The sequence below is a fragment of the Panthera onca genome, chromosome F2, assembly GCF_046562875.1.
Source record: "Panthera onca isolate mPanOnc1 chromosome F2, mPanOnc1 haplotype 2, whole genome shotgun sequence".
In the NCBI taxonomy this organism is placed as follows: domain Eukaryota; kingdom Metazoa; phylum Chordata; class Mammalia; order Carnivora; family Felidae; genus Panthera; species Panthera onca.
In genome coordinates this window covers 65,241,647-65,313,735 of record NC_138356.1, presented here as the reverse complement: position 1 = coordinate 65,313,735, position 72,089 = coordinate 65,241,647, and the positions used below count along the sequence as shown (strand labels likewise).

Sequence of the window (72,089 nt, the reverse complement as noted above, 5' to 3'; positions counted from 1 at the left end):
CTTGTGTTCCAGAAGGTGACGCCAAGAACTGGAGGGATGAAGTCAGAGGTTTAAAACCTAGCTCCAGTATAAGGATGTGCTCACAAATCTAACACCTATCTTAGAACCTCGTAAACTCAGTTGTTTATTGCCACCTTTTGCAGAAATAAGACTGCATGTTTACTAATTTATTTGCTTTTGACTGGAATTACATCAGCTCAGTGTGGTGGACTAGTTTCCCAAGCTAAAATGAAATAATAAATGTCTAATGAATGCAAGATGGCCTAATGGAAAGAGTAGGAGTTTAATCCTATCTGTAGTAAATTGAACAAGTCACTTAAACTCTCTGAGCCACAGCTTTTTCATCCATAAAACAGAGCTAATTCTCACCTGGCAGGGTTAACAAAAAGATTTTGGATAATGTGTGGAAAGGATCCAATATGGGGTTTAACACTTCTTGTGCTCAATAAATAGTAATTATTATTATCACTGTCCTTATTAAATAATAAGAAGACAAATCCCCAACTTGAAGGCGAGAAGACAGCTCATTGAATCATATCTCTACAGAGTCGAAGGACTCATTGCCAACTTTTGCAGGGAAACTTCTTTTCTATTTATAAAAAAAAACTCAGCTTTTCCACCTGGGGGCTTATATCCGGGCCTCTGCTTAAGCCCTTGAATCTCCCAAGGAAGTGTCCCTCAAAACTTCTTGTCCTGAATTATGCCTTGTTCTTGGATATACTTCCATCCCACATACATTTGTTGTGTTCTGAATATTTCTGGGGTTGCCATGGTTTCGAATACTCATTTCTCATCACAGCAGAACGTTGGAGCTGAGAGGTTACCATGTAAGGGAGGGAAGAGGCAGGCATGGTCATACCACACTTCTAGGTTATTTCCTACAATGTGGTCTCAAATTACCAGTCAATCCTTGTATTTTCCTTACTTATCAAACGGGATCATTGTACCTATTTCCCAAGTTTGTCGTGGGGATTGCATGGACTGGTGCATGTTAAAACATGACTTTCTTTTACTCCATCTAAACTAAGCTGCTGAAATCCTTTGAGGGGCAAGAAGAGGTCCCAGAGAGCGTGGATTGTGTCGCTTAGTTATACGTGTGACTCCAGAGCTGAGCAAAGACTCGGGCACATAGTATGCATCGCACTCTGTATGTATCAGGAGTCAGACATGTATGAGGGGTGGTCTATGGACATACCTTCCTTGAGGGTCATAAGCTTTTATGGTCTACCTAGTTTTAGTCAGGTCTTTTGTCAAATTCCTGAGGGGAACTTGAGGGGGAGTAGGTGGTATCTGTTACATTCTTTTTTTAAAAATTAAAAAAAAATTTTTTAAATGTTTATTTCTGAGGGAGAAAGAGAGAGAGAGAGAGCAGGGGAGGGGCAGAGAGAGAGGGAGACACAGAATCCAAAGCAGGCTCTAGGCTCTGAGCTGACAGAGCCTGACAAGGGGCTCAAACTTGTGAACTGCTGATCTGAGCCGAAGTCAGCCACTTAACCAACTAAGCCACCCAGGCGCCCCAGTGTCTGTTACATTCTTAAGAGGGACCTTATGCCTGAGGGGATTGCTGTGGTCAGCCACTCCCAGCGTTGTTCCAAAATACATGTTTTTCACCACCCCAGGACCTGAGGTCCTAATCTTTCCCTCTCTGCCTACTGCACTGTATCTTTTCCTATCATATTTTCACTCTTTTAGAAAAGGGCCCCCCAGGGGCACCTGGGTGGCTCAGTCGGCTGAGTGTCTGACTCTTGGTTTCCGCTCAGGTCATGATCTCACGGTTCGTGAGTTCGAGCCCCTCATCGGGCTCTGTGCTGACAGCAAGGAGCCTGCTTGAGATTCTGTCTCCCTCTCTCTCTGCCCCTCCCCTGCTCGTTCTCTATCTCTCTCAAAATTAATAAAAATAAACTTTAGAAAAGGGCGCCCCACCTGAATGGTATTCTCCTCAGCCTCCACAAAACGTCCTTCATGCTGCCATGACATCACCTTTGTTCATGTATTTCATTCCATTTTGAATGCCTCTTCCTTTCCAGCCTTTAGAAATTTTGTCCTTCTTTCAAGATAGAAACTTGCATGCAGAGACCTGCATGATGTCTTTCATGGATTCCCTCACCATCTGCCTTCCATGTGTGTCTTTCCCACTCCTTCCCAAATACAACAGGTCCCAGGTCCCCCCATCCTGTTACTCCCTGGCAACCTGTCCATACCTCCCTCACAGCACTGCATGGACTTGCCGGGTTGGCTTCTGTGACTTATCTTTGCTAGATTATGAACTTCTTGCCAGGAAGATTTGCTTCATTTTTTATCTCCCAGAGTAGGGAACCTGGCAGGCATCCACTCCATTTGATGGGATCACATTGATTTAGTTGGAACTGACAGCAGTTTGTGAAATCATTTGCCTCTGCTGCTTCTCACATTCTTGTTGACCATTTACTCTAATTACCTCTTACTGGAGTGGTAGAGTCAGTTTAGTTTCTTGAGATGGGAAATTAAAACAACAAACAGGATTGAGTGGGGTGGGGCTGCCTGCAAGGTGATTATAAAGGATTTGAAGGCGGTACTGTGGAGACATGCAAATCAGTACCGCGAATCCACCCCACCTTATTCTGAGTTTTGTAGTTTCTAGCATTTTCTTTTGGGAGGAATTAGCCTGATGCATCGAGGGTTGGTCTAACAACCAGCTGACTGGAATATGTGTGAACTCTGTAACTCTTTGGATGACTTTAATTGTCAAAGTGTCTTCTGGGAGAGCCTTAACCATAGGTTTGGTTTTGAAAACAAGCAGGAGGATGAGAAAGCTATGCTGTTCACATGTGTCTGAGTTTACATTGTACTAAAGTTTTTTAAAGCATTTTATAAAGGAGCTTTTAATAAGATAATCATTTTTTTTGTAAAAGCAATACTTAAAAAGAAAATGCTTAATGATTAAGAAAAGATTAGGAATTGGGGGACCTGGGTGGCTCAGTCAGTTAAGCGTCTGACTTCAGCAAATAATTGTAAATGAATTCATCACACTTTGAAGACGGCCACAGGCTTTCAGCTTCGGCTTCAGATCATGATCTCATGATCAGTGAGTTCGAGCCCCACATCGGGCTCTGTGCTGAGAGCTCAGAGCCTGGAGCTTGCTTCAGATTCTGTCTCCCTCTCTCTCTGCCCCTCCCCCACTCACACTCTGTCTCTCTCAAAAGTAAATAAAAAGATTTTTTTTTAAAATGTTTTTTAAAGAAAAGCTTAGGCAGGGGCACCTGGCTGGCTCAGTCTGTGAGCGTATGACTCTTGATCTTGGGGTTCTGAGTTCAAGCTCTACGTTGGGTACAGAGATTACTTAAAAGAAGAAATTAGAACAAGGACATCTGGGTGGCTCAGTTCTTTAAGCATCCAACTTCAGTTCAGGTCATGATCTCATGGGTCGTGGGTTCGAGCCCTGTGTTGGGTTCTGTGCTGACAGCTCAGAGCCTGGAGCCTGTTTCCAATTCTGTGTTTCCCTCTCTGCCCCTCCCCCACTTGTGCCCTGTCTCTCTCTCTCAAAAATAAATAAATGTTAAAAAAAATTTAATAATTAAGATGATTGTGTTCTTATTATGTAAATATGCAATTTGGGATATCATGTCTTACCATTTTGATACACATATCCTTTTTTTTTTAATTTTTTTTTTAACGTTTATTTATTTTTGAGAGAGAGAGAGACAGAGCATGAACGGGGGAGGGTCAGAGAGATAGGGAGACACAGAATCTGAAACGGTCTCCAGGGTCTGAGCTGTCAGCACAGAGCCCAATGCGGGGCTTGAACTATCGTGAGATCATGACCTGAGCCAAAGTCGGACGCTTAACCGACTGAGCCACCCAGGCACCCCAATACACATATTCTTGTTAACATATGTTGTTTGGCATTCAACAAGGATTTCCTCTTGGGGAGCCAGAGTGCCAGGTTTTAGGTCTGTTACTAATTGTGTGACCCTGGGTATGCTGTTTAATCTCTAGAATTTAGTTTCGTTAGCGACAAAATGCTAATTTGGATGATGTAACTACTAAGATCCTTTAGGGCTCACAAATTCTGAGTTTGTAACATCATGTAAATTAAAATGTGCAGTTCTGGTCTCCCTTTATTTTATTTTTTAAATTAATTAATTAATTAATTAATTATTATTATTATTGTTTTTAAGTAAGCTCTAGGCCAACCATGGGGCTTGAATTCATGACCCTGAGATCCAGAGTCACATACTCTACTGACTGAGCCAGCCAGGCACCGCTGTTCTCCCTTTATTTCAAAAATTAGAAAAGCAGAGCTCAGAGAGACTTAACAATGTTAACGGTATTTCGGAGACAGAATTTGGTGTTTCGGAGCATGAGCTCTAGGGACGGAATGCCTGGGTTTGAATCTCGCTCCCACTTTTGCTTGCTCTGCGACGTTAGACAAGTTGTGTAAATATTTTGTGCTTCTTTTATCACCTATAAAATGGGCAATGTTGATGAATGATACCTGTGTGATAAGGTTGATGCAAAGATCTATCAATTAGCATGTGTTAAATGCTAAGAGCGGTGCCTGATTCATCAGAAGTATTAAATGTCATTTCCCACCTTGACCCAATATCCCACACCAGATAACAAAACAAAGGGTCCAGGAACCAAGTCTCCTGGCTGCACGAACAGTACATTTTACACTGTACCACATGCCCTCTAATGGCGTGCTTTAATTAACTATCAACACATATACAAACAGAGAGACTGAGTCCGCTATGTATTCTGTGCTGTGCTAAGCACCTTACCACCTTTTCTCTTCATTTCTCACAGTGATCCTGTCAGGTGAGTGTTTTTCAGTTATAGCACCTTACCTGCAATCTCAGAATGACAGAGGCCCTGAACACTGAAAATGCTTCATTATTCATTGGATGACTTCACTGGAACTCCTTTGCAGGCAAAAATCTGACTTGAATGGACATAAAGCAATGTATAGACTTCCATTTAGTGTGAACATGAGCATGATTCACTAGAGAAAGTAAACGTTTTTATAATGAAGAGCTGTCTCAAATCCCCTGGAGATGTTAATATGCATTATTAGGTTGTTAGATAATACATAATGTTTGCACTGCATTCCCTTTTATTATTTGAAACTTCTAAATTGTATCTTTTTAGGGTGACACAAATGTTTTATAACTGGGGTGCCTGGGTGGCTCAGTTCAGCGACCGACTCTTGATTTCGGCTCAGGTCATGATCTCACAGTTCATGGGACTGAGTCTGCATCAGGCTGCCAGCATAGGGCCTGCTTGGGACTCTCTCTCTCTCTCCCTCTCTCTCTCCGCCCCTCCCCCCCACTCTCTCTTTCTCTAAATAAATAAATAAATAAACTTAAAAGCGTGTTTTATAACTGTGAGGACAGTTGTACAATTCTGTCAATTTACTTAAACAATCGCTGCGGGCACCTGGGTGACTCAGTGGGTGGAGCGTCTGACTCTTGCTTTTGGTTCAGGTCATGATCCTAGGACAATGGGATCGAGCTCAGCGTTGGGCTCCACGCTGGGTATGGAGCCTGCTTGCAATTCTTTCTCTCTTCCTCCCTCTGCCTCATCCCGCTCATGCTCTCTCTCTCTAAAACAAATAAACAAACAAATAAGTAAATAAAAGTACACATGCATTTGAAAGTACATATATCATTGAATTGGGTGTGCCTGGCTAGCTCGATCAGTGGCACATGCGACTCTTGATCTCAGAGTTGTAAGTTCAAGGATGTTGGGTATAGAGATTACTTAAAAATAAAATCTTAAAAAAAAAAAATCACTGAATTGTACACAGAAAACACATCAATGTACATAATATTTAAATTTTACCTTAATAGCACTATGTTCAAAAGGTCATTATGGAAAGATAAACATACATAATTATTAGGAACAAAAAAATTAATTAAGGAACACGTGTAACCTTTCAAGTTTAACGTCCCCGCTGACCATGGTGTTTGGTGTTTTAGACTGAAGCTAGACTTGGATGATAAAAGGACTTGAGTGCTGTCTACACAGGATTTGAATCTGTGATGACATGTGAGTGAATTTGATAGCAGTTTTCACAAAAGAGAAAGAAACCACACACACAACATACACAAAATAGACTAAAAAAGAGTAGTAAAAAGAATTTTCAAAAAATTAATGAAATTGAATAATTCCAAATACTGCTTCTTTTATCATTTTTCTTGAATCACCCCATTCCATCAGAATTCATTTCCTCCTTATGGGCCTCCACAGACTTTTATGATTCTGTAAGGAAATTTAACAATATAGTCTAGTCATCTGAATTTGTTTTATAGAATAGTAAGCCCCTAGACAGCAAGGATAGTTCTATTCATTTTTGTATTACTTGTGGTTCATAAAGATGCTTAAATAAGGGTCTAATGAGTATCTGAATTATATTGAAGGACCACTTCCTCAGTAAAAGTTTAGACGTGAAAAGTCTATATTTTTCTCCTAAATTCCAAAATACTTCTGATCCCGAGTTTTGACTAAGAGATTATAGGTCACTATTACCACACCAGTTCTACAAAAACAGATGGTTGGAAATGTTAAGTTACTTACTTGTTCAAGATGACACAGCTATTAAATGGTGGAGCTGGTGTTCCAATCTGTGTCTGGTAAACTTAGAACCCAAACCTCTATCTGCTCCTCTTGAAGAGATCTGTAACTGTGGGTACAAAATTGACACATAAATAATCTTGATTTAAAAAAATTCCCTGTAATATATCAATGTTATAGACATTTAAATTTTTTTTTCTAAGAGTTGAAGATTTTCTTAACATTTTTGGTTAGAATATTAGTTAACCTGCTTTCTTCGCTTCAGAACTTACCAGCTCTATCAGACTGCTCAAAACTATGGAGTCTTTATTCTTTTATTTGTCTCCTCTTTTAAAACTGTAAGCAATTACCTGAGCTAACCTCAACAGACAGAATTAGATAAGATAGTATGGAAAAAAACCAAAAATAGAAACTTTATCACCAATTGGGTTTTCTTTTTTTATCAAGCTCTTTAACAAATTATCTCCCCAAGCCCATCTTCTCCTGATACAATTGGGTCTCTTACCGTGATGTGAGGTCACAGGATGAACTGTCAGATTTGAAAAGCAATAAATACAGTGCAGTCCAGTTTCCTGGGAAAGATCTAATGTTTTGAGTTTGACTTCCTTTCTATCCCTAAAAAACATTTCAGAAGGAAAAGATTGATGGATTCCTCATTGGTCTTTTTCCTTTGTATGTTTTGTTAGTTGTGTTTTTTTTTTTAAGCCAGGCTGTGAAAAGTTGTTGTTCATTAATGAAACTCAGAAAGTAGTCAAGCCCCTTTGAAGTTTAAGACAGCATCTGTTCCACTGTCCAAAGAGAGTAGAGAAATTAACATCTCCATCACATGAGTTTCAATGTAATTCAAGTTATTACCACCCAGAAGTTGCAGGTGCAAGAATATAGCCAGCTTTGTTTTATGAAGCATATTCATGTGTGTGTGTGTGTGTGTGTGTGTGTGTGTGTGTGTGTGTATGTGTGTGCACCCACGTACAAAATAATGACCAGGTCTTATAAAATGCGTATTTTAAAAGGTAAATTACAAATGCGTTCATATTTTTTTTGCTTTCTTTTTGTTTTTTAATTTAAATTCATGTTTATTAGCATATAGTGTAGTATTGGTTTCAGTAGAATTTAGTGATTCATCACTCACACATAACACCCAGTGCTCATCCCAACAAATGCCCTCCTTAATGCCCGTCACCCATTTAGCCCAATTCCTTACCCACCTCTCCTGCAGCAGCCCTCAGTTTGTTCTCTATATTTAAGAGTCTTTTATGGTTTGCTTCCCTCTCTGTTTTTATATTATTTTATTTTTCTTTCCCTTCCCCTATATTCATCTGTTTTGTTTCTTAAATTCCACATATGAGTGAAATCATATATTTGCCTTTCTTTGATTAACTTATTTCACTTAGCATAATACATTCTAGTTCCATACACATTGTTGCAAATGGCAAGATTTCACTCTTTTTAATAGCCAAGTAATATTCCATTATATATAATGGAATAGTGCTGCTAATAACATTTGAGTACAAATGCATTCATATTAAGTTAAAATTGCTCTTCAAATGGAATTTTTCTTTATTTCAAACGACGATAGTTTTTATAGATCCATTAATTCTCCTGACACAAACACTGCTTTGTTAATTTATGTATAATTTCTTAAGGTAATCATAATCATAATCATAACCGCCAAAAATAAGGTAAGCTTCTACTTCTAAGAAGATAGAGTAGATATATTTTTCTTTATTTCACCTACAAAGTACAACTGAAACCTTGAAATTATAGATAAGACAAACAAAGGAAACCTTAAAAAGTCTGTTTATGGAAAATAGAATAGAGACAGAAAAAAAAAACAAACAACCCAAAGCAAAAGAAATAGAGTTCTAGCAAAAATGGTAGAAGTGTGTGTGTGTGTGTGAGATAGCCAAAATGGAAATCTGTGGGACTATCACAAAAGATCTAATATTTGTGAAAAGGAGATGTTCATGACAATTCTAAAAGGTCAAAGTTAAAGGGACACAAAGGGAAATAAGGTTTTTACATTTCACTCAAGTTGATAAAATTTCAACACCAGTATTCTGTGATAAATTAGATATATGTAATGTAGTATCTATGGCAACTGTTAAAAAAGATATATAAAGAGATAAATTGAAAAAAACTATAAATAGATCAAAATAGCATTTTTAAAAAATGTTTAAGCAATCCATAGGAAGGAAAGGAAAAAAGACAGAAGTGAAAAACAGATAGAACAAAAAGAAAAGAAAATTTCAAATGGTGGACTTAAGCCCCAACATATCAATAATAACATTAAATGTAAATGGTCCAAATATGCCAATTGTAAGATACAAATAAGCAGAGTAAATGAAAAACATGGTGCAAGTATGTACGGTCTACAAGAAACTTACTTCCAATATAATGATATAGGTAGGTTAAAAGTAAACGAAAGGAAAAAGATATATCGTGGAAAAATTAAAAGAAAGCAGGGGCACCTGGCTGGCTCAGTAGGAGCATATGACTCTGGTTCTTGGGGTTCTGGGTTAGAACCCCACACTGGGTGTAGACATTACTTTAAAAATAAAATCTTTAAAAAAACATTAAAAGAAAGCAGAAATATCTGTATTAGTATCAGCTAAAGTAGATTTCAAGGCAGTAAAAGTTATGATATGCTAAGAGGTATATTACATAATGGTAAAAAAGATCAATCTGCAAAAAAAAAAGGAATCCTAAATGTGTATGCATCAGACAACAAGAGCTTCAAAATCTGTGAAGGAAAAAATAATAAAATTGAAAGGAGAAATAGACAAATTCACACTTCCAATCTCTCTCTCAACAACTGGGAGAACCAGACAGAAAATCTGAAAAACAGTACAACTCAACAACACAATCAACCAACAGAATCGAATCAACATTTATAGAACACTTTGTTCACCAAGAGTGGAATATATTCAAGTGTTCACAGAAAATATTGCTAGGTGGGCCATACCATGGACCATAAAACAGATCTCAAAACATTTAAAATAAATGAAATCACACAGAATGTGTTTTCTGCTACAATGGAATCAAACTAGAAATTGATAACAGAAAGGGAAGAAAATAACCAAACATGTGGAAACTAAACAATATACTTTTAAATAATCCATGGGTCAAAGAGGAACTTTCAAGGTAGATAAGAAAATATACTGAATGGAATGAAAATAAAAATACAGCATATCAAAGCATGTGGGGAGTAGTTAAAATGGTGTTGAGAGGGAAATTTACAGTGTTCTACATGCATGCTTTAGAAAAGAAGAAATATCTAAATAAATATGAGAAATTTTTAAAAATTCTTACATAGTAATTTAGATTAATTTATAAGTTCTTATAATTCCAATAGTTGCTACTTTATTTTATTACTACTAATTTACAAGTTTATATGACTAAGAGACAAAAAAGGATATTGCTAACTGACAAAATAAATAACAAATAAAAAGTATAGGAAACACAGAAGTACCTATAAGTTTACTACTAAACAGAATAAAGTAGCAACTGATATTAAATTGCTATTGTGGCTTTCATTTGGTGTGTATTACCCATCATTTCAAATTTCTGTTAGCTTTTTTCTTTTTTTTTTTTTTTTTAATTTTTTTTTTTCAACGTTTTTAATTTATTTTTGGGACAGAGAGAGACAGAGCATGAACGGGGGAGGGGCAGAGAGAGAGGGAGACACAGAATCGGAAACAGGCTCCAGGCTCCGAGCCATCAGCCCAGAGCCTGACGCGGGGCTCGAACTCACGGACCGCGAGATCGTGACCTGGCTGAAGTCGGACGCTTAACCGACTGCGCCACCCAGGCGCCCCTGTTAGCTTTTTTTCTTAAAAATTTCTTTTGCTTGGCTTTTTTGTTTGCAAAAATGTGTCTGTGTAGGGAAGAAATGGTAGAAATGTGTGTGTGTGTGTGTGAGATAGCCAAAATGGAAAACTAGCTTTTTATGTGAGTAAACTTAATACATTTATGCTTATTATATTGCCATTTTAAAATATAATTAGACTTATTTTTACCTCTGGTTTCATATATTCTATTTATCATACAATTATATTTGTGGAAAGAAAAATGACATTTTTTTTTATAACATTGGGTTTTTAAAAGTTTTTATTAAATCCAGCTGAGTTTTTAAAAAAGTAAATTCTGGGGCGCCTGGGTGGCTCAGCCAGTTAAGTGTCCGACTTCAGCTCAGGTCATGATCTCGCGGTCCATGAGTTCGAGCCCCACATCAGGCTCTGTGCTGACAGCTCAGAGCCTGGAGCCTGTTTCAGATTCTGTCTCTCCCTCTCTCTGACCCTCCCCCGTTCATGCACTGTCTCTCTCTGTCTCAAAAATAAATAAACATTAAAAAAAAAAAAAAGTAAAGTGGCACCTGGGTGGCTCAGTCGGTTAAGCAGCTGACTTTGGCTCAGGTCATGATCTCGCGGTCCGTGAGTTTGAGCCCCACGTCAGGCTCTGTGCTGACAGCTCAGAGCCTGGAGCCTGTTTCAGATTCTGTGTCTCCCTCTCTCTGACCCTCCCCTGTTCATGCTCTGTCTCTCCCTGTCTCAAAAATAAATAAAACGTTAAAAAAAAAAAAAGTAAAAACAAAAAAATAAATTCTACCCCCAACGCACGGCTTGAACTCAAGATCCCGACGTCAAGAGTCACATCCAAGTGAACCATCCAGGTGCCCCAGAAAAATGACATTTTAGATTTGTGCACTTTGCATACTTCACATTGGTGCCTCTATGTGGAATTAATGTATGATCAGAAGACCTGTTTATAAATACTGAGAACCTGAACAATGGACTGGTAGGTGAGATACAGAAGGGAGATTAGATTTGAGAAATGTATAGAAAATAAAAGTAAAACAACTTGAATCTTAGTTGAATGAGGGAAGTGGCAGACAAAAAGATTACTTCACGAGCTCTAGCTGGGAGGACTTACCAGAGGGTGTCAGCATACAACCCAAGTATGGAGTACAGTTGCCCCGAATGTGCCATTCCTCTCCCTGTAGATCCAGTCCCCTAGGGGCTCGTTGGAAAATTACACTTTCCACCCCTTCGATGTCAGCTTGGTCCACGTGACTTGTTTAAACCAATGAACTGGGAGCAGAAGCGTGGTGTCACTTCTGAGCAGAAGCGGCCCAAATCCAGCCTCCTCTGCCACCTTCTCTTCCTTTGTCCCAGGCAGGAGCTGTTCTCTCAGTCTGGACACCAAAGTAAAGAGCCATGAAGCAAAGCCTCAGTCAATGACACAAATACATTGAGAAATAACCTTTGCTTTCGTAAGTCACTGTGATTTGGGGTCTTTTTTGTACCGTAGTATAACTTAGCCTCAGCTGACTAATATATGCCGATGAGCTTCCTTATTATCCTGTCGGAACATGTTATTTCTATGAGCCATAGGTATTGACGCCGCTTTTTCTCGTACACTCAAGACTTGCATGAATGGGATGATATATAGCAAGTGAATAAAGGTTTAGAATATTTGAAATTGGGACTGCCTAGTAAATCCTCCCTATATGGTCAATTTACTTAAAGAATGTGGATATATGGGTGGGTGGGGAGAAAGAGTTTATATATATCTGTATATATTTCTTTATATATTATACACATTTATATTATGCATTATATATAATTATATTTATCTCACCTTAATGATATTATTTGTATAGCAACAGAAAACATTTTTGTTAGTCTCTACAAAGAATAGGAATATGTGTGAAAGTTAAGAATTAGCACAGTTTATGCCAATTTGTTTAAACAATTATTTTTAAATCACAATCATTTTTCCCCACTGATCCTAATGTCACCATTTCCCCCCAAAATAAAAACTTTTAGCCTTTTAGATTATAGCCTATATTTCAAAATATAAATAGGAATATTTGGAGAGAGACAAAAGAGGAAAGAACATTTGGAGACTGATCTAATCGTACTTGGGTGAGTTACTGTAGATGTTTGAGGATGATTAAAATTTCATCTATCAAAATAAAAATAAGCCGGGCGCCTGGGTGGCTCAGTCGGTTGAGCATCCGACTTCGGCTCAGGTCATGATCCCATGGTTTGTGGGTTCGAGCCCCACGTCGGGCTCTGTGATGACAGCTCAAAGCCTGGAGCCTGCTTCGGATTCTGTGTCTCCCTCTCTCTCTGCCCCTCCCCTGCTCATGCTGTCTCTGTCTCTGTCTCTGTCTCAGAAATAAATAAAACATTTAAAAAATAAATAAAAATAAGCCAATGACGGTTATTGTTCAAGAATAATGTTTTGTAGAAGATATAAACATTAGACTCCCTTTTTTCCTTGCTCCTTCCCTCCTTTTATATAAATATATATATTTTTTAGGATCTACATATACCGGGCAGTGTGCTAGATGCTAGGGATTAATCAAAGAATAGGGCAGAGCCTGTCCCTGACTAAAATGAATTACATGTTTTAAATAGGCAGGACACATTCCTTCCTCATCTAAACAAGGCACAAGAGGGGCGCCTGGGTGGCTCAGTCGTTTGAGTGTCCAGCTTCAGCTCACGTCACCATCTTGTGGTTCGTGGGTTCGAGCCCTGAGTGGGGCTCTGTGCTGACAGCTCAGAGCCTGGAGGCTGCTTTGGATTCTGTGTCTCCCTCCCTGCCCCTACCCTGCTCGTGCTTTGTCGCTCTTTCCCTCTCAAAAATAAACAAACATTAAAAAATTATACCAAAAATAAATAAATAAATAAACAAGGCACAAGATTTTCAACAAACTTGCAATCTTCACCAACTGAGAAAAGCCAAGTCACCCTCAGGTGTAGCTGGCCAGTTAGAGGCCACTGAAGAAACAGAAGGTTGTTGGCCTTCTCCAATTTGGGTTTTCCCACTGGCAAAAGGAGAGACCGCCTGTATAAACAGTGATTCCAAGAAGCCAATGCCTGTGGCAGAGTACTTTATTAAGTGAAATGGTGGAAAGCCATTATTTAGTTAAAAGGCAAAGCGGAGCATTTGAGAAGACACTGGACTGGAGCAGAAACAAAGCGTGGGGTTCCTTCTGCAAGTCGGCTAACCTTGGGCAAATCATGTCTTCTGAGTTCAAGTTCTTGGTCTGCGAAACAGAAGTAACGAGATCAGTTTTATCTTCTCATAGCGTTGTTAGGAATATCAAATAGACACAGGTAATGTTCACTGCAAATGTATCTTGCTCTTTTTATTTAAAAATTATTTATTTATTGTTTATTTTAGAGAAAGCCAATGTGCACGTGCGAGCCGGGTAGAGGGGCAGAAGGAGACAGAATCCTGTGCGGGCTCTGCACGGAGCCCAACACAGGGCTTGATCCCATGACCCTGGAATCATGACCTGAGCTGAAGTCACGGGTTGGACCCTCAACAGACTAAGCCACCCAAGGTGCCCTTTGCTCCTTTTATTTTAAATCTTACCATTTCCTTCCCCACCGCCTTTTCCTGCAGTTTTTGTCTATGTAAACAAGTAGCATAAGTCTGGGTTGGCTCCTCCCAGAACATCTAATACTATTGCATTAGGTCCATCATATTATAGGTCAGTCAGTAGCCAATATTTTTTTAATATCTATTATTTTTAAGGCTTCACATCAGGTGCTCCAAGAGACACAAAAGTGAATGTCACAACTGCTTTGGCATGACAGAAACTCTAGTTTTTGCTTTGGTTTGTTCTTAAGATTTTATTTTTGAGGGGCGCCTGGGTGGCTCAGTCGGTTAAGCGGCCAACTTCGGCTCAGGTCATGATCTCATGGTCCATGAGTTCGAGCCCCACGTCAGGCTCTGTGCTGACAGCTCAGAGCCTGGAGCCCGTTTCAGATTCTGTGTCTCCCTCTCTCTGACCCTCCCCTGTTCATGCTCTGTCTCTCTCTGTCTCAAAAATAAATAAACGTTAAAAAAAAAATTTTTTTTTTAAAAGATTTTATTTTTGAGTAATCTCTATACCCAATGTGGGGCTCAAACTTACAACCCTGAGGTCAAGAGTTACAGGCTCTATGCTTGAGCCAGCTGAGTGCCCCCAGAAGCTCTAGTTTTAAGAATTTATCCCAAGGGATGGGGCGCCTGGGTGGCTCAGTTGGTGAAACATCCGACTCTTCATTTCAGCTCAGGTCATGATCTCAGGGTCGTGGGACGGAGTCCCATGTTAGGATTGTGCTGGCAGCATGGAGCCTGCTTGGGATTCTCTCTCCCTCTCTCTCGGCCTGCCCCATTCAAAATCAATAAATAAACTTAATAAAAAAAAAAAAAAAGAAGAATCTATGCCAAGGGGATAATGGTACATGACTGAAAAAGTTTAAAATGGAAAACATGTCTTACAATATGTTTGTAATAGATAACGGAGAATAAAATAAACTATTAAGCAAAAGAGATTGGTTAAATATGTTCTGAAGTATTAGTAGCATAGAATAATAAGCAGTCATTTAAAAAGACTATGTAGATCGCTGTAACAATTGAAAAAAAAGGTACAAAAAATAAATGTTCCTCTTTTTGTAACTTCTATACATCAATCCATGTATCTATATGAAAAGATTGGCAACACTTCTGAGTGTCAATTCTCTTTTTACACTCTCTTGTGGTGTGATTCACTTACAACAAATAAGCATCATTTCTACAAAAACAATAAAGCTATTTTTTAAAATCTTTAATATTTATTTATTTTTGAGAGAGAGAGAGAGACAGAGTGTGAGCAGGGGAGGGGCAGAGAGAGAGGGAGACACAGAATCGGAAGCAGGCTCCAGGCTCTGAGCTGGACAACGGGGCTCGAACTCACAAACTGCCAAGACCATGACCTGAGCTGAAGTCAGACACTAACTGACTGAGCCACCGAGGTGCCCCCAAGAAAGCTATTTTCAAAGAACTGAAAGAAAGTGAATGCCATAGGACTAGGCTTCAAGAATTCACAAGCAAAACTAGTGTAAACACACAACTCGTTAGGGATAAGTGTGATGAAAAGAACAGCGTGGAGTCTCATAAAGATAAAGGGAGATGAATAAGGACATCAAGCCAGGCAGAGATAGGAAAAGTATTTTTATTTTATTGTTAATTTCATTATATTTATTTTATTTTATCTTATTTTAGAGAGGAGGGAGGGGCAGAGAGAGAGGGAGAGAGAATCCTGAGTAGGCTCCTCATTGTTAGCACGGAGCCCGTCGCAGGCCTTGATTCCACAATCCTGAGATCATGACCTGAGCTGAAATCAAGAGTCAAATGCTTAACCCACTGAGCCACCCAGGTGCCCTTGAAAAAGTATTTTAGGCAGAAAGGACAAATAGAGGGGTATCTGGGTGCCTCAATCAATTAAGTGTCTGACTTCAGCTCAGGTCACGGTCTTGCAGTTTGTGAGTTTGAGCCCTGCATCAGGCTCTGTGCTGACAGCTCAGAGCCTGGAGCCTGCTTCGGATTCTGTGTCTCCCTCTCTCTGCCCCTCCCCCACTAATGCTGTCTCTCTCTCTCTCTCTCTCTCTTTCTCTCTCTCTCGCTCTCTCTCTCAAAAATAAATAAACATGAAAAAAAATTTAAAAAAAGAAAAGAAAGGACAAACAGAGTAAGTTATTGGGATGGAAACATGCTCTAACTTGCTTACCATAAGTACACTGTTGTCAAAGAACAAAAAGTCGGTCGAGGAAATCTGAAGATCTAATTGTCTTTATTAAATGATTCATGAGTGGGGCGGCGTCCCATCTAGCAAGCAGAGGGGAGCTCTGAGGAGGTGTAAAAACAGAAGGTTTTCATAGGAAGGAGGTTGTTAACAAAAGAAGTTAACGAAAGAAAAGACTGTTCCAGACAAGGCCACATTCCTTTAGGGAGAAGGGCAAGGGTCTTATTAGATGGATTACTTCATTTTTGGGGGAGATGGAGAAGGCCCGTGTGATAGATTGCCTCATTGGTACTGATCAGAAAATTCTTGACTGACCCCCTAAGACATATATTTCTGTGGGAGGCTGAAACTGCAATTAGGTTAGGTATGATGTCCAGATTTGGTGACTTAGCCTAAGTAACACCATTTTGGACCTGGGGTTTTCTTTCTAACACTGTAAATGGGAAAGTTCGCTATCAGGTTGGAAAGTTTAAGGCCATATCAGACAAAGAATTTGGGCCTTTGCTGAGCTGACGATGAAAAGTGGTGATATTTTAGGTGAATGATATATTCACAGATTGCATGGCATAAAATTTTAGTCTTGCGTGGATGCCTTGGTGTAGCTCCTGGCAGTACAACACTTAGAGGAAAGACCTTATTTCTGAGCCTATTCCCAGGGCTAACAAAAGCTTCCACCCTTGGAGGTTAGGGGTCCGAGGAAGGATGCTGTGGTGCCTGATTTCAGGAACAGTGGAGGCACTTGGCCGTGTAAGCTGGTACTCATACAATACATGTGTTCAAGGCCCCTGTCACCAGCTAGACCACAAGACCTGACATATACTGTCCACTTTCTTGTACTCACTAATGTTTGTCCCACATTTTCCTTAATCCCTTTTCTCCAGCTTAACTCTTAACTCAGGCAAATGGAACCAGAAACCACCTCTCAGGTGATGGCAACTGCCCTGACAAGGTCTCCAGCTGGCCCAGACCACCCAGACTTACTTACTTTCTTTCTTTCTTTCTTTCTTTCTTTTCTTTCTTTTTAACATTTATTTATTATTGAGAGACAGAGAGACACAGAGCATGAGCAGGGGAGGGGTAGAAAGACGGGGAGACACAGAATCTGAAGCAGGCTCCAGGCTCTGAGCTGTCAGCACACAGCCCGACACAGGGCTTGAACTCACAAACTTCGAGATCATGACCTGAGCTGAAGTCGATCGCCTAGCCAACAGAGCCACCCAGGCGCCCCAGACTTTCTGAGCTAAACCCATTTGGTGACTATGCAGATGGACCATGGAGTGACCTTTGGAATGACCTACCATTATTTTTACATCAGTATAATACTAAAATCTCCACCCAAGGAGAAGCCTCAGCCTCACTTACATAACATACAATGTGTAGGCACGTTTCCTTAAGGCCCATCCAGGACCTTATGCCCATCTTTATATACAATGACAAGCCTTCCCTATCTAACTATTCATCCTAACCCTAAACAAAAAGAACCCATTCACCCTCTCCAGGGGAGCCAGGCTTTGGAACCCATTCTGTGATCTCTTTGTTTACTACAAATAAGAGTTTTCTTTGTACAACAACTCAACCTGGGGCAGTTTCTGACTCAGTAGGGAGAGAACTCACCTTGGTTGGTTTGGTTACACCATCACATTAGAGGATGTAGCCTGGAGTAGGAAAAAGGAAGCCAGTTTGATTTATAGATATTAGGCCTTTAGATATATGGCATATCAGCCTTCACTAGTACTCTTGTGCTGAGTCCTGTAAATGTTAGTGGCCAGACTGTAGGACAGATGATTGATAAGCACATAGTAGATGATCGATAAGCTTTTGGGGAATGAATACTTGGCAACAATGAACACAGTAACTCAAACTGGGGAACAAGGACGGAGCGTAGACCAACTTGGCCAGTATTTCCAAGAGACAAACTCTCCTGCTATACTTCCAACTCAGTATCGTCAGTTAAACAGCATAAATTTAGTTATTTGGAAGAGAGTTGGTAAGCCACGTTCAAGTTATTATATTTAGAATATTTCTTATTTTATTTAGAAATTTAAATTTAATAATGACCCAAGAAATAGCAAATGTATCTCTCTTCTTTGCTCTAAAAGCAGAAGTGTAAATATTTATCTCAGTTAACCATTTATTTGTGGACACTCCTACCAAAGAAACTTGCCAGAAGCCTGGGCATAAAAACCCTTGATTCAATCAGGCCTGAATCACTGACTCATTGTGTATGACCTGGGGCAAGTCACTTGACCTCTCAGAACATTCAGCAGGAAACACAGGTGTAAAGCAAGAGTGTGCTGAAAACCAGATGCTCCATCTAAGTTGGCTTCTAAGTTGGTAAATACGTCGTGGAAGAAAAAGAACATTGAATTCTTTCAAAGAAGTATTTTAAATTTGGCGTTTAATTCTTAAACATGGGGCTTCTTAGAACTTGGTGAATACTTAGATAGCAAATTCCTTATGAACTGCATACTTACTTCTGGAACTCAACTTTATTGTAAAAGGATTTTCTTTAGGAATTAAAAACCAAATCTGCAGCTTTTAAATCTTTGAGATTTGCAGGTTTTGAACTTTTTGAAATCTGAGCAATGCTAGTGATGAAGTTTTGGGGTCCTGGGGGGGTTGTGGGGTCTGGAGCCGATGGCCAAGAAAGAATTCCTGAAGACGTCTTTGGTGCAAAAAAGGTGATTTTATTAAAGCATGGGGACAGGACCAATGGGCAGGAAGAGTTGCATGGGATCCTGATGGGTAACTCATTACATGCCCTCAGGTTGGGAGGGGGTCAGGGATAGAGTAAGTCTCTAAAGAATTTTGGAAGCAAAGTTTCCAGGACCTTGAGGGGTTACCTGTTGTTAGGAAAACATCATTTATTACTGTTTTGTAAAACCTCAGTCATGAGACCCTTCAGATGTATATCAGGGGTCCATAAGTTGGAGTCCAATTGCCAGCATATCCTGGGCTAGCTGAGATAAAGGAAGTATATTTAAAGGATCCTCAAGATTGGGATAATTAAGCTAAGTTTCTCTTTGGCCCCTAGCAAAGTGTCATCCTCCAGGCAGCTGAGCTCCTAGAGGGAGGTCACTCTGCCAGTTTCAAGGACTTGTCAATGGATTATAGGCAGTAAGGAATTTAATTTTTAATTGCCTTGGTTTCCCACATTACCATGCCAAGCACTTAAGCCCCTTTCCTTTGTTCTTGGGCAGCCAGGATTGTCTGAGAAATATCACACATATTCCACCTGGGGGGGGGGGGGGTGTGCTAGCTTGTTCTTTGCCCCTTAGCCTGCCTCATGCTCCCTCATCAGTAAAAATAGGAGCAAAAAGCCCTCTAGGACTGGGAAGACTGAATATCTCCATAGCAGCGAAGGAGCAAGTTCTTAGATACTTATATTTCAACCTAACAATGTTTTCAACGACACCAATAATTTTGGTTAAAATTGCTTGCACACTTATCAGAGTTTTAGGTGGATAATTTTATTTACTTCTCACATGAACTTCTAAAGTCAAGTTTTCCTACTATACCCATTTTACAGAGAGAGAAACTGAGGCTTTGAGAGATTAAGTGATTTGCCCAAGACCATATAGCATTGCCCGAGACAGGTGGTGGGAGTTTAGAGCTCTCACTTTCACACTTGGTATTACCTGCCTTGGGGTGGAAATCAATGGATTAATATGCCAGCAGATAACGTATTGATTAGATAAGCCTCATCAAGACAAAGATGCTGGCTTTAAAAGAGATATTCTTTGGAACTCACAATTCAGCTGTATTTTGCAAAAGAGGCATTTTTACTCTTTTGTTATCCAATCACAGGGACAAAAATCGAATCTTAAAGAGCTATGTGTAAAAAGCCCAGGAAATGATCTCTTCATCTCTAAAGCAGAAGTTCCCAAGCTTCAGAGTGCCTAAGAATTACCTGAGGAATCTTTCAAAATAGGCTCGTCCCCAGGACTCGCTGCTATGAATTTGCATGAAGTAGGTCTAGGGTTTGAACATGAGTCTGTAGTTTTAAAAGCAGCCAAGTAATTGCAGGGGAGGCCGCCCTCAGTCCACACTTTGAGTTCTGCAATTTCTTTTCACCTCGGATTCTTGGAGATACCTGGCTTTTCAAAACAAACAATAAGGCTACTTCCCAAATTGCTTAATAGCAGCCTGACAAATTTGGTGTGAACAAACAACAGGTGCTATCTGCAAGAGGTGAGTCAGGACCCGAATCAGAATGTGTACTGGTTCTTGGCTTACGCGTAAATACGTAGATGGAACCCTGGCCTATTGAGTTCTCAAAACCAGCGATCTGGGCTGAACTCTGAAACTTTAAAATCCTCGAAAAAAAAAAAAAATGCTATGGATGAGGACGTGTGCATAATTCAGAAAAATGGAATTCTTTTGAATAGCATCACAATTCCTTGCTTTTAACCCCAAATTATCCTGATACCTGTGGTAGGCAGGAAGTGACTAAGGCCATGCATATGGAGTGACGCCTCTTAATGGTATTTTTAGGACTGAAGGTGGCGGTACGGGTCTCAGGTGCCATTGGAATGGTAATTCTGCTAATTGGGTCTTGGAGCTAACACCTCTCTTGGAGAAAGGTAGGAAGTCTCACTTTACTGAATTGGTTCAGGGTTTTTCCTTCCAAGGATTTCAGCCACCTGTATTTGAAGGCAGGCTTCTCACCCTGAAAGTTTGGATGTTGTTGTTTTTCTAAAAGGATAAAAGCAGTTCTCAATGCCTGAGGAAGGCTAAATGGGATGGATTCTTGAAAAACTTTGTATTTCTTGGTTCCTATTCTTCTCGGGTAGCTTTCTCCCAAATACCTAAGAGTCCTTTGAGATTTCCCCTCCCCCAATTTAGGCTTTAAAAAGAAAATTAGTGTGAATCATTAGAGAAAAGAAAAGGTTCACTTAGGGTTCCCCCCCACCTTTGTCTTCTTTTTAAAGCTTTAAGTATATGATGTAACGAATTAGGAAGATGTGATATTTTCAAAGACTGAATAATACTTCTTTTGGACAAGGGAATTTTTAGTTCCTCCATGAACAGATTTTGGAGAAAGCAATCTGTGAACCCCCTGAAATAGTATGGAAAAATTTGAGTGAATATTCACTTTTCTGGGAACAGGGTCAGTTTTTTTCTTAATTATAAAAACGGGTTCCCTCTACCTAGAAAACTTTAACAACTAGTAAGAAATAAATTAGTTTAGAATAAGAAATACGAATATGGAATCAGAAATAACATTAGTTTATAGAAATTAAGCATATCTTTTCTAAGATTTTAAAAAGCTGGAAAGTTTGTTAATCTTTTCAGGACTAAGGTGAAAATCTCCAAGGCAGATCATTTAAATAATATGGCTACTTAATCTAATTTCACAATTAAGACTATTAGCAACTGCTTGTGGACACAGATATTATAACATCTTCTCCTTAGTCATTAGGATTAGGATTAAAATATCAAAGGACAAGTAGACTACACATTTCCCTTTGAGTAACACTTTCTGCTTTTATCGATTTGTCATGTAAATAATAAATCCTCATTGACAGAAATTGTTGGCATTCAAATCAAGGAGGATAAATGGTTTTGTCCTTTTCTGTAATCTGAGTCAGAAAAATCCAAATTATAAATGTGTTATTTACACTGTATAAAGAATTTGCTCCCCCTCCAATCCAATACATAGGAGCCTGGAGGTAATTTAAAAAATTAAAATTTATATAAAATAATTTTAAAAATTATCAAAACATTTTGATAGACCAATAATATGAAAGTAAAGCTCCCACATATTCAGTGGTTTAAGGTGCAGTTCCAAAAGATAAAGTTTTCTTTCGATATATGTAATTAAATAAACTCTACATTCAATGTGGGGCTACAAGTCACTATCTTACTCACACGCTCTACTGACTGAGCCAGCCCAGCATCCCTCTTTATTCTTTCTTAATGTTTATTTATGCTTGAGAGAGAGAGAGAGCATGGGAGAGGCAGAGAGAGAGACACACACACAGAATCCGAAGCAGTCTCCAGGCTCCGAGCTGTCAGCACAGAGCCCGACGCGGGGCTCGAACTCATGAACAGTGAGATCAAGACCTGAGCCGAAGTCAGACACTCAACCGACTGAGCCACCCAGGCACCCCAAGTCATATAATATTTTAAAGATAGTTTCCTCAATCATGGAAAGGAATGTTAGAAGGTGGTTACAAAGAGTGTCTGATGAGAAAGGGATTTCCATCCCTTTTCTTTCATTTGAATAATCCTTACAACATAATTCTAATAATAATCAGGATGTAATCTGAAATGATCAACAATTGATAATTTACTACTCTGATATGGTAAGATCTTCAAAAACTATAATAAAATATAAACTATCCTCTTCTACCTTTATCAGTGAATCAATAAGTATTTGGTCTTTTCCAATGTGTTTATTCTAATCTCCTGGATGTCTGATAGATGCTTCCATATCTCCCTATATTCACATCTTCAAATTTAGTCATAAACACAGTTAGCCATACCCTTTTCAAAATTTGGTCTGAATGAAAAAGAGAGCCTCAAAGTTTAGCCTTGGAATTAACACGAAAAGTAGTCTGCTATCTATGTGATTCTGGAAACTCCTTCACATTATCCAAACTGGGATCTAGAAAACTAAATTCCAGTTCAATCTCTTTCCATTTTTGCACAGCTCAGACTCACAAACTTCTATGTTTTGTAAAGCTGAAAAATGTTGTGTTTTAATCCCTACTGGGGCACAGTCTTAGGGTTTAGAGAATGTTACATCTCAAATGTATGTAGAATAAGGAAATACAGGGGCGCCTGGGTGGCTTGTCGGTTAAACGTCCGACTTCAGCTCAGGTCATGATCTCATGGTCTGTGAGTTCGAGCCCCACGTCGGGCTCTGTGCTGACAGCTCAGAGCCTGGAGCCTGTTTCAGATTCTGTGTCTCCCTCTCTCTCTGACCCTCCCCTGTTCATGCTCTGTCTCTCTCTGTCTCAAAAATAAATAAACGTTAAAAAAAATATTAAAAAAAAAAAAGAATAAGGAAATACATCAACATTTGAAAATCCTGCATTACTCAGTGAAAGGGTATTTTCCAAAGAATCAATTCACAATGTAAATTCATGAATGGTTGTAAAGGATGCATTTAAATTGTAAAGTAAACCAACAGATTTTAATGTAACAGAGTATACAAAGTTCATTCCTATTGTTTTATTTTTTATTTACATTACTATTGTTTCAGATACAACATTGCAATTTACCTTTATAAAATTACTATTTGGGAGCGCCTGGGTGGCTCAGTTGGTTAAGCTGTTGGTTAAGTGTCTGACGGGCTCAGGTCATGATCTCACGGTTCCTGAGTTCAAGCCCCACCTGGGGCTCACTGCTGCCAGGGCAGAGCATCCTTTGGATCCTCTGTCTTCCTCTTTCTCTGCCCCGCCCCCACAAATAAATAACATTAGAAAAATAAAATAAAAATAAAATTACTATTTGTTGGGATGCCTGGCTGGCTTAGTCATAGAGCATGAGACTCTTGGTCTTGGAATCCTGAGTTTGAGCCCCACATTGAAAAAAATTTATTATTTTTATTACTTAAAAAAAATTATTGGGGTGCCTGGGTGGCTCAGTCAGTTGAGCATGCTACTTTGGCTCAGGTCATGATCTCACAGTCCGTGAGTTCGAGCCCCGCGTCGGGCTCTGTGCTGACAGCTCAGAGCCTGGAGCCTGCTTCATATTCTGTGTCTCCCCCTCTCTCTACCCCTTCCCCACTCATGCTGTCTCTCAAAGATGAATAAACGTTAAAAAAAATTTTTTAATAAAAATAAAAAATAAAAAAATTATTACTGGTCAAGTTTTGACATAGTGCCAAAGAATATCTAAAAAGACGACTAAGATACTTCTCTAGTTTCCAATTACATATCTGTTTGAAGCCAGATTTTTTTATATACTTCAGTCAAAACAACAATTGGATGTTAAAGCAAATATGAGAATCCAGCTGTCTGCTATTAAGCCAGATAGTAGAGATTGCAAAAATGGAAAACAATGTTACATTTCACAAAAGCGTTATTAAGTTGACAAGCCATTGTGTTTATTATTATTTTAAATGAACTAGTAAATATTTTAAAACTTTCAGTCAGCTTTTATATCTAATCTGGTAAATATTGATAAACATAAACCCTATAAGCAAAGCTTTGTGAAGTCTGCAATAATTTTTAAGAATGTATAGAGAGGTCCTTTACATCAAAAAGTTGAGAGCCCCTTATGCCTGGAATTGTGAAGGTACCAAATCCTTTTTCTGGAAACTGCCTCTCAGACATAGTGAGCACTTCTTTTGTGATGGGAGGAGGGAGATCAGCAACAAGATACTAACTCACATTAACTAAAGTAAAACTCCTACCTCTGAATTTCTTTGCTACGTTGTCTTGTGTAGTCGACAACATAATAAGTAGAAGTTGTATAAGGTAGGAGTTAGGATGTCAAAACCTGAAACACCTGTCATCTGCTGATCCAAATAGCTCATGTTTGGGGCGCCTGGGTGGCTCAGTCGGTTAAGCGGCCGACTTCGGCTCAGGTCATGATCTCGAGGTCCGTGAGTTCGAGCCCCGCGTTGGGCTCTGTGCTGACAGCTCAGAGCCTGAAGCCTGTTTCGGATTCTGTGTCTCCCCCTCTCTCTGACCCTCCCCCATTCATGCTCTGTCTCTCTCTGTCTCAAAAATAAATAAATGTTAAGGAAAAAAATTAAAAAAAAAAAAACAAATAGCTCATGTTTAAAATAGAAGTTATATTTTAAATTAATTATCGAATGTTATTCAGGTGGTTGGTGCTGTAGATTGTGTAACTGAATCTCATGTCCCCTAATTTGCTGCTTGTGGATCAGTACTACATGGCTGGTGGCCATAATTCAGGCCTACGACTCAGAAGGGAATTTTGGTTAAATGTGAAGGTTTGGGTGTATCCATGGGCACAGAGAAATATTCAATCCATGAGATTCAGTGAGATGACAGCAGGAAGCTGAAGTAGGTCAAATAAATGAGCACAGGATAAAACCTCAGTCAATGCTCATCAAGAATAATATACAGAATAGAAAGCCAGGAGAAGGGTACTGTTTTTTGAATACCCACAACGGTTCTATTAGCAACCACTAGGTTACATTTGGAACCCCTAGCTTACATTACCTAAGAGTAGATTTTAGCCCTACCCTTATCTCCTAATATAATTTGACAAATTATATCATCATAACAACAGTGTAAAGCAGGTATTTTCTTCATTTCTCAACTAGGAAATAAAGGTCTAGTGAGGTGAATATGCTTCCAGGATCACACAGATTCCACATCACACAGTCCCAAATCAAAGACAGGGTTTGGATTTCAGGTCTCTCTTGGGGCACCTGGGTGGCTCAGTTGGTTAAGCATCTGACTTCGGCTCAGGTCATGATCTCATGGTTCCTGGGTTTGAGCCCCACATCCGGCTCTGTGTTGACAGTTCAGAGCCTGGAGCCTGCTTTGGATTCTGTGTCTCCTTCTCTCTCTGTCCCTCCCCCACTCAAGCGCATGCTCTCTCTCTCTCAAAAATAAACATTAAAAAAGAAAAAAAAAGAAAATCTGATATATTTAAATATATATATATAATATTCTACCCTTGAGGAACTTTCATTTCTGGCTTGAAATTGTACTAGCCTTTTCCCTATTCTCTTGAGGTAGGGGGAACTGATAGAAATGCATGGATATGTAATGAGGTTTTATATTCATTCACAGTCAGGTAACATTTTACTTTTTCTTTATGGGCCATGAATTGCAAGTAAAAGGGGACAAACAACAAATGTGCTTTTGTTTAATAAAGAAACCCAGTTTTACTAAAGGTTCTTATTGCTGGAACTATTAGCAAAGGGGCAGCTAAGTGCTACTGAGCAAAAATCTGCAATTCTGCATTACAAATAATAAGCATAGAAATTTAGAGCTAAGATTGAGTGTTCCTGTGGGGTCCCACAGCTAGACACTTGGCACCCACAATTTTCACCGTACCCCTAAATCGGCTTAATCCGCATTATATGTAAGAGTACATAAGTCAAATAATGTTTTTTTTTAATAATTTTTTTTAGCGCTTTATTTTTGAGGGACAGAGACAGAGCATGAGTGGGGGAGGGGCAGAGAGAAGGAGACACAGAATCCCAAGCAGGCTCCAGGCTCCGAGCTGTCAGCCCAGAGCCCCAGGAGGGGCTTGAACCCACGAACCGCCAGATCATGGCCTGAGCCGAAGTCAGACGCTTAACTGACTGAGCCACCCAGGCGCCCCCCAGATAATATATTTTCAATTACAACTTAGCCTTTAAAAACTATCATACAACTAAAATTCAAGAAACAGTCTAAGTGGGATGAATCCGGCTCTCAAATTTAAGCCAGTTCCTCAAGAGTTGAATCACCTCAGGCAGTGTTCACACAAAGGCTGAAGCCTTGAAGATTTGTTGGGGAAAATTAGTGAGTGGGTTTCCCCAGACCAGCGTGAAGTCATCAGGCCAGGGCAATGCTTCCCAGAGGTGTAACCGCGGCGGGAGTGGGGGGGGCGGGGGGGGGGGGTGGGGCGGAAACGCGCGGTACTTTGCAGGTCGGCCCCTGGGGACTGGGTTGGCTGACTACCTGGCCTGGTATTGCAATAAAATTCTTGACCTCTAAGCACATCCCCTAACACCACACCCAGCGCGAACTTGTTGAAAAGCATCGTTCCTAGTTTACTCGGCTTTTCTGTTTTGACTTGTTCCTTATTGTCCAAAATACGTGATAAGGAGCAAGACCCCACTTTTCAAGGCCTAGCTGAGTTCCAAAGCAGTTCACACTTCAGAGGATCCTTGGAAGGCGGGGGGGGGGGGGGGGGGGGGGGGAGCAAAGGAAAGGAAAGAAATCTCTTTTTACCCTGCAATAATTACAGCGGAACCTTCAATGGCCAAATTAGTGAATTTGTAAACCCACTCTCATTTTTTCCTAAACAGTGCCACCTAGTGTCCATTTTAAGTCATCAGGAGACGCTTTGGCGAGGACCAAAGAGAAAGAAAGGGGAAAAGAGTAACCGGGAAGACTCTTTCCAGCTTTAGGGCGTTGGGGAAAAGATGGAGAAAAGAGCGTCTCAAATATAAGTATTCTGATTCGTTTTCTTAGAAAGCTCGAAAGAAGCAGAAGCCATTTAAGCCATTCCCTTGGAAATGGCTTTTTCTAAGCGCGCTACTTTCGAGTTCTACGGAGCACGATTTTTATTTTGTTTTATTTTATAATGCTCGCTGCTTGCGTGTTTTTACGTGAGGGGGCCAAGTGAAGGAAAAAAATATAACTATGTTTCCACTTTTCCCGCCACCCAAGACCGAAACTTCTGTGTAGGTAGGACTTTGACACTTGACGTCTGCTCAGAAACTTTTGAGCTACTGGGAAGAAAGGGTTAACACGCGGTAGACCTGTGGCCGATTTTATTTGGAGTCGCTGCCGGCGTTCGGAGGTTCCAGGTGTACACACACACACACACACACACACACACACACCCCTCTCCCAGCTATCTCTCCCCAGGGCTGTTACTTAGTAGCCTAAGGGCACCATTTGGCCTCACAGCAAATTAGTTAAACCGTTTGGGGAGTTTATCGCGAAGAGGGAATCCTTGTAACTCAGACCGGAGCTGAGGGATTTCTGCAAAGCGCGGCCTCCCAGCTCCGTCGCTGGAGGGAAGGAGGGAATCAGGTGGTGGCCAGCCTGTGCGCAGTGCATTTCTCTGCACACGTTAGCAATCAAGTTAATTGAATTCATTGGAGTTTAGAACCGGCCTCTAGCTCAGAGAGGGCTTTGAATGGCCAATTTCTCTTTCTTCCTCTCCCCCTCCCCGCCTCCCGCCCGCCCGCCCGCGCTCCCAGTTCCCTCCCCCCGGGTTCCCCAGTCCGCACCTCCCTTCTCCACTCCCCTCAACCCCCACTCCCTCCTCCGCCCTATTAAAACACCCACCGGCTCACTTGTTAAGACCCCCTTAAGTTGGAGGAGGCAGAAAGGCAACAACAGCGAGGAAGGAGAAGTCAAGACGTCTGGAAAGAATTACCCAGTCCTGGCTTCCAGCAGCCCATTGAACCAGGGACTTGAACCAGCCCCAGCCAAAGACTTTCTCCCGATTCTGCGCTTCCTGGGTTCTGCTGAGACTTCACCGGGCTTTTCTTGATACGAAAAAGAAAAGAGACTTTCCGTTATCAGGGGAGGGGGAACTGGAGCAAAATAATAATAATAATAATAATGATAATAATAAAATAAAAATAAAGTTAATTTATTTTTAAAGCACAAATTTTTCTTTTAAGAATTAGACTGAAGTGCAACGGAAATATTAAAAAGAATAGTGGTGAAATTTCCTTTTAAAGTGGGGGTGAACCAAACATTTCAGACTCCCCCCATCCTTTTTAAATGTTGTTTTTAAATTTTTTATTTTTTTTGGCCGGTCGTCTCAAATTCATCTGATCTCTTATTACCTCAATTTTGGAAACTGCCCGCCACCGACCCTCCGGGACCACACAGACAGTCTGAGGACAACTTTATGACCAAGAGCTGAACAAGGTACGTTACACTGGCGCGATATGGTGAACCAGGAGGGCCCCCGAATAGGCCAGGGAGAGGGAAGAAATTACCCACATAAGTGTTAAAAAATTGTAAAGCTAGTTTTCGACAGAGAAGTTTGAGGTCTGATAATTTCCAACAGACTGAAAATCAGGGGATATTTCAGATCACTGTCAGGCTTGGCAATACAACCCTGGCTTTCCCCATCCCTGCGGCGCTCGGCAGAAATCCGCTGCCTTTCTGGGAACACAGGTAACCTCTCTGCCTGGGAAAGACTGCACGTCCCGAGAGGTACTTTTCCACTCCTCATCTTCCGGAGCCGCAGAGGGGCTCCCGGGCTAGGAAACCAGAATTTCCACTGTGCAAGGAAAATGCATTCCGCACAGCCACCCCCCCCCCCCCCTTTGCCCCTTCCCTTCCCATCCCTTCCCTTCCGTTCTTTTCCCCCCACACTCTACGTTGGGAGGAAAACCCTGGAACAGCCAGCTCAGTGCCTTTTACTTGTAAGTGGGAAACCCGCTTCTTACTTGGAATGCAAAGGGTTAAAGTGATTTGGGCTCCCAGCTCCTGGGAGCCGAGACCCTCCGAGAAGGAGGGTCCTTCGCCACCTCCTCGCAGCTACCGGCCTCGCTCGGCCACTCCCACTTTCCCGGGCTTCCCGTCCTTTGCACTCCCTGGACCCCAAGGCAGTGTCAGGCTCGGTCTGCCCGGGCTCAGCCCGGCTCCGGAAGCCTTACTTGGGCCAGGGGTCCCGGACACAGGCGGTGGCAGCCGCCGACCCGAGCGGGTGGAGGGCGCGCGAACCTCTGCTCGCCGCCGCCCGGGGGCAGGGCGTGCGTGGGGACCTCGCGCTGCAGCGCAGGCAGCTGCAACGTCCCGGGAGCCAACTCCGACGTGGCACCGAGCACGCTGGCGCTTCTCTTCGCAGCTGCAGCGCGGGGCCGCGCGGGTGGGGGGCTTGGGGGTGCCGTCCCCAGCGCCCGGCCTGGGGAGGGGGGACGGGGGCGCGCGGGAGCTGGGGCGAAGTGGGAGGCGAGCCAGAGGCAGGGTTGGGATGGATAATCAACACCTTGGGCGGAATTGGTCACGCTGGTTCCCGCCCAGCGTGAGCGAGGGCTCCGAAACGGGTCCCCGTGAACTGGAGGGCGGGTCTGAAAGGAGGGTCTGTGCGCGGGCCGGACGGGGAGGCGAGAGAGCACTTCCCCTCCGGCCAGGGAAACGCAGCCGAGGGGAAACGGCGCTGAAAGGATAATTAAGTCTGGAAAGAGGGGCTGGGAGCGGAGAGGCGGTGCCTGGGGAGGAGGGTTTACAAGACCCGGGTCCTATTACACCGGCTTAGGTGCCAGCGCCTCTTTTTCCATCCCCCGAACGCGCGCGCAGAGTACTTGGACTCGGCGACCCTGCGCGCCTCCAGGGCGTGCGAGCCGCTGCAGCCGCGCGCCCAGAAGGTGCGTGTAGGAGCCCTGCCGGCCCCTCCCTGCCCGGTTCCCCACGCTTGGGGACCGTTGCAGCCGGGCGTCTCCCGAGCTGCTGCCCAGAAACGCTGCGCTCCAACCCACGTGGCTGGCCTGGGATTGCCTTTGACGTCACACCCTGGGGGGGAGGTGTGACGCAATAGGTCGGGGAGCCCTGATTGGCCGCGAAGGGCTTTCCCGAACTGGAGGCCTGAGTATATATAGACTCTCAGCTCAGTATTGAGAGTAGTGAAGGGTATTGGTAGTTGGGCTTTGCTGAGAAACTGAGGTGACTGCCAAGATGGGGAAAGACTTCACTGCCCTTTGTAGATTTCAAGCCCTTTTTTTTCCCCCTCGCAGATTTTTCACTGCAGTGAGGGAGTATGATAATGTACCTTTGGAAGTGTTAAACAAGATTATAATTGTTTAGAAAGGTTTTTTTAAACCACTTTTTAAAAGGTCAACACTTATTCAAACACATACGCAGTGACGAAAGGTTTAAAATTAAAATGTGCATTTATATAGAATTGGCTAGGACAAATATTTGTGTCCATCAAATTATTTGTAGATACTGTTTTAAATTTTACAGAATAGGATTGAAAAGAATACTTAAATTCTAAACTTTTTCTTTTCATACCAATGTGTGCAAATTGACTCATTAATTATATTTTTGCTGCGTTTTTCTAGTTGCTAGATACGATTACTGGAACCACTGAGGTGCTGCATTTTTAATATCCATCATGCCACATCTCAGGTTTTTCCCACTGCTTGGCCCTTTTACATTTTCAATAAACGGTTAACTCTTTAACGTGCCTATGTTAGTGTCTATATTATGTCATGTGTAAGTTCGCAATTTTGGAACAAGTATTCAGAATCCTAGGTAAATATTTCTGGATGATAGCATTGTCATTAGAATATCATTACTCCTATTCACATTTTTTAATTTATGTATTTCCTGAGGGGAATAGAAAACAGTCTTGTAGATACATTGACAAAAGTATATTACCTCAGTTGCTTGTGTTGTACCTGGAACTAACTCTTTACCAGAGAAAGTTATGCAGCTTATAAAAATGAAGTTCTTAAATAGATGATTAGCATCAAATTTGCATGTCACTCTCCACAAAGCAAAGATGTAGTAGGTTAACCTTCCCGGAACACAGGACTTGAGCAGCAAACAAATAAGAAACTTACTAGAAAGTAAGTCAGATTGGAACTAATAACTTTTGGTAGGTTTATAGAATAGCCTCACAGTTTTGAATTTCATAAACTCTTGTTTTACACATGGTTTCCTTACCAGCTTTCTTTTAAAACAATTTTTTTTTTTTTTGACATTTTAAGCACAGACTGATTCATTTAGTATCTATTATTGGAACTGTGGGGAAAGCCCTTGGGGAGCGATGTGTAGGTCTCCTTTGGCAAAGCTATATTACATTGTCATAGTTTTAAAAATTGAAGTATAGTTCCCACACAGTGTTACATTGGTTTCAGGTGTATAACATAGTGACTCAACAAGTCTGCTCTTCATGCTGTGCTCACCACCAATGTAGCTCCCCCTGCCCCTGGTATTGTACAAACATATTGCAATACCAGGGATTCTGTTCCCTACGCTGTACCTTTTATCCCTGTGGCTTAGTCACACAGTTACATTTTTCAATCTAAGAGCAAGTAGTTTGTTACATTATCAGCATCCTGACTGTTACATAATATGGGAGTGATGAGTTAATGTAATTGGAGAACAGATCATAAACTCCACTGTCTCTTTCTGGGTTCTGTTTTGGTTTTTGGTTTTTGTTTTTTTTGTTTTTTTTTTTTTTTTGCTTGTTTTTGTTTTTAAATCCACCTTCACTCAGGCTGTGTTCCACTAGGAGCCTGCAAGGACAGAGCCAGTGGCAGCTAGTACGACAGCTGATTGGGGGAGACAGCTCCCTGTAGAAAAATCACCTCCACCTCAACTTGGTTTTAATCCTTTTCTCTCCAGTGGCAATCTGCATAGAATAAGTATCGCCCCACGGCATATACCTTAAATTATTCAAGTATATTTCGAATGTCACCAATACATATAGATTTATAGAGTTTGTATATATACTGCCTTGTCCACAATCTGTCTTTCGAATTTGCACCCAAAGTAGGGCTTGGACTCCTGACCCCGAGATCAAGAGCAGCATGCTCTACTGACTGAGCCAGCCAGGCGCCCCACACAATCTAGAAAAATGTTGTTGGTATAGAAGTCAAAACAAATATAATGAGGTCACACTCTTAAATATTTCTTTAACTTAAATAATAAAATATTTACAAAAGAATGCCTCTAAAATGCATCATTTTACTGCAAACTAAAAAACAAAAACAAGATGCAGTTCACATTTTAATGGAATTTGTCATACAAAAAATATACTCAAAGAAGTCTGTAAATAACCACAGTGTAAGGCAAGATAGAAGAGGACCCACAAAAAGTGAAATAATGGCTACTATTTATTACATGTCTAAAATGTATCAGGCACGGAGTTAGATATTTTTTTAATGTTTGTTTATTTTTGAGAGACAGAGAGAGTGTGAGTGGGGGAGGGCAGAGAGAGAGGGAGACACAGAACTCAAAGCAGGTTCCAGGCTCTGAGCTGTCCGCACAGAGCCTCACATGGGACTCGAACTCATGAACCGCGAGATCATGAACTGAGCCAAAGTCCCATGCTTAACCCACTGAGTCACCCAGGCGCCCCTATTTTATATACATTATATCTAATGTATATGGGCCAAACCCCCATCAAGAAAATTTTGTAATTAAAGGAGTCTTGCTTCAGAAAGGTTGAACAACTCAATCAAAGTCACAGTGTTTAGTGAGGAGTGTGGATGAAATTTAATCCAATAAATCTTGAATATAATGCCCTTGAACTGGACTATGCTGTGGCTGGACTAGTCAAGTTTTCTGAGGGCTTAAATTGAGGAGAAATCACATCTGCGAGAGATCAGGAAGGATTTTGTGAAGAGCCTTGGCACTTGTGGCACATACATGGGGTGTTGACCTAAAAGATAGTGTGCCCCAGAGCCAATGGAGGAACTTCGAGAACTAAGATTCCATGCCAAGTTTTGTTTTGTTTTTTGTTTTTTTTTGTTTTTGCAAACTTTCTCCCCTTTGCCACACTGAACTCTAGGATGAAGTTTATGGCGGTGAAACTCAAGAACCAATAGGGCAGTTGGGCGAATTGGCATCCTGGGGGTCATGGATCATTGCTGATGGTACAAATGAGGAAGAAATCCGAGACCTACAGCTGTGGGTGCAGACACAGCTGGGGTGACGAGGCCTTTGAAAGGCTTATTGCCTAACCTTGCGAGCTTGGCTCCAGGGTCTCTGCCAGGATCGATGCAGTGGGACTGGAGAGACAAAGGCCAACTTCAAAGCCAGAGAGGGAGAGGAGGTCAGAAGGGGACAAGATGAGGGTCATGTGCTCTAATATGTCCCAGAGGGTAATGTTCTCTAATGTGAAGACTATTGAGAGGCTCCGTTTGGGTACTTTTACCTCGGATTTCTAGTTGAGGACAGTAGCAGAGGCAATATGCATGGAGGAATGTGTATCAATCCAAATAAATCACTGAGGTTTTCTTAGACTTTAACCCAGTGATTGCCAAACTTTGTTCCAATTAGAATCACTTATGGAGATTTGAAAATTACTGATGCCCTGTTAGCACCCCCTACCAATTAACTCTGGATGTTGTAGGAGCCACATATCAGTAATTTTTACAGATCCCCCCAGTTAATTTGGACATACATCAAAATTTGGGAACCACTACTTTTTAACCTTTGCTCACCACCATGGTTTCCTAATCCACTGGTAGCAGGCAAATGTCTACAAGCAAAGAATGTCTTGTAGTATAAAAACGTGGGTTTCCGTGCTCCATGCCAGTGTCACCTGCCTAAGTTAATATTCTTAATTCTGATCTACATATGATTTGAGGCTTAGCCCCCCCCCCCATCCTCCATACAGTGAGTTTAGGGGTAAAGAAAACCTGTGTTCCAGAACCAGTTCTGCTCTTTATGAGATTCTCTAAACAAATATTCTTTATGTATCTCCTTTTGGCCTTTGAGCCTTTGTATGTGTAAATATTGGCTACAAGTTAAAAAGACACCAACTTAGTCTTCAGTGGATTTGAGAACATAATGAGGAAGAGAGACAAGTGCACTTTATCCCTTAAGTTACTCTTCCTTTACATCAGAACCATTGGTATCCCATTGAAGCTGCAATAAATATATATATTCCTTACCTACTTACAGTAAGCCTGCAAAAAAGTTGCACTCCCATTTTGCAGATGAGGAACTGAGGCTCAGGAGTAGATACCAAAAATGTACTCTTTGTACTCCTCCTTCAGATGACCATGATGAAGAACATGCCCACATTGCAACCTACATTCATCCTTCTTATAGACACTCAGCTATGGGTGGCTACAATATGAAAATTAATAAAGTTTCCATCCTGTCCCTAAAATTTGAAGTTCAGAGATATTCATTGTCTAAGGACACATGGCTCGTTCACAGGAACCCTCAGGTGATTTGCCTGAAGTCAGGCAGCTAATATGAGGCCAAACTTGGGCTTGAACCCATTTCTTCCCAGTCCTGCTAGTCTTTTCCCTATGCCACAGTTAACTAGCAGTGGATTAGAGGGCAGGGGAGCGAGTCAGGCTGATTAGGTAGTAAGTGAGCAGGCAACAAGTGGCAGAGATCTAACATCACTGAGCTCTAGCTGTTGATAATTCTTTTTGGGTACTTAAATGAGTTCTCTCTTTTAAATCAAGAATCTGTTGTGTGAAGTCAGTGGGATTATTTCCATTTTATAGATGAAGAAACTAAAGATGGCAAGTATTATGTGGCTTTCCCAATGTTGCCATGCCATTAAAAGGAAAAGCCAGGAATCTATCCCAATTCAGTCTGTTTCCAGAGGGACCAGGACATATACATACACACACACACACAGGTTATTAGAGCCGAACGCAAAACAGTGTATGGATCAATGCACCATAAATATTCTAAGAGTTCCAGATTTCAAGTAGATAAAAGATGATCTCATTATCCACCATGACCCACACTTGACCCCTGAATTCATAAGGTTCCTCAAATTGTAACTGACAGTTTCTGGAAATGCTTTTGGAGGGCCATTTGCCTTTTCTAACTTTATTATCCAAAGGTCTTCTACAGCTGGTCTGGTACTTCTTGCAAACCATTACGTTTAGGTAGCTGGGCAAGAGATTATGGAACTTGTCTTTTAAAAAGAAAGAAAAAAAGGGGCACCTGGATGGCTCAGTCTGTTAAGCATCTCACTCTTGGTTTCGTCTCAGGTCATGATCTTGCAGTTTCTTGGGTTTGAGCCCCACATCAGGCTCTGTGCTGAGAGTGCAGATCCTGCTTGGGATTCTCTCTCTCTCCTTTCTCTGCCTCTCCCCTCTACTCTCCTCTCTGTGCTCACTCTCTCTCTCAAAATAAAAAAAAACTTAAAAAAATAAAATAATTAAAAGAAAAAGAAAGAAAAAAAACCCTTTAGGATGAGGGGTATTAAGGATTCAACATATATTCATTGCCACTGCAGTAAAGAAAGGAGAGGGACCCACCCAAATGCAAAAGGACTTACTCATTTATTCAAAATATATTTATTGTATGCCTACTATGCGCCAGCCTCTGTCTTTGGTACAAGAACACACAGTTGATTGAGATAATCAAGTCCCTGTAGCCAGAGAACGTACACAGGGCTAGTTAGAAAATCAAGTGTGGTCCGGGGAGAGTGACAGGGAGTGAAGAGAAGGTAGGGTGGAGGAGACATTTTAGAAGAGAATGGTAAGCTGAGACCTCTCTGAAGAGACATCCCTTAGTTCTAACTCTGTAGCCTTTCCCAGATGCTGATGACTAATTTGAATTCACTTCCTCTTTTTCTCCAAATCTAAAACAGAAGGACCACTTTATGAAGCTTTGGGAACTCAGTTCTCACCCCTGCACCCCTTAGTGCCATGGGAGCGGCTGTCATTCCAGCTCATCCCACCTTGCCTTCTGGTTAATAGAAAGAATAGGAGGAAGAAAGGCTCCGTTATCCATTGACCTATAGAGTCCTACTTGGGGTATGTGAGCTCACAGCAAGGCTTCTATCTGCTCTGCAGGTGGAACAATGAATGTAGCAGTGCCTTTCTTAAGGTAAAGCAGGATTTTGGCTGTAGGCGGTAGTAACATGCTGGTGCATAGATGGAACCACCAGCTTTCTCTGGGATAACCCCATTCTCTGTCCCTTTTAGCTGCATCCACGCAGAAAAGTCTAAGAACCCAGAAATCTCTGCGTGTTGGCTAATCTTGTATCTGTACCTGAGTGTCAGTGCCCCGTTTTCCATAATAACGGGAAAGAGTTTTCTACCTTGTCCTTGCACAACATGTTTTATTAGCCGGAAACAAAAGGAAGCTGCCGGTTTTGTCATGACAAATCAAATCTATTCAGCAAATATTTACTGACAGTACTGTAACCTGGCTCTATGCTACCATGCGGCTCCTACTTCTGGTTTTGAGACTGTTACTTAAATACTTAGAGTCTTGGTTTCCTCATCCTATGTGTATGTTATTTGTAACATGAGATTAAGAATACATTTATCACCTAAAGTAGTTAGGATTAAATGGGATCATGCCATTCAATAAGACAGACAATACTTAGCCCACTGCCTGGAACCTAATGAATGGTGAATAAAAGTTAGCAGATATAACAACGAGGTCAATGACGATGTTGATGCATCAAGTTACATGAATTCATTCAGCAAATATTTACTGAATACCACCAGTAAGCCAGGCAGGGTTTTATGTCTTGGGGCACATTAGCAAAAGTAGGTTTAGAAAAATCTGTTGACTTTGTGGAACTTACATTAGGGTGCATCAATCTATTCTTTACGCTTGGTTTGGCTTAGAATTCTGTGAAGACTGGTACTGGTGAAATTGGTATCCAATCAAATAGCAGCTTAAAAATCAATTGAAGTTTGATGTGGGCAAAAAAATAATTAAAATAAAATCCAACTTCTATGTTTTACATACTTACGGAAGGTAGATTCCTAAGTCGTCTCTCTCTTTAGCAGTAAACTCTTATGCTCCAGGACGGAACTACCGTATTTTCCAATTGAACAATGAAGCCATATGTCTGAGGAGAGTTTGCTTATGAAGCAGAGTATCTGAATTGAGGATTGTCTCAGAAAGTCTCACACATATGGTGCCCATATCTATGCAATTGCCCAGGGGAGATGATAAAGAAACACACACTGTGTGTCACTCCTTGAGATCAATGTATTCCCTCCGTAAAGTTGGCTCTGAAAATGTGCCTTTTGCCCTTTGGCCTGTACTGACATATGCTGCATGTGTCTTACCGGGCAATAATACGATACATCTCAGAAATAGACAGGTTCAGTTTTAACCAGGCTGCTGCAGTGTACTAGCAACTTTTCCCAGGCTTCAAAGGGACATTCTGTAGACTCCTATGATGTCAGAGGGTGTTCCCCCTCCAGCTGTGGCCAACAGATGCTACGCAAACACTCTCTTTGTCCACGTGTGCTGATAAAAGCAAGGAAAATGTGAATAATGGAAAAGAATGGCAGGCAGTACTTTTGCTGGCTATGGCGATCTTAAACCCAAGCGAAGCACACACTTCGGCTTCTCCCTGGCTGAGCGTTGCAGTCCCCTTGAAATTTTTCACTCTTGTGAGAATGACTCACGTCTTGGAAACGACGAGTTCCAAGTCTGGTGCTCCCAGCACCTTTAGGCATTCGTTAAGGTGCCCGGTGGGAGTTTTCAGCATCCTGTCAGCTGTTTTAATTAACAAGGGATGCTGTGCTTTCTGGCCTCTCACTGGAACTGTTCCCCGGCACTGTGAACTTTCCATTGGTGTTGGGGTTCCCTTTATCAGCCTCCCAGGTTACATACTGTGATGTCCTGTAGAAGTGCTGGAAGGGGAGCACATCTGTGTTTGGTTGTTTTAGCTTCCTTGTTAGCTGATACTTTGTCTATTTTTTATTTTATTTAAATCCAAGTGAGTTAGCATATAGTGGAATGTCGATACTTTAAACTGGATTGTGTTTTGGCTTTTTTTTTTTTTAATTTTTTTTTCAACGTTTTTTATTTATTTTTGGGACAGAGAGAGACAGAGCATGAACAGGGGAGGGGCAGAGAGAGAGGGAGACACAGAATCGGAAACAGGCTCCAGGCTCCGAGCCATCAGCCCAGAGCCTGACCCGGGGCTCGAACTCACGGACCGCGAGATCGTGACCTGGCTAAAGTCGGACGCTTAACCGACTGCGCCACCCAGGCGCCCCTTGGCTTTTTAAAACCCTCTCAGAAACACTTTGATTTGGCTCCTCACCGCAGCTCTGTGAAGGGTCCCTGGCAAATATTATTATCTCCATTCAACAAAAGAAAATAACGTCCACAAGCTAGAATCCTGGTCTCCAGGCTGTTCTGCATTACCTCGGGTTGTCTTAGTTAGGGTGAGGTCAACTCCAAATTTTAAAACACACGGAGACTTGGGGAGAGTGGTGCTCTTGGAGAGACATGGAAGTTTGTGCCCTTTCCATACCCCCCTTTCAGCTGGCTGCTTCTGAGTAATGTCCTTTTATAATAAACCAGTAATCGAGCGGGTAAGCAGGTTTCCTGAGTTCTGTGAGCCACTCTAGCAAACTAACCAAACCCAATGTGGGCAGGTCTTGGGAACCTCTGATTTAGAGCCAGTTGGTTAGAAGTACAGGTAACAACCTGGGCTTGGGACTGGTGTCTGAAGTTGGGGAGATGAGTGGCAGTCTTGTGGGACTGAACCCTTAACCTGTGGAGTCTGATGCTATTAGGGATGGTGTCAGAATTGAGTTAAATTGTGGGACACCCACTGTTGTCTGGAGAACTGTTTGTTGGGTGAGGAACCTCCTTTCCCTGACACGCTGGAGGTGGGTCCAGGAAAAGTTGGGCTGGAAAGAAAAACAAACTAACAAAAGTCTACCAGGTACCTCTTCTATGTTCAGCCTTGGAGATGCTTTAGGAAATACAAAAAAATATATAGTTCTTCTCTACTCTGGTTGTTCAAAACCTTATTCAGAAGATACACAGACCATAGGGAGGAGTACAAAACTGGCTGTTATTAAGAGCTGAGATGTGTTTCGGGTCTAATGTATCACAGCTTTTTGTTTTTCAGCTTAGAAGCATCTTTTTATTTTTTGATTACTTTCTTCTTTTTAAGTTTTTTTGTATTACGGCTTTAAAAGGATGGGAAATTTACCTGTTGGAATGAAGCGTGATGCTCTTTCTTCCTTAACTTATTTTATTATTATTTTTTAAAGGTTTAGTTTTGAGAGAGTGTGCGTGTGTTTGCCCGAGCAATTCGGGGAGGGGCACAGAGAGAGGGAGACAGAGGCTCCAAAGCAGGCTCTGCGCTGACAGCAGAGAGCCAGATGTGGGGCTTGAACTCACGAACCGTGAGATCATGGCCTGAGCCGAAATTGGACACTTAACCGACTGAGCCGCCCAGGCTCCCCTAACACATTGTGCTTTTCGGTAGAGCCTCGCCACCGTCATCTCATTTGATCCTTGAAACGGCACTCTGAGGTCTACCAGAAGGACATCCGTATCCCTGTTGTGCAAATGAGCAAATTGAGGTGCAGAAAGTCACGTAGCTAGTTAAGTGAGAAACTGAGGTTGGAGCTCCTGAGTGCTTCTAGTCCAACACTCCCCGTGAAACCATGTGTATAACAAGTATGGGACAAGAGTGGTTAACCAAGAGTATCATTTGATTATATTACAGATGCATTGTGAGAGGTTTCTCTGTATCCTGAGAATAATTGGAACCACACTTTTTGGAGTCTCCCTCCTCCTTGGAATCACAGCTGCTTACATTGTTGGCTACCAGTTTATCCAAACAGATAATTACTATTTCTCTTTTGGACTGTATGGTGCCTTTTTAGCGTCACACCTCATCATCCAAAGTCTGTTTGCCTTTTTGGAGCACCGAAAAATGAAAAAATCCTTAGAAACGCCCATTAAATTGAACAAAACCGTTGCTCTTTGCATCGCCGCGTATCAAGAAGATCCAGACTACTTACGAAAATGTTTGCAATCTGTGAAAAGGCTAACCTACCCTGGGATTAAAGTTGTCATGGTCATAGATGGGAACTCGGAAGATGACCTTTACATGATGGACATCTTTAGTGAAGTCATGGGCAGGGACAAATCAGCCACTTATATCTGGAAGAACAACTTCCATGAGAAAGGTCCTGGTGAGACGGATGAATCGCATAAGGAAAGCTCGCAGCATGTCACCCAGTTGGTCTTGTCCAACAAGAGTATTTGCATCATGCAAAAATGGGGTGGAAAAAGAGAAGTCATGTACACGGCCTTCAGAGCACTGGGACGAAGTGTGGATTATGTACAGGTAGGTTTCCGAATTCCTGCCAGGGCAAACATACATTTAAATAAAGCAGCTTTTGTGTCTCTCCAGGCATATGCTATAGCCCATCCTTGTCCCTCTGAACACAGTACTCCTTTCAGTTCATTTGAAAACCGCGTGACTGTTGAAAGCACATTTTGAAAGCGAGGAAAAAAAAAAATCTTGTGAAACTGTTAAAGACTATCTACGAAAATGCTGAACTTACGCAGTGTTATTGGTTGGAAATTGAGATTATTTTGAACAGGAGACCCTTCCTTCCTTCTCTCCCCCTCCCTTACCTTCTCTGCCCCCTTGGTTCTGCCAAGTCAAATCCAACGTCATTTTCCACAGTCTTAAAATCCCCAGACCTTGTACGAAAATAGTGTCTGCCGAGCAGAAGGGTCTTGAGAAAATCTACAGGCTCAAGGGATGGCTATAAAACGTTTTTCACGGAGACTGGGCAAAATGGGGGTGGTGAGAACAATTTTGATTTTTAAAGGGTAAGGCATTCAAAGCTGGGAGACAGAAGGAGAAGGAAAATGAAAAAGGGAGAAAAACAAACACACACAAAAACCCTTCCCAGAGCAAAATCGAAGTAATGTTTATTTCACTCCCCAAACAGCATTACCTCACTCACTGCACTTGACCTTTGAAAGCATTTGTGATGGTGTTTGCTTGCATGAAAATGAGACAGGCTGTGTCTGTCATTAATTCCCTGACTGCTCTGCTTGCTCCAGGATTTCTCCCCTCCTAGTTCTCACTGAAGCTTTCTTTAGAATGTTAGTAGGGTCCCTGTGAGTTTTCTAACTGCAATTTTCTTGCAGATACTTCAGTTAAATTTTGGCCATGATGATACGGAGAAGGGAGAAATGTCTGCAGTTTAAGAGAATCCATTGGGACACTCTCCCAATCTCTAATCAGTGAAATCCGACTTTTCAGAACACCCATCATATACTTTAGGGTCCCTGATTGTCACAAGGTCATGCCCAGTGGGATGGCATGCTCTGTGTGATTGGGGGAGAATGGGCACCGGCTTCAGAGTCAGCTGGATGACCCGCCTGGAGCAGGACCACCTTTCCAAGCCTCAGTTTCATGGAGAGAATAAGCCAGTCTCACAAAGGGTTTGAGATTACCACGGGGTTAATTCTGGTTACTATCTGAGGAGTTTTGAGGCATTTTTTTTCCCCCTCAGTTGGTACCAATCTGCATATTAATCTCTTCTAGGGAGTCAAGTTTCACTCCCAAGTTTCTCCTAATTTCTAGAATGTTCACAATCAAGGTACTTTTAGTTAACTCAGGACATTTTTATGTATTTTCATAGTGTAACTTCAGGCCCAGATAGAGGATGAAATGATCCTTTTAAAGGAAGTGATGGGATGGCTGGGGAATTTACAGAGGGTTTGAAGACTGAAGCCTAAAATGAAGAAACATGTTTTGATATTTTGCCTTTAATTCTAGTTAAAACAATTGCTACATTTGTCGTTTCTAATCAAGATGTCATTGTGTGGGTTTTCTTTTTTCTTCTCTCTTTTTTTTTTTTTTTAAGCCTGTTCCTCCCAAAGCCTCTTCTTCCATCATTCCTGTGTTGAACTTTGTTTGTATCCTTGACAACTTGACATTGTGCCTGACCAGGACAAAATAATACAAGCTATGGAACGTTAACATGGGCTCCTTGCTAGAACCCTAATCAGGCTTGAGAACTTTCCTTCCATCAGGCTGAGGCCTCCAAATAGACTAACCTGAGCATCAGTTGTTAACTGGGCCCTAAATCCTGCTAGAATTCTCTATCCATTCCAAATGTTCAAGGGGACTGACACAAGAGTAGAAAACCATTTGGCATTCTGAAATCAGGTGATTTCATCCTGCCATTCCTCATCAAAATCCCCAATTTTTAGCCATGTGTGTTCTATAAAAGTGGAAACATTATAACAGTCAAACCAGTACATTCTCACCATCCATTCTTTTTTTTTTTTACTATTTTATTTTATTTTATTTTTCAATATATGAAGTTTATTGTCAAATTGGTTTCCATACAACACCCAGTGCTCATCCCAAAAGGTGCCCTCCTCAATACCCATCACCCAGCCTCCCCTCCCTCCCACCCCCCATCAACCCTCAGTTTGTTCTCAGTTTTTAAGAGTCTCTTATGCTTTGGCTCTCTCCCACTCTAACCTCTTTTTTTTTTTTCCTTCCCCTACCCCATGGGTTTCTGTTAAGTTTCTCAGGATCCACATAAGAGTGAAACCATATGGTATCTGTCTTTCTCTGTATGGCTTATTTCACTTAGCATCACACTCTCCAGCTCCATCCACGCTGCTACAAAGGGCCATATTTCGTTCTTTCTCATTGCCAGGTAGTACTCCATTGTGTATATAAACCACAATTTCTTTATCCATTCATCAGTTGATGGACATTTAGGCTCTTCCCATAATTTGGCTATTGTTGAGAGCGCTGCTATAAACATTGGGGTACAAGTGCCCCTATGCATCAGTCCTCCTGTATCCCTTGGGTAAATTCCTAGCAGTGCTATTGCTGGGTCATAGGGTAGGTCTATTTTTAATTTTCTGAGGAACCTCCACACTGCTTTCCAGAGCGGCTGCACCAATTTGCAATCCCACCAACAGTGCAAGAGGGTTCCCGTTTCTCCACATCCTCTCCAGCATCTATAGTCTCCTGATTTGTTCATTTTGGCCACTCTGACTGGCGTGAGGTGATATCTGAGTGTGGTTTTGATTTGTATTTCCCTGATGAGGAGCGACGTTGAGCATCTTTTCATGTGCCTGTTGGCCATCCGGATGTCTTCTTTAGAGAAGTGTCTATTCATGTTTTCTGCCCATTTCTTCAATGGGTTGTTTTTCGGGTGTGGAGTTTGGTGAGCTCTTTATAGATTTTGGATACTGGCCCTTTGTCTGATATGTCATTTGCAAATATCTTTTCCCATTCCGTTGGTTGCCTTTTAGTTTTGTTGGTTGTTTCCTTTGCTGTGCAGAAGCTTTTTATCTTCATAAGGTCCCAGTAATTCATTTTTGCTTTTAGGCAAGGCATCCCCTTGCCTTTGGGGATGTGTCGAGTAAGAGATTGCTACGGCTGAGGTCAGAGAGGTCTTTTCCTGCTTTCTCCTCTAGGGTTTTGAAACTCACCATCCATTCTGACTGACCCAGGGTCTGAGAGTTGCAAAGCAGAAGCCACAGAAAGACCAAGGAGAGAGGTTCAAGGATGTTGGCTACTAAGCATTACAAGTGACTGAATGGGGAGAGCAGATTGGCTACAGAAGGAAGGAAGTAAAGTTTAGGTGCTCATACACGAGAGAATGGGGGCTGGGGCAGAAATAGGACCGTCTGCTCACATCCTTGCTACCCTGGCTGAAGACACTGCTTAGCTGGGCAGAGATGGCGCCGATGATTGTTTTTCTCAGATGTGGCTGAATCTTTGCACTGGCTGGTTCGCTTCACTTCGTCTTTTTTTTTAAGTTTATTTATTTATTTGAGAGAGGGAGAGAGAGACAGAGAGAGAGCACGCGCGCGCGCGCGCGCGAGAGAGAGAGAGAGAGAGAGAGAGAGAGAGCGCGCGCGAGAGCGCATGCATGCGGGGGAGGGGGAAACCCAAGCAGCCTTCGCGCTGTCCGTACAGAGCCCAATGCGGGGCGCTATCTCAGAATCATGACTCGAAATCAGGAGTCGAACGCTTAACGGACTGAGCCACCCAGGCGCCCCTCCATGACCCTTTTAGCAGGAGAAAAGGAAGACTAAATTATTCAAAATAGTAGAGTTGACCCTTGTTATTCATGGAGTCTGTATTTGTAAATTACCCTACTCATTAAAATGTAGTTGTAACCCCAAATCAGTACTTGGCTGCGCTTTTGTGATCATTTTGAGACGTGCAGAACAGCAAGAAATTTGATTCACCTGATGTTCATGTTCCCAACTGAGGTCAAAGAAGACTGTGCTCTGCCTTTTTCAGCTTTTATACTGTAAACAAGTAACTTCTTCATAATGTATTTAGTTAGTATCATGTTTTTCACATTGTTGTGCTTTTTGTTGGTGATGTAGCTGTTTAAAATGCCCCCCCAATTGTAGTGCTGAAGTGCTTGCTGTCTAGTGTTCCTGAGCACAAAGCTATGATTGCCTTATGGAGAAAATGTATTTCTTAGGTGGGCTTTGTTCAGGCATCAGGTACAGTACCTTTGGCCCTAAATTCACTGTTAATGATTCAAATACATATAGTAAGATGTATTTAAATGGGAACACAAATAACACAGTTATTTATTAGGTATTGATTTATTAGGTATTGATTTATTAGGTATTTATTAGGTATTGATCAGTAGACAAAGATGTGACCAGAGCCTCAGAGGAACCTAACCTTATATTTCTGCTAGAAGCCATTTTTTTTTTTTGGTGTTCTCTACATCAGTGTTCATGGAAACTTCGTGGAACATAACTACCCTGAATCATGAGAATTGACAAGTATGTATGTAGTATTTGCTTGGTTCCCGTATTGTATGGGAAGCCTGAACTATTCTGAGGGCCAATGTTGAGAATGTTCTATGTCTTTTTATATCATTCATTTTAGAGGATAAGATTGGAGCACAGTGAAATAGGAATGGAACATCTGAATTCCAGACTTGAATCTGTTGTTTCCTTGCTATGGGCCTCAGCTGGTAGAACAGATGATCTCCGAGATCATTCCCAGCTCGGAACTCTAACTCAGTACAGTTTTTTTTTTGTTTTTGTTTTTTTGTTTGTTTTTCAGTACAGTTTTAATTTCTCTGACATTTTTAACAGTTACTATCATATTTTTCACTTTCATTTGGTTTACTTTTTTAAGATTTTATTTTCAAGTAATCTCTACAGGCAACATGGGGCTCGAACTCACAACCCTGAGATCAAGAGTCACACACTCCACCGACTGAACCAGCCAGACATCCCTCACTTTGATTTTTAGTACGCCCTTTCTCCCCAATTTGGGCTCTTGAATGTAAGCCCTGAGTTAAATGCTACCATTATGGGACTTCCTGATTCCCTTCTTTAGAATGAGAATTCCAGCCATTTGGAATAAGGGTGTTTCTTGGCTTCAGCCTTAGAGGTGACAACATTTGGTTTCCCACGTTCCCAGCTGTCTTGTCACCTTTGTTTTACACCTTCTATGACTTTCACTCATGTTGAAACCTTCCCAAAAAGAGAATGACCAAATGACTCCTTTTTTAACCTTAATGTTTTGAATAGATTCTAGGTTGACCAAAGTCAGTAAGTATTTTACAACAACTTGGGTAATTCATTCTCCCAAGGAAGGTATATATCTTCCTAATTCTTTTAAAAAAGAGCAACAGAGAAGGGCCAAATTGCTTAGATGTCTATGATACAGAGGCTTTCCACTGGATGGATTTGAGATCCTTTGTCATAAACTCAATTGGTGTAGGAGAGGGTAATCTTCCTTATCCTGCCTTCTTCTCATAAAAGAATGATTATTTTTTCATTGAGGGTATTTTTTTTTCTGGAATGGTTTTACTGCTAAATTTCAAAGTGTGTTTTTAACTCTAAAATTCTTAAATTTTATGATTTTGTATTTGCCACTGAATCTGAGGCTGGTAAATTTAGCTATAGACTTACTTGTAAATTCCATTTACCCAAAATCCAAGTAAATAGAAAATCAAGATTTTTAAAAATTGAAAGTATGATGCAATATTGATAAAGTCCTAGAAGTTGGTTATGATAAAATTAATTACCATCCATCATAAGCTTTTGAGTGACCTTGTTGGTTATATGAGAAATTTTAAATTGTGTGCAATATCCTATTTTTGTGAAGGTTATTTTCCATCCTAATTTTTTGGTCTCCCCTATCTCCTGCATGTATGTGGTTCCACCCAAATTATGTACTTCTTTTCAGCAGATAATTCAGTTTTCAAGTTGAGATTTGAAAAATAAAATTCTGTCTTCTACATTTATGTACTTCCGAAACCAAAGAATATGTTCCCATTTTAAATAGTATCACATGCATTAGGTTCAATGTCAATGAGATATGAAGTCAAGATGCAACAAACATTTTTTTAAGTTTTAATGGGTCCAGGGTCTACCCTTTGCTATAGGATGAATTTTCCCACAATAGAATGTACTTTCCCCAAAGGTACATTCAAGGCTATAAAGGAATCATAATCGGCTGCAAACTGCTAATTTTTTAATTTTCTCTAGTAAACAACCCAGTGTAAGGACTTTTACATTGCCTGCTCAGAATTGAGTTTGCTGAACTTAAGTTTATTGGGTATTGGACTAGGTAGGGATTGGTTCCCTGCTCTCCCGGTGAGTCATCACTTATTTACAGTGATTGTACGAAGGACCCCTTCTCTCATTGGATTAGTGTCCTTAGTGGGTGGCTCTGTGTTTGGTTTGTCACTTCTGGTTTTGGTTCGTCACTTTATGTCTTCCTTTTATTGAGCATTTACTATGAGTTAGCCAATATTAAGTGCTTTACATACGTGATCGAACTAAATTACCAATATAACAAACTTCAGGTGGATGTGATTATCCATATTTTTCACCTGAGAGGTGGAGGCTTAGGAAAGTGAGGTAAGGACACTACAGTCAACAAGCTAGTCCAAGTTTATATAAACTTGGTGAATGGTGGATTGAGACAGATCTGTTTAGTTCCAATATTTGCATGGTGCTTTCTCTTCTTTCAATAGTGTGTTTACTCTGGTATTATACTGTTAAGAGTTCAAGGAAACTGGCATCATCTTGTGTTTGCTAGTAAATAACTATTTGTAAATTTTGTTGTTGTTGTTCTGGCCTACCCTTTTTCACTAGATAAATGTCCCCAGGGAAAGGAGAGTGAGGGAGACTTTCCATTTACTTTGTGGTAAAGCTGTGTCAGGAAAGCTGGTAGCAGGGTCATGACCAAGAGTAAATTCCACACACTATAGAAAAAAATAGTCTCACTGGGTCAAGGTTAAGATGAAGGGTCAAGCCTTGCAAGCAGGCAAAGGATAAAAGCAGTAGCAACAGAAGGGGTCCTGATTTATTTTCAACCTGTTTCCTCATTGAAGGCAGCCAGAGTAATTAAGATTTCCTCTTAATCTGTGTAGCTCTCAGTGCCCTTTGAAGTGGTATGGGGCTCGAGTTGGGGGTGGGGAGATCCACCAGGCAGTCTGAAAGGAAACACGTTCAAAAAAGTGAAACATGGAGACTTGACATTTTAGACTTGGGTCTTAGAATTTGAACAGCATTTGGTAGAATAGGTAACAATGTTTCTTTCTTTCTTTCTTTCTTTCTTTCTTTCTTTCTTTCTTTCTTTTCTTTCTTTCTTTCTTTCTTTCTTTCTTAATTTCTTTCTTTCTTTTCTTTCTTTCTTTCTTTCTTTCTTTCTTAATTTCTTTCTTTCTTCTTTCTTTCAGTTCTATTTATTTTTTTTTAAGTTCTATCTATTATTTTTGAGAGAGAGCATGAGCAAGGGAGGGGCAGAGAGAAAAAAGAGAGAATCCCAAGCAGGCTCCGTACTGTCAGCATGGAGCCCGATGTAGGGCTCAGACCTACCAAAAGTGAGATCATGACTTGAGCCAAAATCAGGAGTCAGACACTGAACCGACTGAGCCACCCAGGTGCCAGGTAACACTATTTCTAAAGGAGATTTTTGTTTAAATTATAGTGAGGTAGATTAAGATCAGTGAGATAAATTGGAATGAATTTATAGGCTAATAACTTACGTAATAAACTATACACTAATCGTTTGTAACTGGATTATAGATAGTTGCAGACACATTTGAATTTGTTCATTGGGATAAGACATCCTTGATATGTAATCAGTTCCCATGGTCATTTTAGAGATTCTTTACTGAGCCATCTCTTTGTGTTAAGGATTGTCATAATCCCTGAGGTTATGGGTTTACTTAGGGAGTATAAAAGTGTAAAGCTTATTACCTTAAACTAATAATACACTTCTCTACAGTCCTTTGTAAATTTACAAGGTACTTTGATATGCAGTGTCTCACTCCAGTACCATGATGATGGTAAGTGGCTTGTTAAAGGTCACAGAAGTAGTGAGAAATAGGACCCAAGACTTAATTGACGCTTCTTGATTCTGAGGGCATTTATCCTTATAATAGGCACAACTTGACAAAAGGAAAAAAAAAAACTACTTTATTAATGTTTCACACTTTTTATGCTGTTACTGTTCTTTATAACACATGATGATGGAGGCATTGGGGATTTTTTATTTTTTTGTTTTTTTAAACGTTGGTTTATGTTTGAGACAGAGACAGAGCATGTAGAGGGGAGGGGCAGAGAGAGAGGGAAACACAGAATGTGAAACGGGCTCCAGGCTCTGAGCTGTCAGCACAGAGCCCGACGCGGGGCTCGAACTCGCGGACCGTGAGATCATGACCTGAGCCGAAGTCGGACGCTTAACCGACCGAGCCACCCAGGCGCCCCAGGATTTTTTTTTTAATCCACTAGAATTAAAATTGGGCTTAGAACGTATTTAATCTCAACTTAAAAAAAATTTATGAAAGAGAACCCTCCCCCTGCAACCAATTATTTTAGTCCCACGGTTGGCAAACTCTGCTTATAAAAGTAAATATTAGGTTTTGCAGGCCATATGGTCTCTATTACAACTATTCAACTTTGCTGTTTTAGTGTGAAAACAGCCATAGATGACATGAAAATGAATATGCTTGAGTTCCAATACAACTTTATTTATGGACACTGGGATTTGAATTTCATAGAACTTCCATGTGCCACAAAATATTATTTTTTAATTTTTTCAATTATTTTAAAAGGTAAAAGCCATTTTTAGCCCACAGGCCCTAACAAAACAGGTGGCAGGCTAGACTTGGCTTGAAGACCTAAGATCGTCAACCCCTGGCTTATTTATTTATTTTTTTAATTTTTAAAAATGTTTTCTTTATTTTTGAGAGAGAGCAAGAGACAGAGAGAGCAGAGGAAGGGCAGAAAGAGAGGGAGACACAGAATCTGAAACAGGCTCCAGGCTCCCAGCTGTCAGCACCAAGCCTGACACAGGGCTCGAACTCACAAGTCAATCGTGAGATTGTGACCTGAGTGCGAGTAGGAAGTAGGATTCTTAACCAACTGAGCCACCGAGGCATCCCATCAACCCTGGTTTAGATAGGAAGGAAAGGGGAGGGTGTTCCTTCTTGACTGCACTGGGGAAGGATGAAGACGGAGGGACGATGATCTTATGCACTTTAGTTGGATTCTGTGGTTAAGACTGAGGTGGCTGGTTCCTCCCAAATGTGTCTTTTCGCCTTGACACTTTCCCACTCGTTTTAGTGAAAACTTTGCTTCATTTCCATAACTCCTAGTGAGAAATCCTATGACTAGTGATGATGTGGTTTAAACAAATTACAGTTGAGACATTCAGTGTGGACAGTGAGGTGTTTTGATTTGTTCTCTAATTGTTTCCTGTGTGCAAATCATGGCCTGTAGTTTGTCCCCAGGTGAGGTCAAGCTCTGCGTCAACTGGTGTTTGTCCCCCACCGTTTCTAGCCTAGAGCTAAATAGCCAACATTTATGAAATCACATACTTATTATTAATTGGTGGGGAGACAACTAGAAAGGCTGTTCCCACTCTACGGATTTTCAGAGGGACTAAAGTTACACTCTTGATATACTAATAAATACAAACTATTAGGTCGATGAACATACATACTGACTGTCATAAGTGATGGCTTTCTAGCTGGCATTCTGTCACCAAATAACATCCAGAAGTTGGACCTCTTTTTTTCCTTTCTCCTCTTTTTAATATGGAATGCTTCACCCTGCGTGTCCTCCTTGCTCCGGGCCATGCTCGGCTCCTCTGTAGTGTTCCACGCTTCATTTATGTGCTCCTGAAGCACCTAACAGAAATCGAACTTCTTTAAAGCTCTTTGATCCTGCCACTGCAAACCCCTTCCCAGGAGATTTCTGGGAGCTTTCCCTTCCAACACAGTTAAACCCACCAGAACAGTCTCTCTCTCTCGGAGAACTGCTGGCTCTTTGCAGTTGGAAAGTGGGAGGGGCAGGACCAATTTAAACATTCAGAGCCTCAGAAGTGTGGTTCAAGGTCATTTCAAAGGGGCGGTTCCCTTGGCTCGCCCCTGCTCACAAGCAGGCGGAGTGACTTGCGCATTAATTCTAGATTGCCCCTTCCTGTTGTTTTTAGTCTTACTTTAGCTTTCTGGTTTTACCTTTCCCAGCCTGAGTCAATAGAGGTGGGTGTGGCCATAAGCTCAGGATGCTGGAGCTAAAGGTGGGTCGAACTCTTGCCCCCACCCTTCTACCCGTATTACAGGCGGGACAGGCTTGCAGCCATCCATGTACAAGCTAGTGGTAGACCAGGCACTCAGAGAGGCAAAAACGTCACTTTGGCTGAAATTTGTTTAGGCTGCTTCTGAGGCTTGCGTCCAAACCCAAGTATTAGTAAAATCCTACTTTCTACATTGAAAAACTAATGCCCAGCTCTTGCCTAGATAAAGTGAGATCATGCCGGATCAAAAGAGAATACTAAAAAACAAAACAAAACGAAACAAAATAAATGGTTTTATTGAGAAAATGAATGGTCCTAAATAACTAGAGTAAAATAAGAAATTCAGATGTTAACCCTAAAATTACTATGATTAGCTAAATACAGAGAGATTATAACTGAATACCCTATATACTTCTTAATTTATAAGATTTTTTTAATGTTTATTTTTCGAGAGAGAGAGAGAGAGAGAGAGAGAGAGAGAGATCGCGCGCGTGCATGCATGCACGTGTTCTCGAGGTGGGGAGGGGCAGAGAGAGAGAGACAGAATCAGAAGCAGGCTCCAGGCTCTGAGCTCCCAGGCACCCCATATAAGTTTCAATCATGCATTTAAATCGCTATTTTACCAACGTTATTCATTAATATATAATATATATATTTTTGAAAAAAATTAATTTATACTTTTTTCAGAAAAAAATAGCTGTCAGTAAAACTGAGACACATTTTTTAAAATGTTGAAATTCCTTAATTAATTATGTCAGGGACTCATGACAGAGAGAGAGAGAGAGAGAGGGAGAGAGAGAGAATCCCCTTTAACTCAAGACTTTATGCTTCTACAAATTATTTTCTAAATTTTTTTTTTCCATTCCAAACTGGTATATGAAATCCCTACTATTTTAATAAAGTAGTATGGAGAACTGTAAAGATAATTACTTTTGGTGTAAATAAATAGGCTAAATATTGATTAAATCCATTCTGGTGAGTCAGACTTGATGGAAAAATAATGAAATTGCTGATAACACTCCAGTCTCTACTAATTATTTATTGTTTGGATGGGGTTGTTAAACTGGTTCATTACATGTCAACCTGATCCATTTTAATCTACTAGGCTTTGCTGTAGTCCCCAGAAAGGAATTCCATGTCTTATTGGTATTAATCAGGGATGGGGAGGTGGGGGCACTTCTCTTATTTCTGGTTTTCTTTGATCATGTGGAAGAAGCTCTATCCACAGGTATAGCCTACCTGCGGGAAAGGTGGTAGCATTTCTCAGCTGTCTCACTCCTCCCTCCCTAAGAGAAGTGATTTAATATGATTGGCGAGTCCAGGAGAAGGGGAGCTGGCTCCTTCTTACCCATTCCTTCTGGGAGTGGGTGGCCACCAAGGAGCTGGCATCGGCCAGACCTTTAGAAGGACATGCACTTTATCTGTAAGAGGAGGCTGCCCGCACTTAGGTGCTGTTTGGACTTGATAAGTCTGTCTAATACTGGAAAATGTAATTAGGAAGGCTGCTATTCCACAGGGTATAAGCCCTGTGCTCTGTATCAGCTTTACGATGATACCAGGGATATTTTGGTTTCTCATCTCCCTTATTCTTCTGTTTCATTTTCCAGTTGGCTCAGAAATCAGGCTGGAAAGAAAAGTATTTGTAACCCAGCCCCCTTGGGCCTCCAACAGGAATGTTCGTCAGAGGTTCACTAATATAGACTAATCCCAATAATTTTCTTGAAGTCATAATTTGGTTTGGTTTCAGAATTGCTTTTTTGGACCCATATAAAGATTTAAAAAAATTTTTTTTGATCTTTATTTATTTTTGAGAGAGAGAGAGAGAGAGTACGAACAGGGGAGGAACAGAGAGAGAGAGGGAGACACAGAATCTGAAGCAGGCTCCAGGCTTGGAGCTCCGAGCTGTCAGCACAGAGCCCGATGCGGGGCTCAAACTCATGAACCACGAGATCATGACCTGAACCGAAGACGGACGCTTAACCAACTGAACCACCCAGGCGCCCCTGAAGATTGTTTGTTTGTTTGTTTTAATTTTTTTTTAACATTTATTTATTATTGAGAGACAGAGAGACACAGAGCATGAGCAGGGGAGGGGCAGAGAGAGAGGGAGACACAGAATCCAAAGCAGGCTTCAGGCTCTGAGCTGCCAGCACAGAGCCCAACGTGGGGCTTGAACCCACAGACTGCGAGATCATGACCCGAGCTGAAGTCTGTCGCTTAACCAACTGAGCCACCCAGGCAACCCCCCTGAAGATTGTTTTTAAGAACAACTATTAGCAGGTCTAGAATGACTTCAGATAATTTACATTTGCTTTTATGTACAAAGGGCTGGATGAATACTTGATGCTTTTGGATAAAAAGGTGATCTGCGGATATGCTACCTCCCTTTCTGATGCTGTGTCAGTTGCTAAGTCCTGCTCTTATGGGCAACTTGCTTCAGAACTATACGACCGAATGGAGGAGAATGGCTTTCCTGTCTTCTAGTTACCATATGAAGATAGGGAGGAAAGTCGCTGTTAAACATGCCTCCCTTTCAATACACTCTTAGGATTTTATGACCATCATTCAGACCTGAGGGATAAGTTGCCTAAAGAAAAAAAAAAAACAAAAACAAAACCCATATATGGTGACCAACCCAGATGTCTACTAAATCCTGGAAAACTGGGATGTCACCTGGGAGATAAGACTTTCACTGCCATGATGAGGAACATCCATGGTAAACCAAGATGAGCTGGTTAGCCTACAAGACCTACCTAGCACGTCCCTTCAGCTGTTCTAGCCAGCAATGCCATTTACTTCAATACTGAGCTCGTTCTTTGTATCGATTGTGACATAACGAACGGCCATCCCTTGCAATAAATAAGGCTGAAGACATAATATATATGCCCAATTTTGACTGTATTGACTACACTCCTACTTCTTCCTTTAACTCATTTTGTACTTTTTGCTTCACAGGTTTGTGATTCAGACACCATGCTTGACCCTGCGTCATCTGTGGAAATGGTAAAAGTTTTAGAAGAAGACCCTATGGTCGGAGGTGTCGGGGGAGACGTCCAGGTGTGTAAGCCTTCACTTTCGGCATGAGTCGCTTTTAGTTATACTCTTACTCGTTGATTCATTGAACACGTATTTATTACACACCAAACTCTCTGCCAGATGTGGCTTTTGGTGCTAGAGACACATTAGTATGTGCCTTGACCCACTTTATTGCCTCTTTCCTTTCCTAAATTGAAAAAAAGAATTAGGATTTCTTTGTTTAACCCTGGAATGTAACCCTTGTTTGCTGTGGCTGATAAGTGATATATATTTAATTTAAATGTGTAATGATTTCTACCGTATCTTCTTGAACCATAACTTAATGTTCTGGTAAAATCTGATGTTAGAGTTCATTTAGCTGTGAAGGTAAAAAAAAAAAAAAAAAAAAAAAAAAAAAAAAAAAAAAAAAGGAAGAAGGGCAGATGATGGATTCTATATTTTATACCTATGTATTTAAAAGCTGGTCAATATACGCTTGATTAAAAATCCAAATTGGAATACAAAGAAAGAAAAGAGAAGAAGCGAGTCAAATTTATACTGGTAAGAAAGGCAAAGGAATAATTAATAAGTGGATTTTCTGATTAGATTTATTTCCCACTATTTTTTTTTTTTTGTTTTGAGAGGGAGGAGGGGCAGAGGGAGAGAAACAGAGAGGGAGAATCTTAAGTAGGTTCCAATCATGAGCCGGAATCGAGTCGGCTGCTTAATCAACTGAGCCACCCAGGTGTCCCCCTGGTAATTCTCTTTATTTCCCAGTATTTGCTATAAGTGGAGGAACAGGTAAACAAATATTAATGAAGGCTACTTGGAATATGTGGGATTGGAAATGAATATATATGTGAATATGTGAAAATATGTGAAGATTAAAATGAGCGCTCTGTAGGGGCTCCTAGGTGGCTCAGCCGGTTAAGCGTCCAATTCTTGGTTTCGGCTCAGGTCATGATCTCACAGTCTCATGAGTACAAGCCCCACTTCGGACTCTGTGCTGACAGCGGGGAGCCTGCTTAGGATTCTCTCTTTCCCTCTCTCTCTGCCCCTCCCCCACTTGCACTCTCTCTGTCTCAAAATAAATAAATAAACTTAAAAAAAATGAGTGCTTTGCAAACACGTGATCAGATTTTGGCAAAAGGTGAGAAGCACGTGGAAACTTGACTTTACAATTTGGGTTCTGCGTTGCTGTATAACCCATTTTACACATGGATGGTGACACTGAAGGCAAAGACAATGCCTGGAACAGACAAAGAAACAGCCTGGTGATAAAAGAGGAAGCATGCAAAATCTAGATGAGAACTGAACAAAACTGAGATGAAAGAAAGAATTTAGAAATATTGCCAAGAAAAAGCTGCTAATTTTCAGTAGCTTTTGCATAGAGCATTATTTCAGGATTTAAGTTTTGGGGTAAGGCCAGAACAAGCAATTTATCACTGGCATTGTGTAAAAGAGAGAAGGAAGGAGAAGGAAAATTAATAGAATTGAATGAGTTGGAAATTAACCAGAACAGGAGAGAAGAGGACTTAAAAACCTTCAAGTCTTAGATGGTAGGAAAGAGTGGGAAACTTTAGGATCCGAGAACTAAAGCCTAAAAATATTATAGCATAACAACAAGAAGGACAAAAAGCAGCAAAAAGAGGAGAGAGTCATGAAGTAGAAAAACTATTGCTCATCAAGGAGTCCCAATGCATGGACACAATTGATCAGACTAATCTAGTAACATAGGATCAGGGAAAATAAAAGATAACTGTGTCAAAATGAAGAAGGATGCTTCGTAGGAGGATCAAATAACACACTTCGCACTAGGCAGTAACCTCACAACAGCACAGATTTTGTTGGTATTTTAGCTAAGGCTTACCTTTATTCTTTTTTTTTTTTTTTTTTTTTTTTTTTTTTTTTTTTTTCCTTCTTGCAGATTTTAAACAAGTATGATTCCTGGATCTCCTTCCTCAGCAGTGTGAGATACTGGATGGCTTTTAACATAGAAAGGGCCTGCCAGTCTTATTTTGGGTGTGTCCAGTGCATCAGTGGGCCTCTGGGAATGTACAGAAACTCCTTGCTGCATGAATTTGTGGAAGACTGGTACAATCAGGAATTTATGGGCAGCCAATGTAGTTTTGGTGACGATCGGCATCTCACGAACCGAGTGCTGAGTCTGGGCTATGCAACAAAATACACAGCTCGATCCAAGTGCCTTACGGAGACACCTATAGAATATCTGAGATGGTTAAACCAGCAGACCCGTTGGAGTAAGTCATACTTCCGAGAGTGGCTGTACAATGCGATGTGGTTTCATAAACATCACTTGTGGATGACCTATGAGGCAGTTATCACTGGATTCTTCCCTTTCTTCCTCATTGCCACAGTAATCCAGCTCTTCTACAGGGGAAAAATTTGGAACATCCTCCTCTTCTTGTTAACTGTCCAGTTAGTAGGTCTCATAAAGTCATCCTTTGCCAGCTGCCTTAGAGGAAATATTGTCATGGTCTTCATGTCCCTCTACTCAGTGTTATACATGTCAAGTTTACTTCCGGCCAAGATGTTTGCGATTGCCACGATAAACAAAGCTGGGTGGGGCACATCTGGAAGGAAAACCATTGTTGTTAATTTCATAGGACTCATTCCAGTATCAGTTTGGTTTACAATCCTCCTGGGCGGTGTGATTTTCACCATTTATAAGGAATCTAAGAAGCCATTCTCAGAATCCAAACAGACCGTTCTAATTGTTGGAACGTTGCTCTATGCATGCTATTGGGTCATGCTTTTGACGCTGTATGTGGTTCTCATCAATAAATGTGGCAGGAGGAAGAAGGGACAACAGTATGACATGGTGCTCGATGTATGATCTCACGTTGTTTGACGTTTGCAGTCACACACGCAGACACACACAAAACCTTAGTTCCTCTCGTGGCATCAGATAGTGCCACCAAAGGAGACATATCACTGCTGCTGGGACTTGAACAAAGACATTTCTATGGGTTTATTTTGATTCTGCCAAAGTAAAACAAGACATCAATGAGAAGAAACTCAGAGTTTAACCTGTTATTTCTATGAAAATGGGAAACATTCTTTGTTTATGCACTTTTTCCTTACTGTACATCCGCCTAACAGTGTTTGCCCTATATACCTCACTAGCCATGCTTTATGTGGGTTATCATGGAAGAAAAGGATTTTGGAAACTCAAGGAAAAGTTCTTTCAACGTATACAACCTAACTTATGGACTGTGTTGATAGCTAATTTTTTTTTTTTTTTAGAAAGGATTTTCTGTTTAACTCTACCAAATGAAATGCCAAAGGAAATTTTAAAGGCCGTTGGCTGTGCTGTATTTTTATATAACTGTACTGTGTTTTAAAATTTTGTATGCCAATTTTTAAAGCAAATTTTGCATATTCTATATTTTACTTCTCTGCCAAAATACACCTGTTCTTTTTTATTATTATTAAAATAGGTTCTGAAAAAATTCATACTTAAAAAAAAAAAAATCTACCCAAAATGTGAAGCTTGGTTGACTGATGTTGTTCATGATAGAAAGAATAAAATATTTCTCTCTCTCTCTCTACCTTTTAAAATGGAATAGTTTCTTTCTGTGAAAATATTTAAACTTTCAATATTTTAACTTCTTTTCATTTCTTTTAGAAAAGGCCAATATACCTGTCACACTTTGGAAGTAGAAATACGTACTTAGGTGTACAAAATAAAAGGAAAATCAGAAAATCAAGGCCAAAGGGGTAGAAAAGTGCAATTTTTCATAAGATTTAAAAAAAAGAAGGGAATGCTAGTCCTTGAAAGAAAACACTAGGCATCAGCACTGGACAAAACATGGGTATCAGAGATTAATAACCTTTGGGGTTTCTGGCAGTGTTTTCTCAGGCTGAGTACAATGGAAAGTGGAAAAAAATTATCTGTATTATTTGGACAAACAAATACAATGCAGTTCGTCATTTTGTTCTGTGGCCTGAATTCACCAGATGCTGTCCACATATTGAACATAATTTACTGGTCTTTTTTTTTTTTTTTTTCCAGCTTACCAGTTCACTTTACATGTTACCATGAGGTTTACACTGGTGAGTTGGATACATTTTAATAAGTGTAAAGCCTATAGATATGAACATTGACACATTTAAGTTCCTCTTCTACTTTCTAGGGAGGATTTTTTTTCTGAATTTATGCAGATAATTGCTTCATCTGTCTTGTTATTGGCCTACCTAGGTATGTTTACATAGTAAAAATAATATCAAGGTTTAATAAGTATATCAAGAAGTGGCACATAAAAGAAATTGATGGACCAGGTACCCCTAACCCGGGTAATTTAGCTACTCCAAGGGCCTCAGTTACCCAGTTTGACATTTGACATGACCCATCTTGCCTTGTAGCTGGTGCTGTGTAGACCTGTGTTAAACACAATCGAACACATGAGTCGTCGCATAGAAAATGTTGTGACGAGGCAGAGTGTGAATGTGGCAAAGGGTTCAACTATGTGCCTCTGTCATTCTGCTTCCTTTCCGTGCAGATGCCTACGTTCCATCTGTCCTGCTTAAGAAAAAGCTGCACATTCTACCTTCGGAGTACAAAAGGTACATACCATTCTGCAACTCAAACTCACTGATGGGAGAGTTTGTGGGAAAAAAACACAGCATGCCAATAAATGAAACTAAAACTTGAGTTTGCCTTTTTAACTATTTATGTTCTAAGTTAAGCTTTGATAACTTTCAAATGTCAAATTCTCTCATTCTTATAAAAGATTGAATTAATTGCCTGTATTTATTGTAGCAATTATTCAATGTATTTCCAGTATAGGATGTATAGTATAATTGATTTTTTGTAAATAAAATATTTTTGATAAGAGTATTGCCTTTTTTTCTAAGGGAAGGGGAAATTTCAAATGAAACAAAACCTCTGTTTTCCTGATGGTAGTGGAATAGATTTAAGAATGAGGTATATAGAAAATAAACAAACATACTTGGTAAAAGGTAATAGAAATCATTTCATGTTACTAATGATGAAGCAGAAATCCCTCAAATTAGTGTGGTTTGGAAATCTGGAAAACAGAGGAGCGAGAGAGAGAGAGAGATTCAGTTAATATAATCTTGCCTTTTCTTTAATCTTATATTTCCCTTGGAAGCATCCCAAATTTAGACAAAAATTATTTTATTATAATAATTTATCATAGTGGAGAAAAAAATCACAGATTTTCAGAAAATTCATAAGCAACTTTATTATTATAAATAATAACAAAATCTTAAAAATAACTTGAACTCCAATAGAGGGCAATAATTAAATGAATTATGGCATTTTCAAACAATGTAACATTATTGCCCATTAAAATGTTTTCAGAGAACATGAGGATATTGGAAAAATGTTACATTAAAATTTTATAACCATTTTGTACAGTAACATCTCAAATTTGTAAAAAGAAACATGTTTAAATATCATCTCTACTATTGGGAATATCACAGGTTTCTATACTGTATACATTTGTGTATTTTCCAAATACCATGATCCTGTATTGTTTTTATAATCAGAAAAAGGACAATAAATATTGCTTTTTTTAAAAAAGTGGGTCGGGGCATCTAATAGCATTTCCTGGTTTGAGGAACTCTGATGCTAATCCATTTTGCCACTCATCCCTCAAATTCATCTTGCTTCCTGATTTTATTATTTAGTTCCTGAGAATCTCTCATTACTTTGGCACAGTTACATTATACACACACACACACACACACACACACACACACACACACAATATAAAACAACATTAAGCCACTGACCATTATTGCCACTCCAGTGATGGTTCTAATCTCAGTGACCAGTGATTCACTGATAAAGTCACTTGGTGCTCTGTTAGAGGCTGGCAAAGTTAACATAACGAGCCAGTATACAGGGTAGCCTTTTCTGGCTGGGTGGTCTGTCATGTGACCACTCTTCTCTTCTTCAGACTACAAAAGCATCCATAGGCAATATGCCAACCAATGCGTGTGGCCAGCTTCCAATAACACATTATGGACACTGACGTTTGAATTTATAATTTGCATGCATTTTGAAGTATTCTTTTGAATATTTTTTAGTCATTTAAATATCTTAAAACTATTCCTAGTTTACCAGCATTTCTAAAACAGGCAACGAGCCAGATCTGGCCTGCCGGCCATGGTTTAAAGACGCTTATTACTCTATAGGAATCTACTGACTCATCTGTACCATTAAATACACCAACATCTAAGTTTCGAGCACATACCATGCATCAGGTACTGCCAGAGCACATTGTATAGACGGGCTATTTTAGCTCTATCAGTCTGAAGGGGTTCCACTATTTTTGCCACTTACAGGTGAGGAATTTGAGGCTTAGAGTTGATATCTTGAGACCATAAAGCTATTAAATTGTGATGGTGGAATTTAGGTCCAGGCATTCTGATGTCAGAATTACCTTTTAAACAGTTTATACTCAGGGTGCCGTCCGTGGTCCAGCAGCACAAGCAGCGCCTGGAATTTGGTTAGAAATGAAAATGCATGGGGCGCCCGGGTGGCTCAGTCTGTTAAGTGCATGACTCTTGATTTTGGCTCAGGTCATGATCTTATGGTTTGTGAGATGAAGCCCTGTACTGGTCTCTGTGCTGGGCGTGGAGCCTGCTTAAGATTCTCTCTCTCCTCCCTCTGCCCCTTCCCCTGCTTGTGCACACACTCTCTCTCCCTCAAAATAGATAAATAAACTTTAGGGGAAAAAAAAAAAGAAATGCAAATGCGTGCCCTGCCCCAGACACACTGAATCAAAATCTTGGGCTGGGCCCCAGAACCTGCTTAAGATTCCTAGATGCGGGCACCTGGGTGGCTGAGTTGGTTAAGCGTCCAGCTCTTGGTTTTGGCTCAGGTCATGATCTCACGGCTTTGTGGGTTCAAGCCCTGCTTCGGTTTTCTTTCTCCCTCTCTTTGCCCTCCACCACTCGCACTGTCTCTCTCAAAATAAATAAATACACTTGAAAATTTTTTTTTATTGTTTATTGACTTTTAAGAAAGAGAGAGAGAGAGCATGAATGGGAAAGGGGCAGAGAGAGACAGACACACAGAATCCAAAGCAGGCTCCAGGCTCTGAGCTGTCAGCACAGAGCCCAATGCAGGGCTCCAACCCAAGAATGTGAGATCATGACCTAGCCAAAGTTGGATGCTTAACTGAGCCACCCAGATGCCCCAATAAATAAATAAACTTAAACAAAAAAAAAGATCTATAAATGATTTTACTCACATTAGAGTTTGAGAAGCATTGCTCTAATCTAGTGTATTGGTTTCCTCAGACTAAGTATCATCCCTATGATAACTATCATTTCAAATATTTGCATTTTCCTGTTGAGCTTTCTACATTTAGTATTAAATATGGATGTTGGCAGATACCTGGTTTTTTGTTTGTTTGTTTGTTTGTTTGTACGTTTATTTTTGAGACAGAGCATGAACGGGGGAGGGGCAGACAGAGAGGGAGACACAGAATCGGAAGCAGGCTCCAGGCTCTGAGCCATCAGCCCAGAGCCCGACGCGGGGCTCGAACTCACGGTCTGTGAGATCATGACCTGAGCTGAAGTCGGACGCCCAACCGACCGAGCCACCCAGGCGCCCGGCAGATACCTGGTTTTAATGAAGTTTACTGAGCACCTCTTATGAGCCAGAAATCAAAATTTATACTCAAAGAGGTTATAATTAAGAAGGATATGGTGATTACACAAACATTTGGTGCAAAATGGAATAATAAAGGTATAAAGAATGGCATGGGGATATAAAAAGAAGGAATGAGGTGAATGAGTAGTTCTGTAAAGATAGGCTTCAACATAGTGTGGCACTGGGGTGATTCTTTAAGGTTGTGTGGCTTTATGGGGACTGAAGACTTTCCAGATGAAAAGAATGTGGTGTGATTTTGATATGTGTTCCTTTCCACAGAATTAACAAGTTTAATTAAAGTGTGGGCAGTATTTAACCAAGAGTTCAGATTTAGCTATAGAAAGAACATCTGAAGGTACATCATAGAAGACCATAACCCAACAGGGAGAAATACTAGGATGAAGTGTTTGAATGTGATAGATCACGGTACCTGTGGATAATTTTGGATGGGGGTCTAACATTGCAAACTGAGCTACATGGTGGAGGTTTGGATTTGAACGTCCCACATAAACAAGTATGATTTGGTTCACGTGTGCTTATAATAAACTGGTATTGCTCTTCCAGGCACTTGGCTCCTTTCATCCTGTTCCCTGTAGGTCTCCCTCCAGGTATCCAAATACCATCTTTCAGCTTCTTTCATATGCCATATAACCAGCTGGTCACAACAACCATTTGATTCCTGCCCGCCCCTCCCTTGCCATGTCACTCAACTTCGTCTCTCACCCTACTTAAGACATTCTGTATATCTTGCCTGAACTGTTAAAAACACTTCCTGACTACCTCTTTTCCTCATTTCTGTTTCATCCAATGGAGTCTCTACATTTCTGTCAAACTTCTCCTAAGACCTAACTCTGAATAAAAGGTTTAATTTCATCTCATTGTCAGCAAGATAAAAGCATTACATCTTTACGAATGCATTCAAGGCTAATGATCTGTTTATGTCCTCTCTTGCAGTCCATAATCCTACTATTTTTTGTGGTCCCACTAAAGTACTGTTGGTCCCTCGTGTACACATGTTGCTCTTTACCTTAGTCAAGTTTCTTTATTGCAGACATTCTCAGAAACCTCAATGTGCTGATGAGTTTTATGAATCTGTAAGAGAGGCTCATCACATAAAGTTCCTACACTTAGATGACTATGGCATCCATTCCATGGCGATGTTGACTAACGTCTGGATTAACATTGTTATCCTGCAGTATATAGTTTAGGTAACGCCAGTATATAATTCCTGACACCACAAGTTGGATTTGTGTTCTTTCAAGATCTAGAAAAAACATGCAAAGCTTAAAGCTCCTTATTTCTTGAGTAATCAGCTCCAGGTATGGAGACATCAGGGGTTAAGGGGGAGAAGCCTTCAGGTTCATTATGGCTCAGCCTGTGGGCTACAGAAACAGGCTCTTCTCAAAAGAGTTCAATTCACCCACTTGCTGTCAGAAAGCTCTCCCTGCTCTGGCTTCAGCAAACCTAGGTGACATGTTTTTTGCTCTGCTATTTAGGGCAACAAGAAGTTCAATCCTGATCCGTTGGGGAGACATGCAATGAGTAGGGAGCCTATTCTCTGAAAGAATTTGGCATTGTATAGAGAACTGACTGAAAAGAGGCACAATTACTTTATAAGCCAAAGGGAAGGTTGCCTTTTATCTTGGATTGAGTTGGTTGTTGGGAGGCAAAATCAAACACATTCATCTCTTAACCAGGTCAGGATAGAATCACAGTTATACATGTTTACTCAGAAGGAACAGAGGCATGAGCATGTCACGTAGGGACACATCCCGCTTTTCTAGAAAACACGTGATGTGTCTCTTCAAGTAAGACAAAAAAAAAAACAAAAAAAAAAAAAACCATAAACGAAAGTTTTAAGGATATAAAAATCTTGGAAAAAAAGGATCTCTGGGATCAAAACTGAGTGGCTGTTTAAGTGAAGCTCTCAGTATAGTCACAAAAGGAAACTTGAGGTTCATTCAGTCCAACTCAGTTGCCTCAAATCTTTGGTGGAACGAGGCAAGGACCTAAAGAAAGAGAGGGAGAGGCAGGCTCCTTATCTCAAAGGAATCAAACTGCAATTCAGTTATTTTAGCACTTTGCTCAAGGTTGCACATCTGGCTACAAATCTGGGTTTCTTTTATCCAGATGTTTTGGCCTGCTTTATACTGCAGAAAACCTCAAATTAGCGATTTCTGGGCAGCTACTCTACTCTTACATCTGACATTTTGAGGCTATTCTTAGATCCATTCCCCTCAAAAGGGGTTGTAAATTATAAGCTTTGATATTTGGATTTTAAATAAAAACCCACCCTGGGCAGTCTACAACAATACCTGAAATTTTCAGCACTGTTAAGAAATATCTTAACATGTCAAAAATGGATATTCCAAAGTTCTTGCCCTAAAACAAATTTTTGCCATATCACCCACTTTGGAAGTGCATAAGGCCAGAACAAGTGTGGAGGTCTGACTTATTTTGTACTTGGGCTTTGGTTGCAGATTGACTTAAACTTGAGAAAATTATCCCACTTCTTATTTTCCTCATCTGGATAATGGGGGTGACACATCTCAAAGTTACCGTGTCAAGACAGCCCATGAAAAGTACCCTAGGAAAGAAAGTTGCCACAGAATGGAAGTTTAGTAAAATTTTCTTTTCTTTTCCCCCTCCTTCCTAAGCAACTAACTTTAATGCAACTAAAGCAATGCTCCTTTTCTTAATTTGTTTCCTTCACTTGCTCCCTACTTTCTTCTTAAAATTTCTTTACACAGGAAACCACTGAACAAAGGGCTGGGACGTTTAGCTCAAATACCAAGGAATTTTTCTTCTCAGGGATGCATTTTATCTTTATTTTGTTTCCAGGTTCATAATTCACGATGGTACAAATTGACTATCACGTGATGAGGCAGCATCAGCTTCTCCGGGCCCGGGAACTTAACAGATACGGCGCACTTTAAATTCTGTTTGTGTCTCTTTCACGGTTGGTGTTTTTAATTTTTAATTTTATTATTTTTTTATTTTTAAAATATTTTTATTAATTTTTTTCATGTTTATTTATTCATTTTTTAATTTATTTTGAGAGCTGCAGCCACAAGCAGGGCAGGGGCAGAGAGAGAGAGAGAGAGAGAGAGAGAGAGAGAGAGGGAGAGAGAGGATCCCAAGCTGTCAGCACAGAGCCCGATGCCCAGCTCTTTTTTTAGACCTTGACCTGAAGTGTAAGACCCTCAGAGCAAATGCCTCATGTGTGGCCAGTACACAATTCATTCTCCCTGTGAGAGGGTGAGTTGAAACTTTTCTGGTACCACTGAAATGGGATTGGGCATCCGTTTCTGGACCTGCCATGATTTCAATCTTGCAAAAGCCACCAATTCCACTGGTTGTGTCCTTCAACGTACCTCAAATGTGCATTTTATTTTATTTATTTATTTATTTTTTTAATTTTTTTTTCAACGTTTTTTATTTATTTTTGGGACAGAGAGAGACAGAGCATGAACGGGGGAGGGGCAGAGAGAGAGGGAGACACAGAATTGGAAACAGGCTCCAGGCTCCGAGCCATCAGCCCAGAGCCTGACGCGGGGCTCGAACTCACAGACCGCGAGATCGTGACCTGGCTGAAGTCGGACGCTTAACCGACTGCGCCACCCAGGCGCCCCCAAATGTGCATTTTAAATCACCCAATTGTTGGTTTCTATATGCCCTTAAGATTTCTTCTAGGAATAGGTGGCCTTCTTTTCCTTTAGACACAAAGCAGGTGAACCGTTATAATTGCCTAGTATGTTCTGACTTTGAGAAGAGCACTCAATACGATTTTGTGTCTGACAAAATAAATGTTTTGAAACGTCTAGAACAGGGTAGATGAGAAGTGGGAAGAGCATGGCGTTGGCATCAGATGGATTTGAGTCCTGCCTCCACCATATTCCGGTGGACTCTTAGTGAAAACCCTAGTTTTTTTCATTTGTAAAAGTATAACAACTCCCCTCCACAAACCTTATAAGGCTGCTGTTGGGGTCAATACAAATAATGGAAGGGAAAGGCCATCGGAAATTCAGAGAAATCCTTCAGATTTGAGTTCCTATTAGTTCTGAGCGTCAAGAGGCATTCACATTTTTACCATGGCTGAAGTGAGATTAGGGCCCTTAGTCTTAATGGACACTTTCTATCCTTATTGCTACACCCTAGTTGCACTGCCATCATCTTGTGCCTGTTGTCACAGACATCCATCTGTCCTCCACTCTCGCTCCTTGTTATTTTTCCATGGAGCGGTCAGTGGGAGATCATGTCACATGCCTGCTTAGAAGCCTTCAAATCCTTCAAATGTGTCTTATCTTGAGATACTATGCTCCACAAGGTCCTTCGTGATTTGCCTTCTGTTTCCATGACCTATTGTTGAATTCCCATCTTTCTTCCTTAGTATACAACGCACTGGAACTCTTTCTGTTCCTCAACCAAGACAAGTTTGTTTCCACTTCAAGATCACTACCTGTTACTATTTATTTTGCCTAAGAACTTAGCATGCTTGGTTTCTTATTTAGGTCACCTCCTCAGAGAGGCCTTACTTGATTCTGCTCCCTAAAGTGACAACTCCATTCCTAGTCATTTTCTAACACATCATCCTGTGATTTTCCTCAACACTTTAACCATTAATGGAAACTAAAATATTTATCGATTTGTTTACTTGACTGTTGTCTCTCAGCTCCTAGAATAAAACCCAGAGAGCAGGGGTATAGTCTGTATTTCAGAGCCTAGAACAGTGCTGGATAGATAGAAAGTGCCCAGTGAATACTGCTAAGTACATACAGGTATAAAATAATGGTGCTAAATGCTCAACTTTCGTAAATCTTGTACCTGCTTGCTCCAAATTGAAGCATAGCACAGGTAACAGAGGACATCAAGGGTATAAAGAATGGCTCATTTGTTATTCACATTTTAAAAAGGGATTTTCCTCTTCTCTGCTGTTCATTTCCATGAAGCAAGAACCTACCCCACATGTTAGACCCAAGGAAATACTTGAAACTGTGTGGCTTGGTCATATACAGACTGCGGATCTAAATTTTTTTTTCCATGTTTTAATCAATATTGCATAGATGTGGATTTAAGCACACAAAGAGGGTTTTATGTTTTTTACTCTCTTTGATAGCCGACAACCTTCTTTTTATCTCTGAGTATCTGGAGAAGATAACTTTAAAAAGGGAAATACGCTACTTCTGTGTGCATTGATGACCACAGCTATTGCTTGCCTAATTTTCAACTCCACCCAGGAGAAGTCCCACCCAGTCTTGCCAAGAATCTAGGAACTGGATGGTAATTTGGAACCAGTACTAGTTTTCCCCGAGTATATTTTTGGCAGAAGAAACAGCTAGAGATTAAGGAGTGTGAAGAGGGCTGAAAGCTTCCATTGACCTTCTGGGGCCTTGATTAAGGCTGCTTATGTTGCCGTGACTCCATCAGATAGCCACCTTCCAAACTGTTCAAAACATTACTTCTGGGCATATAGAGCTGATATCTCAGTGCAGGGATAGAAGCCCAGCCTGGACAAGGTCCAGTTAAGAAAGCATCTCCATTGGAATACTATCTGGCAAGGGACAAATCCAGTGATGCCATAGGCATTATCTGCCTTCCCTTTCCATGCTTGAATCATTTCCTTCATAGACCAGATAACGAGCAGTCTACAGAAATATAACTGAGTGAGAATCTGTATATAAACATTGAACTATTTCTTCAGAGTTGATTTTGTCCAGCTGAACTTCTGGAGTCAGACAAATATGGGCCCCAGCTATAATCTCATTGTCTCTTTCTACCATCATGAATGAGAACATGTATGGACCAGCTTCTTTGTCTTATTTTGTTTAGTCTAAACTCACTGATAAATTCTTTTTTTCCTGTTTAAACTAAGTTGACAGATGTAAATCGTACGGTGGATGGAGGCTTTGATTGGGGGTAAAAATTAGTAGACAATCACTTTAATTCAACTGATTCCTATTCATGACTATTTCGCCAGTCCTGATTAGTTCACTCAACTTGTCACGTCATCCTGTGAAGTAACAACCTCTGTGAAGCCCTTTGGTAGTCGCTAAACTCCATCTGGGAGTCAGTGATTCCATCTTTTATTTCCAAATGGCACTTGTATTTTCCAGGAATAATGCCCTTAATATAAAATACTATATTTAATGATTTAAAAGTTTCTCTCTACTTTCTAACAGGCCGTGATATGCCCAAGGAGAAGGGCTGAATCTTACTCACCTTTTTCAAAAATATTTTTTAATGTTTCTTTATTTTTGAGAGAGAGAGAGAGAGAGAATGAATGGAGGAGGGGCAGAGAGAGAGGGAGACACAGAATCTGAAGCAGCTCCAGGCTCTGAGCTGTCAGCACAGAGCCTGAAGCGGGACTCGAACTCAGGAACAGCAAGATCATGACCTGAGCCAAAGTCAGACATTTAACCTACTGAGCCTCCCAAGTGACCCTCTTACCTTTGTAAACATATCTTACCTCCATGAAATGCTTATTGACTGAAGACTTTGTATTTGCTGATCATGTGAGTAAATAAGTCATCAAGTGAGTACATAAGAGTTATCTTAATTTAGCAAAAAATACAGAATCCTTAAGTCAATGACAAGTAAATTTTGGTTGAGAGCCTACCAAATGACAAGCAGTTTTGAATAAACGATTTCATAAACACTGAACAAGCCTATAAATTAAACATTAATATCCTCCCCCGCCTTTTTTTTAGTAAAGAAGGTGTCATGAAACATAGGGTTGAGGGAGTGAATGCCAAATTCAAGATATCAAAACCAGGAAAGTCTCTCACTTAAAACAAATTTGTTCACCAAGTGGCCAAAATTGTGTTTTACTGAATTTAATTAATAGAAATCAAGCTAAGTGGCATCAACAGAGATATCCCTCAGAATGATGACGTTTGCTCTTCATCTTCCATAATAACCCCATTGTACAGATGAAGAAATTGGGGACTCAGCAATATAAAAAAATTACTAAAGTCTATAATGAGGCAGCATTAATTCAAAACAGATTTATTTCCTTCAAGTCTGATGCTCTTTCCAATTTCTCATAAGTTCCTTACAATTGTTTTCGTCTATAAATTCTAATAGTATTACATTAAATCATATCTCAATAAACACATTTTTGTGGGGTGTTAAAATAATGGAGTCCATTTATGTTACTCTGATTACCAAAAAACAAAGATATGTGTTTATCTAACAATATGCAGCTTAGAGAATCTAAAAGGTTGATGCATCTAAAATTGGAGTGGTTAAAAGCATAGGTTTTGGACTAATTTGGGGCCAAAGGTGTGAATTAGAATCCCAGCTCTGCTATTCATAAGATGGGTGACACTGAGTAGGTCACACAGACTCAATGAGGCTAAATTTCCTCCTTTTTAAATAATCTTTTTCTTGATTGCAATGGAACAAGGCTGGCTAATCAAAGCAGAGAAGGAATGTGCTGGAGTTGCCAAAGAGGAAAGACCAGAGAACCAGGTAAAGAGGGTGGAGACATTAAAGGAGAATTCTCATCCTGATTCTTAACTCTTTTCCATGCCCACCTCCCACAAGGAATGACCTTCAGCCCACTTTCTTTAAATTATCACAAGGGATATTCTGATTGGTCCATGAGTTTATTCTGATAGGTCACATGACTACTCCTTGGCTGAAATTGTGCAGAGCTCTTCAATAGCCATTGCCATCAATTCCGTACACAATGTAAAGGAGGTAATTCTCCAAAAGGTAGCACAAATCCTTTTATCAAAAACAAAACAAAACAAAACAAAACGAAAACAAAAAAACCCCATACAAGCAAAAAAATCCCAAAAAACCCCAGGAGTCCCTAAAACAATAGACATCTAAGGAACTCCTTCATAGGGTTACTGTGAAGGTGGCAATCAGAGGGCAGGAAATCAAAGGAGAGTAAGAGAAAGGAAGAGATCGTTGGTCATCAAGTCCCAGATTGCTTGATTAATATCCATATTAATGATCAGGGTTTTATGATTTTACAATTGATTTTAGATATTTTAGAATTTTAAAAATGTCCTATGAAATTGATCATTAGTTGAAGAATCAGGAAGAATTGCAAGAGCTTTGATTTTCCTGCTATATTTCTATAGTTAAAATACTTCCTCCATGAGGTTAAGGAAGCTCCTTTGTCGAAGGGAGATACTAAAATATCAATCAGAAACATGATTTCAGGTCACAAGAAACTTTGGACACAATCGGGTTTATCTACATCAGAGAGAAAAGCTAAAAGCTCAGAAGAGAAAAGGGGTTGGCAAAGTATATTTTGTATACTAATCCTAGGTCTTTATCAGTTATACGGAGAACTAGAAACAAAAGGCCAGACCAATGAGGTCACCTATAAAACCCTTTTTTTTATACGTGTAATTCTTGAAGTTCATGTGAGCCTGGCTGTTTAGTGGGTCTGAGTCATGATTTGTACACCGTGAAGACGAGTTGTATGTCGGGGGGGTCAGAACTCCAGAAGCAGTGGACAAACATTAACACTAAGCCAGGTCTCTGAATAAAAAGCCAAATGGTCTGGTCTACAAGCTGTGGAAAGGAAGTCAGTGAAAGTGATGGAGATCTGGTCTGAGGGAAACACTAATGCTATCTGACTTACCCTTGGTAGACAGTGGTTTCATTTGTTCAGAGATCACTGCCTAGACAAAGGTTTTTTGAAGACACCTAATCTTCTGTCTTCATTTTTGAAAAAAAATAAAATAAAATAAAAAAATATATATATATCCATGTGCCATGCACATAGCTTTTTGGAGGTTTAGCAGAGGACATGGCATTCTGGAACACTTAAGTACCCTGAGCTCTCTGTAACAAAGAGGAGGGTCCCTGGCAACCTGCCCCCATGACAAAGCTTGTGTTCAAACTTTAGGCTCCCCTAGGGTTGGCAATGATGGTTTTCATTTAGGCCTGGTTGGGCCCCCCAAGTAGAAGACTTGGAGACTAGTTCTGAATCAACTCTGTCATGCAGTTGTTGGGGGTGCCAGATTTGAGAAGAAAAAAAAAAGGCAAAACAAAAAACACTCTCGAAGTCCAGAAAAGTTTGGCTCAAGCGTTTGCATATAATAAAAAATAACAAAGAGGAAGAAAAGTGTGTTTGTTCTTATGAAATACGGAGTCAGTGCTTTTATGTCATCATCAAAAGGCAGTGTCAAACCTCAGTCACAGCTGCTGCTAAATGCGTCGGAGAAAGACCCTGAAGGTGAGCGCTAGGGTGGGATTATGGGAATCCTTGCCTGACAAATCTGTGGATTTCGACAGCCCAGCTAATTACAGGGCAGGGCGGCCCAAACGCTGGCTCTGACAGAGAGACTGGGTTCCACACTCAGGGTAGTAACTTAAGCCACCCTGGGTGTCCAACCTCTGCTCTCAATCTACCCTCAGAACAGGCTGTCCTCAGGCTTAGTCTACAGAACTCCAGAGGACAGAGAAGGCAAAGAGGAATTTTTGCGTGCCCTTTAAAACTCCAGCTGAGTTCAGACTTCAAACAGCAAATGAGAGATTCCCATATCCCTGCTCTTGACTTTTCCCGTAATCCAATCTCCAGGATTTGAAGGGTTTTAAATCAGGGCGTCTCCACCCTGTTTGGAGGGTGTCATGGGAATCTCCAAACAAAGTTGTATTTCACTTTTACTCCAGCCTGTGGGAATGTGGTGAGAGCCTCTATCAGCTGTGCGAGTCCCCAGCCTTTGGGTTGCGATGGCCCGGTGCCAGCTCTCTAATGGTTGCCGGCTTTAGTGATTAAACTCAATTTAGATGCGGAGTGTTGAGGTTTTGCGTGCAAGCTGCAGAATCCGATTGCCGATGGTCGGATTTCAGCGCCACTATTTAAAAATGGCATAAGCTCTGTCTAGTCAGTTAACCCCCGAGTCTGTTTCTCCTTCCAAAAGAAAGAGATAAGGAGAATAGCAAGCATTGGTTGAATTCTTACTCTGTGAAATATGCTCAGAACACTCTATGCTTTCAACTCATGTAATCTTCATAATCCTCCTATAAAGCAGGTACTCTTATCATAATTGTCACCCCCATTTTATTGAGCATCACAGGGCACAGAGTGATTAAATACCATGCCCTGGGTGCCAGGCTCGCACACAGCAGACAGGGATTTGAACTCGGCAGGTTTAGCCCCAGTGACTCAGTGTCCACTTACTATGCTGTAGTGCCTCTCCGATGGTAGTGGGAAGGAAAAGTACTTAACTCAAAGTGTTCTGGTGACACTAAATAAGCTCTGCATAAACAGGTTGTAGCACAGTGCCTGGAGCACGGTAAACAGTAAATATTAATCATTATTGATAAGGGTGATGGCGGTGTGATGGTTATGAGAAGGCAATGATGCTAATAGCGATGGAGTTTGAGAAAATGCACATCCATCCTTTTCAACCATGTGTCACCTTCTTGAGGACAGGAAACCAGGACAGTGGCGTTTCTCATCACCTTGAACTGATGGAAAGGGAGTGACGTTCCCATCTCTTTAGAAAGAAAGCCCGACCATCTTTATTTTACTTTTTTAAAGTCTATTTATTTATTGAGAGAGACACAGAGACAGAGAGATGGGGAGAGGGGCAGAAAGAGCGGGAAAGAGAGATTCCCAAGCAGCCCCCATGCGCTGTCAGCTCAGAGCCGGATGCAGGCTCGAGCCGAGATCAAGAGTTGGACGCTTAACTGACTGAGCCACCCAGGAGCCCC

At 40.8% G+C, this 72,089-nt stretch overlaps 1 protein-coding gene across 1 annotated transcript; it reads left to right on the top strand.

The window, feature by feature from the left end:
* The first annotated feature begins 28,007 nt into the window (after positions 1–28,007).
* On the top strand, positions 28,008–58,613 carry HAS2 (hyaluronan synthase 2). The gene is made up of 4 exons (XM_060611235.2): positions 28,008–28,653; positions 39,890–40,516; positions 53,696–53,797; positions 55,683–58,613. The coding sequence occupies exons 2-4, from the start codon at positions 39,890–39,892 to the stop codon at positions 56,610–56,612; spliced, it is 1,659 nt and encodes a 552-aa protein (XP_060467218.1). The 5' UTR covers positions 28,008–28,653; the 3' UTR covers positions 56,613–58,613.
* Positions 58,614–72,089: the final 13,476 nt, after the last annotated feature.

Excerpts from the sequence above, each read along its gene's own strand:
- HAS2 (XM_060611235.2), top strand. The coding sequence starts at position 39,890 with ATGCATTGTGAGAGGTTTCTCTGTATCCTGAGAATAATTGGAACCACA. Across the intron at positions 40,517-53,695 it reads GAAGTGTGGATTATGTACAG|GTTTGTGATTCAGACACCAT; the intron begins GTAGGTTTCCGA and ends TTTGCTTCACAG. Across the intron at positions 53,798-55,682 it reads GTGTCGGGGGAGACGTCCAG|ATTTTAAACAAGTATGATTC; the intron begins GTGTGTAAGCCT and ends TCCTTCTTGCAG.